Here is a 72,089-nt window from a genome sequence, read left to right as displayed (position 1 = left end):
ATGAATTTCTCCCACTTTCCCATCTGCCTGAATGTCTCATCAAGACATCATGTTTAAGTTAGTAACTTTTGGGAATGCACACAGATTCTTCTTCTGTGTTTGCTTTTCAATGCAATTGCTTCAGTTTTTCATCTTTCTGTTGTAGCTGAGTTAATTTCTCTGAACTGAAAATATCCATTAGTTCTCCATCTGTTATTGTTTTGTCTGAGCAATGATGTTCATTGTATTTTATTTTGAACATGAGATAATCCATCCACAAGGATGTTGAATTATTGTCCTCTATTAGAATGATGACGAAGTTTTTGATTTTCACTGCCCAATTCCAACAGCAGACCTTGTCCCAACAATAGTCTTCACTCCTGACCGAGAAGTCGATGTTTTGGGCAGGAAACTCCATGAAAGGCTTATGCCTGAAACGTTGACTCTCCTACTCCTTGGAAATACTGCCTGACCTGCTGTGCTTTTCCAGCACCACACTTTTTGACTCTGATCTGGAGTCCTCACCTTCTCCTTTTCCCTCGGATGTCTGGTCTGGTCTGAAGTAAGCTGCGATGTACAGATGCACTTGCAAGGAGTTTTGTGGTCCTGGAACATGCAGAGGGAGGAGTGAAAAGGCTGTTGTATGGAGACTTGCAGGGGTTGTTGGGTTTAATTGAGATGTGGGTGAGGGTATCCCAATTGGAATGCTGAGATTTGGAAGTGACATGACAATCTCTTGAATTCTGTGTCCTCTCAAATGGAGAGTTCCTAAATCATCCAACAAGTGTGTCTTGGACATGTCAACAGAATGGAAGCATGTGACGTGTGAATGTACTTCCTGCATGGTGAGATTCCTACAGCCAGGCAGCTAGTGATGGACCAAAGGGTCTGCTTCAGGAATGCTGAAGAATGGTATGACAGCACTGAACATCGACTATACATGGAGAGAGTCCCTATTGGCTGAGAAAAATGAATGGGAAGATTTCCATTCGTTTGACATGAGCTATCAGGGTGACCAGACATCACCTTAGACGCTAAAACTAAAGGCATAAAATGACACTCTGTAAGTGTTAGTGAGAAACTGGTGATAAAAGCTGTCTGTTATGAATTAGTATCTTCGTCAAGCAGCAAAGTTACATTGCATAGAGGCACGCAATCTGAAATACATCAGAGCACCTTCCAGCAACTGGAGCATGCTGGTGGCCTCTGACAAAGAAAGTAGTTTCAAGGAAATATGATGTGCTTCAAAATGCCACGGACACAGAAATGTACATCCGCGCGCGCGCGCGACACACACTCATACTCACATTCACACTCACTCTCACACACACACACACCGACACAGAGACAGACACATAGCCATGGATATGCACAGACATACACACACACGCGCGCACACACAGACACACACACAAATACAGACACACAAATACAGACACACACAAGCACTCACAGAACAAAATGACATCCTGTGTTAAGAATGAACAAAGGTGCACCTCAACCATCACACCTTGACTCTTGGGAGGAGCTGTGTCATTGCAATTTGAGAGGTTACGTCTCCACATTATTTTTCGGGTGGGGTGATGAGTGATATTTTGAGGTAAACGGGAAAGCACTAATGTCCATGGTTTTCTCAGGGCAATATCCTCTTAAACATTGAAGATAGGAGCAGGAGAAGGCCACTCAGCCCTTTGAGCCTGCTCTGCCATTCTTCATCATCCAGCTCAATAGCCTCGTCCTGTTTACTCCCCATTACCTTTGGTCCTATTTGCTCTAAATGCTACATGTAACCGCGTCTTCAATACATTCAATGCTTTGGCATTAACAAATTCATGTGGTAATGAATTCCACAGGCTCATCACTCTTTAGGTGAAGAAATGTCTCCTCATCTCCATCCGACATGATCCACCCCGAATCCTCAGTCTGTGTCCCCTGATTCTGGACACACCCATCATCAGGAGCATCCTCCCTGTATCTACCCTGTCTCGTCCTGTTAGAATGAGATCCCCTCCCATTTGTTTAAACTCCAGTGAAAACAATCCTAAGCGAGACAACCTGTCCTCATATGTTCGTTCCACCATCCTCGGAATCAGTCAGGTAAACCTTCGCTGTACTCCCTCCAGAGCAAGAGCATCCTTCCTCGGAAAAGGAGACCAAAACTGCACACAGTGTTTGAGGTGTGGCCTCACCAAGGCCCTGTACAACTATAACAATGCATCCCTGCTCCTGTACTCGAAACATCTCTCAATGAAGGTCAGTATAACATTTGCCTTCTCTACTGCCTGCTGCACCTGCATGCGTACCTTCAGCGACTGGTGCACAAGGACATGTGGGCCCTGCAGCACACTCCCCTCTCCCAATTTGCAGCCAGTCAGGTAGTAATCCACCACCTTCCTTTTGTTTCCAAAGTGAATAACCTGACATTTCTCTAAAATAAACTGCATCTGCCATTGATTGGCCCGCTCACCCAATCTGTCCAGACCATGCCATAGGGTCTCTGCATCCTCGTCACAGTTCACCCTTCCACCCAACTTGGTATCATCTGCAAACCTTGAGATGTTACATTTTATTCCTTCATCCAAATCATTTCTGTATATTGTTAACAGTTGGAGTCCCTGTGGCACCCCACTAGTTACTGTCTGCCTGTTTGACACGGGCCCTTCAGCCCTCCTCTGTTTCTTCCCTGCCAACCAGTTTTCTATTTATCTCAGTACACTTACCACAATCCCATGTGCTTAATCCTGTACAGTGACCTCTTAAATGGGGCATTGTCAAATGCTTTCTGCAAGTACAAATATACCATATTGACCAGTTCCTCTTTATCAACTCTGATAGTTACATCTTCACAGAATTCCAATAGATTTGTCAAGCATGATTTCCCCTCCATAACTCCATGCTGACTCTGTTTGATTTTGCCACGGCTTTCTCAATGCTCTGTCATAAAGGGTAAAGGATTTGAGAATTTTCCCCACTACTGATCTGAAGCTTACTGGTCTCGAATTCCCTTTCTCTGTATCTCTCTTTCTGAGTGTTGGAGTGGCAGTAGATGCCCTCCAATCTACAGGGACTGCACCAAAATCTAAAGAATCCTGACAACCAAAGCATCCACTATTTCTAGAACCACTTCCTTAAGTGCTCTGGGATGCAGATTTATCAGGCCCTGAGGATTTATCAGGTTCAATCCCCTCAATTTCCCAGCACCATTTTTCTACTAATATTGACCTCCCTCAGTTCTTCCCTCTCACTAAATCTTGCAATCTCCAGGATTTCTGGTACTTGATTTGTATCTTCGAGTCAGAGAGTCCTAAAGCACAGAGACATGTCGTTTGGCCCAAAGTGGTCCATACTGACCAAATTGTCCACCCATGCGAACCCCATTTTCCTGCATTTGGTCCACATCCTTCTAACTCTTTCCTATCCATGTATTTGTCAAAATGCCTTTACATGTTGTTAACGTACCCACCTCAAACACTTCCGCTGGCAGATCATTGCATACACGTGCCAGCCTCTGTGTAAACAAATTGCCCCTCAGGTTCCCTTTTGTACTTTTCCCCGCTAACCTTAAACTAATGCCATCTAATCCTCGATTCCCCAACCCTGGCAAAAAAGACCGAGTGTATGCCTCTCATAATTTTGTACAGTTCTGTAAGGTCCCCTCTCAGTCTCCTAGACTGCCAAGAAAAGAAGTTCTCGCTTTTCAGCCTCTCCTTATAACTCAGACCACTGAGTGCGAGCAACATCCTTATAAATTTCTTCTGCACTCTTTCCAGTTTAATAACATCCTTCCTCGAGCAAGGTGACCAATACTGAACACATGCTCCAACTGCAGCCTCACCAACCTCCTGTACAACTGTCCTTTTTTGTGAAGACAGAACTAAAGTATGTATTCAGTTGCTCAGCTGTTCCTTTATCCTTTGTTATACATTTCCCCATTTCTATCTGTAGGGACCTACATTTGTCTTCACCAATCTCTTTCTCTTCACGTACTGTAGAACCTTGTAGTGTCAGTCTTCATGTTCCCTGCAAGCTTACTTTCCTTTTTACTGTGTTTTCCCCATCTTAATCAGTCCATTGGTCCTTATTTGCTGAATTCGAAACTGCTTTCAAACATCAGACCTATTATTCGTCTTGGCTAATCTCTATGCTTCTTCCTTCAATTGGATAATATCTAATTTCCTTTTGGCCCTGTTACCCATTTTGCTTGTGCCAGACAGGAATAAATAGTTGTTGCAGTTCCCCCATATGTTCGTAAAATATTTGCCAATGCCTATCTACTGTCGCACCTTTAAGCAACTTCCACTAATCTATCAACGCCAACTCATGCCTTATATACCTTCATAGTTTCCTTTATTAAAATTCAGAATCCTAGTCTCCAAATCAGCTGGCTCACTCTCCATCCTAATAAAAAAGCTGTATCATGTCATGGTCGCTCTTCCCCAAGGAGTCACACACAGCTAGATTGGCAATGATTCCCTTCTCATTACACAGTACCCAGTCTCAGATGGCCTGCTCTCTAGTTGGTTCATCCACATGTTGGTTAAGAAAACCATCCCATATGTAGGCCAGGAATTCCCCCAAGTAGACATTGTGGCTAATTTGATTTTTCCAATCTGGATGCAGATTAAAATCACCCATGATCACAGATGTCTCCATATCATTAGCTTGGCTAATTTCCTGTTTAAGGAGAAAGTGAGGACTGCAGATGCTGGAGATCAGAGTTGAAAATGTGTTGCTGGAAAAGCGCAGTAGGTCAGGCAGCATCCAAGGAGCAGGAGAATCGACGTTTCGGGCATTAGCCCTTCTTCAGGAATGAGGAAAGTGTGTCCAGCAGGCTAAGATAAAAGGTAGGGAGGAGGGACTTGTGGAGGGTCGTTGGAAGTGTGATAGGTGGAAGGAGGTCAAGGTGAGGGTGATAGGCCGGAGTGGGGGTGCGGGCGGAGAGGTCAGGAAGAAGATTGCAGGTTAGGAAGGCGGTGCTGATTTTGAGGGTTGGGACTGAGACAAGGTGGGGGGAGGGGAAATGAGGAAACTGGCGAAATATGAGTTCATCCCTTGTGCTTGGAGAGTTCCTAGGCGGAAGATGAGGCGTTCTTCCTCCAGCCGTCGTGTTGCTATGGTCTGGTGATGGAGGAGTCCAAGGACCTGCATGTCCTTGGTGGAGTGGGAGGGGGAGTTGAACTGTTGAGCCATGGGGTGGTTGGGTTGGTTGGTCCGGGTGTCCCAGAGGTGTTCTCTGAAACGTTCCACAAGTAAGCGGCCTGTCTCCCCAATATAGAGGAGGCCACATCGGGTGCAGCGGATGCAATAGACGATGTGTGTGGAGGTGCAGGTGAATTTGTGGCGGATATGGAAGGATCCCTTGGGGCCTTGGAGGGAAGTTGGGGGGGAGGTGCGGGCGCAAGTTTTGTATTTCTTGCGGTTGCAAGGGAAGTTGCCGGGAGTGGTGGTTGGGTTGGTGGGGGGAGTGGACCTGACAAGGGAGTCACGGAGGGAGTGGTCTTTTCGGAACGCTGATAGGGGAGAGGAGGGAAATATATCACTGGTGGTGCGGTCCGTTTGGAGGTGGCGAAAATGACGACGGGTGATACGATGTATATGGAGGTTGGTAGGTGAGGGCCAGTGGGGTTCTGTCCTGGTGGCGATTGGAAGGGCGGGGCTCAAGGGCGGAGGAGTGGAAAGTGGAGGAGATGCGGTGGAGGGCATCATCGAATTTCCTGTTTAATACTATTCCAACATGACCACTGCAGTCTGGGGGTCTCTGTATGACACCCACTAATGTTTTTGTCCTTTGATATTTCATAGCTCCACGCACATAGACTCCACATTGTCGAAGCTAATGTCCTAAAAAGAGATGAGCAAAAATACGTGACCAGGAATTGAGATATTTCTGCTCAAATATTGATCTTGGTTTGATGCTAATTAGCCTTGTCGACTTTCAATGAATTGCTTCGTAAAATCTGGGAGCGCCAGCAGAAGGTGATGAGCTGGAAAAGTTGTGGAATTGTTTTCTCAGTAAATGAACATAGATACATTTTGTTGAGATTTTCACAGTAGATGACAATGCTTCTCCAGCAGTTGAAAGTGTGGGCTGATAGTAGATCCTTCACCCAACACCTTCACTCATAAAAAGTTAAGGCACACAAAAGATTGACTGAGGCTACTTAGTTTAACATCATTTATTGAAAAAAATGGTCGAGTGTTTAAAAAAGGATGTTACAGCAGAAAACTGAGAATGGCTTTATAAAATGGAAATCTTGCCTGATAAAAGTATCGGAATTCTTGGAGAAAATGGAGGAAACCGTGATTGTAACATGTTTTGATTTTCTGAAGATGTTTGATAGCACCCATGCATAAGATTACTGAATAAGATAGGAGCCTTGGCTTTGGAGGTACTGTATTAACACGGAGAGAGGATCTTTGAAATTCCAATCAGAAAAGTTTGATTAAGAGTTTTATTTTACAGAATGTCAATCTGTGGAGTACCACATAAATCTGTTCTGGGGACAAAACAAATTACAAAGTATTTTGATGACTTAGATGAGGAAAGTGAGTATATTGTAGGTAAGTTTGCGAATGACTCAAAAATTGGAGCGGAGACAAGTGGTGAGTATGACACAAAAAGAAGTTTGTGGAGGGATACAGATAGGACAAGAGAGTGAACAAGGAGCTTTGCATAATAATGTAATGTGGATTAAATAAATGAAAACAGACATAAACAGTGAAGTTATGCATTTTAACGGGCAAGATAGAGATTGAATTCAGAAATCTACAAGGAGTCAGCATCTCCGAACCACAAAAAGTTAACTTTTAATTTCAACTGTCAATAAGGATGGCAAATGTCATGTTGGGGTTTGTTTAAAAACTAATGGAACATTGAGATGAGGAACAGTCAGATAGAGCAGCTAATGTGTGGCTGAGGAGCTGCTGCAGGGGTTAGGATTCCCATTTTTCAATCACTGGGATCTCTTCAGGGATAGAAATGACCTGTACAAGAGGGAGCTGAATTGGAAGGGGACCGATTTTCTTGTGGGGAAATTTGCTAGCAGTATGCTGAAGGTTTTAAACTAGTAAGGGGGATGGTGGGAACCAACAAGATAGTGAGAAAAGAGAAATGTTTGAGGTGAGATGTGGTGAGCAATTCTAGTGGTCGAGGCAGACAACAGTTTGGCAAGAGCGAGGTAAAACTGCGAAACAGCATTTACTTCGATGTAAGAGGCCTGACATGTGAGACAGATGAACATGGGGCATAGATGGGAATGTGGGACAAGGATATCATTACCATTACAGAAATGTGGCTCAGGGATGAACAGGACTGGCAGCTTAATGTTCCAGGAGATAGATGCTGTAGAATGTATAGACAGAGGAGCAAGAGAGGAGATGGAGTGGTGTTTTTGGTTAGAAAGAACATTAAAGCTGGATGTAGAGAGGATATTTCTTGGAGACTGCCCAGTGAAGTTATATGGATGAAACTTAAAAATAAGAAAGAGGTGATGACATTGCTGGGATTGAAAAATGGGCCTCCTAATAGTCAGTGGGAAATTTACAAGCGATCATGCTATCTGTAAGAAAAAAGGATAACGGTAGGGAATTTTATCTTTCCAAACAGAGTTTGGGATAGTGTTAAGATCTTGGAATGTGGAGAAATTGGTTAAGTGTGGACAAGAAAACGTTGTTATTCAATATGTGGATGCACCTACGAGACAGTTCGCAACACTTGACCTTCTGTTGGGAACCAAGGCAGGGCAAGTGACTGAGGTGTCCATAGGGGCAGGCTTCAGGGAAAGTGATCATAATTCTATTGGTTTAATAATAATGATGAGAAAGGATAACATTGATTTAAAAATGAAAGTTTCAAATTAGAGTGTAGCCAGTTTCGATGGTATTAGACTTTGAGAAGTTGGTTGGGGGAGGTTATTTACAGGTAAAGGGATGGCTGACAAGTGGGAGGCCTTTAAGAATGAGACAATGAGAGTTCAGTGATGGTATGTTTCTGTTTGTGTGAAGGGCAAAGCATGGGAAAAGCTCAATGATGAGGGAAATTGCAACTCCTGTCCAGAAAAAGAAGGGGGCATTCATCAGATATAGACAGCTGGGATTGAGTGATCCTGAGAAGGGTATAAGGGCAGTAGGAGTATACGTAAACAGGAAATCATGAGGGAAAAAAAGGGACATAAAATTGCTTTGGCAAATAGAATGAAGGAGAATCCGAAAAGATTCTAAAATTATTTTAAGTTTAAAAGAATAACTAAGGAGAGAATACAGGCCTTAAAGATCAACATGGCTTTCCTGCATGTAACCACAGGAGATGGCAGAGACACTAAGGAAATATTTTGCATCAATATTTACAGTAGACAGGAGCATGGAAGCTAAGAAACTTGGGAAATAAATAATGAGTTCTTTAAAATGAGTTCATTTTACAGAAAAGGAGGTGTCGGAGGTCTTAAAGTAGAAAAATGGAAATAAATCCTGGAGACCTTTTTAGGTATTTCCCAGAACTTTGTGCGAAGCTAGGGAAGAGATTGCTGGTCCCCTTGCTGAGATATTTGTATCGTTGATAATCATAGATGAGATGCCAGAAGACTGGAGAGTGACTAATGTGGCAGCATTATTGAAGAAAGTTGCATGGAAAAGCAAGGGAACCATAAACTGGTGAGCCTTTCACACCAGAGATGCTGCCAGACCTTCTGAGCATTTCCAGCAGTTTCTGCTTTTGTTTCTGATACACAGCATCCACAGTTCTTTCCGTTTTTATTTAGTAGTTAGAGAGCATTACGTTTTGAATTGGAGGCCTGTTAAAACATAACAACATCCGAACATAAGAAATACAATCAGTAGTAGGCCATCTGACTCCATGAGTCAGCTCTGCCTTTCAATAATATCGTGGATCATCTTTCAATGGACTGAGACTCCACTTACCCACCGCTCACTATAACCCTTCATTCCTTTACTGTTCACAAATCTATCTTCACCTTTAAAACATTCAACAGGTTAGCCTCAGCTGCTTCACTAGGCAGGGGATTCCAAAGATTCACAACCCTTTGGGTGAAGACGTTGGCTTGACCAGCTATCCTTAGTAGCCACACACGCAGATGACAAGCAACATGCGTTCGACTGGGACAAACTGCTATTGGGACAAGCCAAACAGAGAACAGCCAGGGAATTCCTAGAGGCATGGCACTCATCCACAAATTCAATCAATAAGCACATCGACCTGGACCCAATATACCGGCCACTGCAGCGGACAGCTGGAAATGACAACCGGAAGCGGAAGATACAAACCACTATAAATGCCAGAGGAAACATCGCAGAAGCGCTTCACAGGATCTCCCAAGCACTGAGGATGTCACCTAGACAGGGGACGAAACGTCTGCAACACAAATTCCCAACTCGGCGAACAGAACTACAACAACGTGCACCCGAGCTACAAATCTTCTCACAAACTTTGAGCCTCCCTGCTTCTGTCTTATCTATCGCATATATAATTTTACAATCCCCTCCCTCATTCTTCTGAATTCCAATGAGTATAATCCCAGTATGCTCATAGGCTAACCCCCTCATTTCCAGAATCAATGTGGTCAAACTCCTCAGCAAACCCCACCCCAGTGCCATCTCATATAAGGCGATGGAAAGTGTACAGAGTACTCCAGGCGTGGCCACACCAGCGCCCTATACAGCTCCAGCAGAAAGTCCTAATTTTAACCTCTATCCACTGGCAATGAAGGACATCATTCCATTTGCCTTCCTAATCAGCTACTGGACTTGCAAACCAGACTTTTGTGTTTCATGCACAGGAACACCCAAGTCCCCCTGCACAGCAGCATTCTGTAATTTTTCACCATTTTAAAGTAGTCCACTTTGTTATTATTCCTACCAAAATGGATGACCTCACGTTTATTAACATTGTACTCCATCTGCCAGACCCTTGCCCACTCCCTTTACCTGTCTATATCCTTCTGCACACTTTGCTCCATCACTCATTTAAGTGGCTTCTGTGAACTACAACACACTACACTTGGTCTCTAACTCGAAGCAATCTCCCTGAATTGTAAACAATTGCAGTCCCAACAATTGTAAACAGTTGCATTCTCAACACTGATCCCTGGGACACATCACTAGCCACTGATTGTCAACCAGAAAAACACCCATTTATCCCCACTTTTTGCGTTCTGTTAGTTAACCATTCTTCTGTCCATGCTAATGCATTGCCCGTAACACTGTGCATCTTTATCTTATGCAACAGCCTTTTGTGCAGCACTTTGCTGAATGCCTTTTGGAAATCCAGATACACCACGTTCACCAGTTCCCCATTGTCTACCACGCTCATTATAACCTCAAAGAATTCCAATAAATCAGTTAAAGATGACCTGCCTTTCATGAAACCAAGCTTCATTAAATAAATGTAGGTGTTGCATTTTTGTAAGGCAAACCAGGCCAGGACTATTAAAATTAATGGCTGGGCCTTGGGGAGTGTTGCTGAGCAAAGAAACCAAAGGGTGCAGATGCATCATTCCTTGAAAGTGGAGTTGCAGGGAGACAGGGTGGGGAAAAAGGTGTTTGGCACTCTTTCATTCATTGGTCATAATGTTAAGTGTAGGAGTCGAGATGTCATGTCTCAGCTGTACAGAACATTTGTGAGGCCACATTTAGAATTTTTACAGACAAATCTGGCTGACCGTTTCTATGAAGGATTTTGTGAAACTTGAGAGGGTGTAGAAAAGATTTCCAAGAATGATGCTGGAACTAAAGTGTTTAAGGTATAAGCTGAGGCTGAATAGGCTGGGGCTTCTCTTTTCCCTGCAGTGAGAGAAACGGAGGCTAAGGAGTGGCCTGAACAAGACTTATAAAATCATGCAGGTCATTGATATGGTGAATTGCCAAGGCCTTTTTCCTCGAGCGGGAGAGTCCAAAACTAGAGGACAGCGGTTTAACGTGAAAGGAGATACGTTTGAAAAGAACCTGAGGGGTAACCTTTTCACGTGTATGTGTGGGAAAAGCTGCCAGCGGTAGTGGTGGAGGCGGGTTCAATTACTGCATTTAAAAGGCACCTTGATGGGTGTATGAACAGGTAACATTTAGAGGAAGATTGGCCAAATGTTTGGCAAATGGTACTCAGTCAGATTGGGATATCTAGTCAGTGCAGTTGGACCGAAGGGTCTGTTTCTGTGCTGGATATCTCTATGATTATAATGTTTGTTAAAACTGAAAAGAAGCTGTATTCTTACCACAGCTGGAATACTGTGACCTGTTCTTGGGACTCATATCACAAAGAAAAGGTACACTGGACAGAGAGACAATCCACACGAGGTTCAGTCGACTGATCCTAAAGATGGAGGGACTGTCTTGAGAGTAGAGATTGAGTCGTTTGGGCCTATACTCATTAGAACATAGAAGATTCAGTACTGACATTCTGAAACATCTATTATTTTCAGGAAACTTGATGGTGCAAATGCAGAAATGTTGTTTCCCCTTGTGGGAGAGTTTCGGACCAGGGAGTAGAATCTCTGAATTAGAGGTCACAAATTTCGGGCAGAAGAGAATTTTGTCTCCCAGAATGTAGAGAATTTGTGGAATTCTTTACCACAGAAAACTGTCGAGGTTGGGTCATTCAGTATTTTGAAGGCGGAAATGGACAGATTTTGATTGGTAATTGAATCAATGCTGACAGTTAAAACGCTGGAAAGTGGAGGTGAGGATGAGCAGCTCAGTCATGATGTCATTGTTTGGAAGACCAAACCCCATTGGTTGAACAGGCTGCTTCTGGTTCTCTATCATTGACCTTTGCTCTAAGTTAGTCTTTTCAGAATTATCTCGGCCTGATTTAAATTAACTTCCATTTCATGTTTGAAGCCCGGCTGCTTCAATGCCTCCTCATCATGAAAAAAGACAGGGATCGTCTTTCTCCCTGTTTGATGGCATTGCATTCTGCCTCTAATGCAGTGACTGCATTTATAGTCCTCCAGTTCTGTTGAATATTTGTCAAACACAACCACAGCTATCACAGAAAAGGTTAAAGACAGATCAAAACTACATTTAAACTACCATATCAAACGCATTGTCGGTATGCATTGCATGGAATACACACATTGCATATTAAAGGTCTCTCTGCACTTATCCATTAAACACTACAGGGTTGTTCATAGATGATTTGCTTATGTGTGTATGTATGTCTGTGCCTGTAGATGATAATCTACTTGTATAACAAAGTTTCGATGCATCGTGTTGTTCCCTTTTTATTCTGGTATCAAGCATTTCAAAATCAGAAAGACAGTGGGTAGGAGTTCAAGCCCCTTTACACGGCTACATCTAATGTTTTCTGTGATTGTACAGCTCATGTAATGTGCTGGGTAAATCTCCCTCTATATTGTGCTGTCCAATGCAAACATGTCAAATACATTTTGGTTTAGACACAGTATAGATCCGCATCCAGGATTCCCTAAAGAAAACCCTCCCAGAGCAGGTACAACACAGAGTCGACACAGAATAAATCACCCTCTACAATGTTAAACATTCCATGAGATGTGCAGTAAAAGTTAATTATAGACTAAATATGCATTGCACTGAACCATTAAACATTCCTCAGCCAAGAATAATACTGCTGAGTTACAATGAAAACACTATCACAGTAAAGTCTTTCCGATCAAGCATTTCCAGATCACTCAATACTCAGACAGATTTTTGAGAAAATCTGGTTGTACTGACTCAAATCTCTCGAAAGAGATGGATGAATTTGGCTGAGAGCATATGTTGGTGAGGTGTTGGCTTCATGTTATTAAGGAAAACGTTGGCCGATTGTGGAGAGGCAAAACAAGGCATCAGATATAAAGGAAAATGGGGGGAGGCAGGAGGGGAAGAGAGAAAAAGAGAGACAGAAATATTAGCTGTGCCAATGTATCACTTAATTATAGTTTTTTTGACTAAACATGACAATTGATACCTCTGTCATTCAACAATTATACAAATTATGTATTAAAAAGTCCGAACATCAATTAGTATTGGAATCCATTGAGTTATTTGCATTTTTTCCACAATTCGTGTGCTGTGCTTGTGGAGAAATATAAATTGCGGTTTTGTTGTTCTGTAAGTTATTCTGAGAATTCTATTTCTGTGTTTATTTACATAAATGCTTAATTGGTTTCAATGAAGTGATGGTGACAGTAAAGCCAGATGAAAGAAGTGATTTGTTGGTAAGATTCAAATCGAAACAAGTTTATTTTAAGAATGGTGACCATTTTCAGAAGTGAATACCAATTTATGAAGACGAATTGCAACAGATTTTATTTATTTATGAATGATAAACACAATTTAAAACTTTTATTTACGTTAAATATTCAGTGCTGAAAATTCTGCAATTAAACTTCAATGTTGAACTGGATCTACTCTGAATGTCGCTGCTGAAAATGTGTTGCTTATGCCTGAAATGTCGATTCTCCTGCTCCTTGGATGCTGCCTGACCTGCTGCACTTTTCCAGCAACACATTTTCAGCTCTGATCTCCAGCATCTGCAGTCCTCACTTTCTCCTACTCTGAATGTCCCACTAATTTATATTGTAGTCCGTTTAGACGGTGCAAAATCACTCAAAGTGCATTTGAGAATATTCACATGAAATACTTGAAATGACATCAGGAACTGCGCAACAATTACATTTAATTGATATAGTTGTTGTGAGATGGAAATGTGTTGCTGGAAAAGCGCAGCAGGTCAGGCAGCATCTAGGGAACAGGAGAATCGACGTTCCGGGCATGAGGCCTTCATTAGGATACCTGATGAAGGGGTTATGCCTGGAACGTTGATTTTCCTGCTCCTCGGATGCTGCCTGATCTGCTGTGCTTTTCCAGCACTACACTCTCAACTCTGATCTCCAGCACCTGCAGTTCTCACTTTCTCCTGATGGGTTTCTTAGTCAGGTTCGGCACAGGAAAGGACCATCACCTTATTGTTGAACGGGTTGGGCAGGCCAGGTAGGAAGGTCAGACGACTTCCTCTGAAGGACAATACTGAACCATGTAACATGCTTCAAACCTTTGGTAGGTCTGTGATTATCGTTCATTATTCCAGCATTTTCATTTCATACTCTTTTATTAATTGAAGCTACCATGGTAGGGACTGATTCTGGAACTTGACTCCAAACCTTTTGATTGCTTATTACATACTCATAATGCCTCCTCAACCACTTTATCAAACTGTCATGTTAGCTTCAATGATTTTTTATTGACTCCTGGAACATGGTGGTTGCTTTTAGTTGTCCGTAGTTGTCCTTCAGCAGATGGCAGTAAGCTGCCTTTCTGAAATAACATGTTCCAAAATGGCCTGAGGAAGGGAATTCCAGATTTTGACCCAATTACAGTAAAGGATCGGTGACATATTTCCATGTCAGGATGCCGAGTGTTTTAGAGAGGAGCTTACAGTGGTGCTGCTCCCTTGTATCTGCTGCTCCTGTCCTTCGAGATGCAAGTGGTAGTGGGAAGGTACTGTCTCAGGAAGTGGCTAAGTTTCTGCAGTGTAGGATTTTAGATAGTGCATATGGCAGGTACTAAGAATCAGATTTGGAGGCAATGGACGCTTGTGGATGTGCTACTGATCAAGTGGGATGCTTTGTCCTGGAAAATGCCAAGCTTCTTGAGTGCAGTTGAAGCTGTTCCTATCCAGTCAAGGGGCGAGCTGTGCTATTAGCCTCCTGACCTCTGTCTCTTAGACAGTCAATTGGCTTTGCGAGTCAGGAGGGTGAGTTACTCGCTGCAGTATTCCTCGCCTCCGGCCTGCTCGTACAACCATTGTATTTATATGGAGTGTCCAGCTCAATTTCTAATGAACAATAAAACCCAGGGTGTCGATGGTGAGGGATTCAGTGATGGCAACACTATTGAATGTCAAGGGGTTTTGGTTAGGTTGTCTCTTATTGTCAATGGTCATTGTCTCGCAGCTTTGTGGTGTGAATGCTATGTGCCACTTGTCAGCTCAAGTCTGGAAATTGTCCAAATTTTGTTGTGTTTGAATGTGGACTGAGGAGTCACCAAAAAGTGCGAGATTAATGCAGATATCACTTCTGACCTTCTGATGGAGGAAAGGTCATTGCTGAAGAAGCTGAACATGATTGTGCCAAGGACACTTTCTTCAGGAACTCCAACAGGGATTTGCTTTGGCTGAGACGACTGCCCTCGAACAAGCAAAGTCATCTTGTAATGTGTGAGGTATGACTGCAGGCAGCAGGGAGGTTGTCACCTGATACCCATTGAACCCAGTTTTGCTCGGCTCCATAATATCACCCTCTGTCGAATGTGACCTTAATGTCAAGGGCTGTCACTCTCCCCTCATTTCTGGAATTCAGTTCTTTGTCCATGTTTACATCAAGTCTGTAATTCAGACATGAGCTGAGTAGGCCTTGCGTAACCCACATTTACGCAGGTTATTGCTGAGCTAGTGCTGCTTGATAGCACCTCCCTACATCTAACTCATGATTGAGCATGGACTGATGGGGCAGTAATTCGCCAGGGTGGTTTCACCTATTTTCTGTGCACAGGACGTGCCTGGCCTATTTTCCACATTGTCCATGCCAGTGTTTTAGCTGTACCGGGATTGCTTGGCTCGCACAAGTCATCAGTATTATTGCCAGAATTTTGTCAGGCTCCATAGCATTTGCAGTAACCCCTGCCCCCCCCCCCCCCTCCCCCCCCCCCCCCCCCCCTCCCACCGGCCAACAGTGTCTTGATTTCACATGGAGAGAGGCGAATTCCCTGCTGACAGGTAGCTGTGATATTGGTGATCTATGAAAGATGCCGAGATGGATCACACAATTGGCACTTCTGGCTGAAGATTGCTGTGAATGCTTCAGCCTTAACTTTTGTGCTGATGGGTTGTGCTCTCCAAAGCATAGCAAGGAAATATCTGTGGAGCTTATTCCTTCAATGAGTTGTTTAATTATCAACTTTAATTCATGTCTTGATGTGGCAGCACTGTGGGCTCAGACCCCTGTTTCCTTAAAGAATGGCCTAGCCACAATATCTCCAGACTATAACTCCAACCCCCACGCCATGATGTGGATATTCACAACAGAAGATTGCTTATCCTTTGTATTGTGTAGATTCCAACAATTCATCGTACATTCGCTTAAATTGTTAGTCTCGAAAATACTTTACTTCACAGACTTTAGGATATAATGTTCTGTTTTCAATTCTTCTCTCCGACAGACAAGGTCATCGATGTCACACTGGCTTTCCTCCTCACTAATTGCGAAACCAAACGTTTTTCACCTCATCTTTGAACTTACTGATGAAAATTGCTACATTCTTGACTAGACCATTCATGTACGCTGCAAACATCAAAGGATCCAGCAACCAGTCATGTAGTAAGCCACTGGACACAAGATGTCTTCACAATGACTTCCTTCGACCATTACCTTCTGCCAACAAATAAACCTTCGAATCATTTGCCAAACTGCACCAGCTCCCATGAACCCTTACCATATTAAAGATGCAATATCTGGTCAAAAACCTGATTGAAGTCAAGAAGCATTACATCCACTTTTTACACCCGATGTTACATCTCATTGCCTCTCCGGAAAACAGAATCAACCACTTCCGATATGATATCACTTCCACCAAAGCCATGCTGAATTTTATTGCTTAAACCTTACAATTCCAACTTTTAATGAATGCTGTCTCTTAGATTTACTTATTAACTTCCCTCAAGCTTTCTACTTTTAAACATAGGTTTATGAGTGAAACTACACATTGTCACTTAGCTCCTTTCACCCAATGACAACTCTTCTTATCTCTCTGACAGATAATTTACTCTAGCTGAAATAATCTTGTGTCTCTTCTGTTTCATTCTGGGAAATGGGAATGGAATTGAATACAGTGTTGAAACCAACAGCAATCTGTCCGTTTGTTCTTGACACTGTCAGTGTGTGTTCCCCCTCAGAGGCAGGAAGACTTTGTGCTGATAGTACGGAAAGTAGCGCCTGATGTATCATTCTCAGCTGGCACACAACTTCCTGTTTCTATGTGCCAGCAGCAAGCCACACATCTCACTTCTGATCAGAAAATAGACCCAGGGGATGCAATCTAGCGGAAACATCTGCCAATGTGGCCTATATCAGGACACAGAGTATGAAGTGATTACATTGAAGTGACATTTGCAAATTGACCTTTCGATCTCTGTTTCGCGGTCTGATTCCAGGACATCATTGGACGAGTCTCTCGACCATCTAACAAGCTCATTCGATTCACTAACGTCTGGGACATATCGACATGCACCTTGTCATGTCTTTGATCTTGTACTACTTGTTACTCTCTCTTCAGATTTAATTTTCCCAGTTTTTGATTCTGTCTTCTGTATACATCACCTTCCCAGCCGAATACATTCTGTTTGATCTGTTTCCTAAATTTTGATCAACTAAACAAATAATACCGTTTTGTACAGACAGGTATGTTGGTGTGTCAGATTAACAGAATCAATATATGGAGAGATCACTTTGGCTGTATCTAACTCTGACCGACATTGAATTCAAATAAACCACAGCACTGTATGGTTTCAATCTTTGCAAATCCTCTCTCTTTGAAAGAGCTTGTTCTAACGGTTAATTCTTTTCTTGATTATTTCAGAAACTATGACTAAAAATCTCTATTTTTAACAAAGTTTCAAATATTATTAAAAGTTGCAGCCCTGGCATTTCCTACAGTGAACTTTGTGGTGTTTAAATGTTCTGGTCAAAATGTGATTCAAGCAGAAGACTTAAACATTGGTTTCTCCGAGTTCCCAGCCATTGCACTTGCAGTTCCATAATAACTGCAAGCTGTTGCTAAGCCCCAGAGAGAACAGAATGTCCAGGCCCCGTACACATCCAAGCGCCATGATGTAGGCCTCGAAGCCTTCCGTTTCTTCCTGTCACGCCAACCCAAGCAGTACATGCTCAACCTCAACTACATTTCCTTTCAATCCTCCCACTTCCTCCAAACCAAAGTGGTAGCCATGGACACCTGTATGGACCCCAGCTATGCCTGCCTCTTCGTCAGATATGTGGAACAGTCAATCTTCCACAGCTACACCGGTATCATTGTCCGTCTTTACCCCTGCTACATTGATGACTGTATCAACGCCACCTCATGCTAGCACAAGGAGATTGAACAGTTCATCAACTTTACTAAAGCCTTCCACCCTGACATAAACTTCACAGGGACCATCTCAGACACCTCCCTCCCTTTCCTTGCCCTCTCCACCTCTATCTCCAGTGACCGACTAAACATTTACTGCAAGCCCACTGACTCCCACAGCTACCTGGGCTACACTCCTCCCACCCAACCTCCTGTAAAAATGCCATCCCTTATTGTCAATACCTCTGCCTCCACCGCACCTGCTCCCAGGAGGACCAGTTCCACCATAAAACATCCCGGATAACCTCCTTTTTCAAAGACTGCAATTTCCCCTCCCATGTGGTCGACGATGCCCTTGAACTCCCTCCCTCCAATCGCAACAGGGAGCCCTCCTGGCCCTCATCTTCCACCGCACCAACCTTGCATGCATCATATCATCCTCCACTGCTTCCACCACCTGTGAACAGACCTCATCACTCGGGGTATATTTCCCTCCCTACCCCTACCTGCATTCTGGAGATACCATTCCCTCCGCGACTCCCTCGTCAGGTCCATGCCCCTCCATCAGCCCACTCCCCACCCCTGTCACCTTCCCTTGCCATCACAGGAAGTGCAAAACCTGCGCCCAGACCTCCCCCCTCACCTCCGACAAGGCCCCAAATGATCCTACTACATCCCGGAGAAATTTAGCTATACTTCCACTGTGTCTGTTCCACCTGCTGTGGTCTCCTCTACGTCAGGGAGACAGGACACTAACTTGCGGATCATTTCAGAGAACATCTCTGGGACACCCGTGCCAACCAACCCCACGGCCCCGTGGCTGACCACTTTAACTCCCTCTCCCACTCCACCAAGAACAGGCCGGTCACATTCTGTTCATTTCCAATGAATAAATACAAAATAACCGAGCCTGAATTTGGGATGATATTAATAGGATTTATTTTGATCTAAGCAAGAACAGATTATTTTGACAAAACAGGTGGAGAGATTCACTTCCTGAAAAAGCAGCTCAAGTGTTATAAGCTGGCACCAAACCGAGTTTGGTCAATACTGAGGCAAAAATACAGCATACAGTCTTGAGTGAAATAAATAAAGAAACTGTGTTAGCTCTGGAACAAGATAGAATGTATTAAATATGAACAAAGACACAAGTATTTTAGGATATAATAGAAAAGTAATTTATAGTATATTGAAATGCAAACAGAGATGTGAATTTGTGTCTCTACATTCTTCCTAGCTAAATTAATCATTTCAGAAATGCCTTTGTTAAATTTCATGAATCATTTGTTGGTCCATTCCACGAACCTTGCGAGGTCCTTGTTAAATTCTGAACCATCGCCTTCCAGGTTCACAGTGGTTGCGAGTTTCATGTTACAGCAAATTGTGAATTTGTGCACTGTATGCCAATGTCTTAGTTAAAAATTTAAAGCAATCACAGCTCCAAACATTTACAAAATATCACTATAGATCTTCCTGGAATCCAAAAAAAATTTGTCCCTTTGATCAATGATTTCTAAAATTTACTAACATATCTGTTGTGAAGGACGTTTTCAAATAACTTGAAGTGCAAATGGTTCACATCAGTCGGAATACAGTAACATTTCATGTGTTACCCCACACAAAAAGAAATCAAGCAATATTCACGAGTTGCTCTCAGCAAGTCCATGATGGACTGTTTTATCAAACAAAATCATTTCCAATGTTGTGAGGGCTCGTGTATCTTCTGTGCAATGGTCTGAATTTTGTGTCTGACTGCAGATGAAACTGGCAGATGAACCTGAATGTATATTGCTGACTTTAGTTGAATAACGTGATGTTGTCCCAGGCATCGTCTGGCACCATTAATTAGACTATTAATTTCCACATCACTAGCCAGACTAACAGGTGGGGTGTATTGATCTCATTGAAACGAATGCTTGGAATATTTCCGGTATGAATCATGTGAAGTGGAGCCTCTGAACGAGACATAGAACATAGAACAATACTGCACAGAACAGGCCCTTCAGCCCACGATGTTGTGCCGAACATTTGTCCTAGCTTAAGCACCTATCCATGTACCTATTCAATTGCCACTTAAAGGTCACCAATGATTCTGACTCTGCCACTCCCACAGGCAGCACATTCCATGCCCCCACCACTCTCTGGGTAAAGAACATACCCCTGACATCCCCCCTATACCTTCCACCCTTCACCTTAAATTTATGTCCCCGAGTAACACTCTGTTGTACTCGGGGGAAAACTCTCTGACTGTCTACTCTATCTATTCCCCTGATCATCTTATAAACCTTTATCAAGTCACCCCTCTTCCTTCGCCTTTCCAATGAGAAATGGTCTAGCACTCTCAACCTATCCTCGTGCGACCTATTCTCGATTCCAGGCAACATCCTGGAGACAAAGTAGGAAATATGAATTTCGAGTAGTAGGATGTTTTCACGACAGAGAGAGATCACTTCGCCCATCGCACCTGTATCACGTGAAGACAGAGCCTTCCAGCCAATACCCACTTTATAGCATGTTGTCCATAACCGTGCAGGTGATAGCACTGTAAACATTCGGGAACATTGTGTAGGGTCTAACCCATTATCAACATCGATATGATCTCCAATGCTGTAAATCCTGGCTTATGGGGAAAAAGTAGGGGCAGAACTGCATCAATATTCAAACAGTTGGTGCAGCCCTGAGGAGCTATTAGGCCCATTTCTAAACGTTGTTTCTCAGGATATTTTGACTATTCTTGACTTAATATCATTGTAAACTGACATGAAAAAAATGCAGACATGTTCCCCAGAAATGCTGACAGCAACATACCTTTATTCAGCCAGGATCAGCAACATGAATTAAGAAAGTTTTGAAAAAACTTTCTTTTAACTGATTATTGACAACACGAATTTCACAAAGTGCAAAGTACAGAGGGGAAGGGTGGAGGGGTGGGGGTGGGCGATGTTCGCTATTCCCTGATGTCTGGTTGCGTTTGTGAGCAACAGATGAATCTGCGAACCAGATTCAGGATGGTACTACAGGTATTTCAGCAGATACTGTGTACACGGAATTCTCCCAAAAATCAGCAATGACATGAACATTTATTTGTGATAGTGTTTGAAGCCAACTAAAATTGAACAATATGGTGGGAGAAGTTCCTTTCATTTCTTTGAACTAGTAACAAGGGATACTGTCTGTGGATCTGGGGTGGCAGGAGGATCTTTCACAGCAGAATTTGAGGGAACAGAATCATGTTGGAAATCCAGATAGACCGGAACTTGTTTCACCGGAGGGTGAGAGTTCGGGGTGGGGGGGGCGGCGGTGACCTCATATAAGTTTATAAAGCCATGAGTTGAAAGGTGAATGGCTCTAATTGACATGATTCATACTGGAAATGTACGAAGCTTTCGTTTCAAAAATATCACATATCAATAAACTACACCTGACCCTACGGTTAGTGATGTGGAAATTAATGGTCTAATTAATGGTGCCAGACGATGCTGGAACAACATCTCTTTATTCAACTAAAGTCAGCAATATACATTCACAATGCGAAAGGCACAAACTGTACTTTTACCCAGATCAGCCAATTTCATCTGCAGTCAGACACAACTTAAAATTCAGACCATTGCACAGAAGATAGACGAGCTCTCACAACATTGGAAATGATTTTGGTTGATAAAAGAATCCATCGTAGAATTCCTCAGAGCAATTCGTGTCAACAAACTTGTTTTTTTGTGTGTGGGGGTAGCGCACGAAATGTTACTTTAATCCGATTGATGTGAAAAAAATTTGCACCTAAGAAGTTATTTGAAAACGTCTATCACAGTAGATACGCGAGTAAATTTTATAAATCATTGATCAAAGGGGACAATCTTTTTTGGATTCGAGGAAGATCCATAGTGATATTTTGTAAATGTTTGGAGCTGGGATTGTTTTCAATTTTTGACCCAGACATTGTTGTATTTTCCCTATGGTGGGGGATTTCAACAATAGGGAACATGTTTTTCCAATGAGAGGAGAGAAATTTTAAAAAGGATATCAGAGACAACCTTTTACACAGAGAATGGTTTGTGTGTGAGATGATTGGGTGGTGGATACTTACAACCTTTATAAGACATTTGGATAAGTAAATGAATATCAAATGTTTGGATGGATATGGGCCAAGTACAGACAGGTGGGATAAGTTTAGTTTGGGATGAGGACTGGCATGGACAGGTTGGACTGAAGTGTCTGTAACCATGCTGCATTACTCCATGACTCTGTGACTATTGATCAATTTTTCTCAATCCTAAACAGTGCTGTAGTGATCCTTGAATGAACTGTTGATGTTAAGGTTGTGTCTGAGACTCTGCGAATATTTCCTTCAATGAGAGGAGTGACTCGTTCTCCAAGTTACACAACTGAAAATAAACTTTTCTCCAGCATTGTTGCTGAGTTGTTTTGTTTCTGCGGAGGTGGTGGTTATGGTTAGCAGTTGGCTTTCCACCAACTGGTCAACCGTGAGACAAAATATCTTTGATCCACTGCAGAAACTCCACCTGCTTCCAGTAAATGAAACTGGGAACTCAAGGACCTTTTCTGTAGTCAGCTTAATTGCTGCCAACTATTGGATCTGGCTGATTGAAGGGAAAATGAATCAACTAAAGTAAAATCCTACCAAACAAATTATATTTTCCCATTTAGTCACAATGGATGCATTTCACTTGGCATTTCTCCCTTTAAAAGGAAAGTCGCTGAATACAGCATTCACTGTATGACTATCAGAAAACAGGACATTGAATGCAGTGACGTTCTGGTTGGTTCAGTCTGTTTATTGAGTATCCTTAAAGCTCCTGAATATGAAGTTAATGGATCCAAAATCCCACATTGCCGTAACATTTGTTATCATCTCAAAGTAAATTAACAAAATTGAATTGGTTCAAACTCACATCACTTGTTACACCATTCTCTGATTCAGGCATCTCATTAAAACTGAGTGGGCCCTTTGTACATGGTTAACACTGGTGTAGTGTAACAGCGAATTTTTGCTGATTTTTATGAATTAACCGCCCTGTCAGAGCTATCAGCGAGCAGAGAAATGTACTGTTTATAACCTACATTCGTGGTAATTATTACTGTAATACTCTCTAATTTAACCAAACATTCCTGATGTACCCAGACTGTTACATGCAATGGTTTAGACATTGAGGGTTTAAAAAAAAACTTATGGACTGTCTTGTTCTAGTTCATTAGCTGCTCTTTCAAAAGTTTACCTCGGTGTTATGTATCACTGCGGACTCACATTTTGTTTCTCAGGCACACAGCTTTCCTTTACTGGGCATTTTAGTGTCGGAGCAATTTGAAAAAAAGATGCAGGGAGAGACATTCTGCAATGTAAGGAGGCGCTTCTCATCTCCGGGTCCAAACTGTTTAGTGACATACACTCACATTCTGAACATAATCACTTTAGACATGCTCTATATTAGGTTGCCGAAACTGAATTTAGAAACGCAGATTAGAAATGGTATGTTATTTGGTAACGTGAGAGAGACTTTGAGTGACAGCAAAAATAAAGTCATTCATTTTGTTGGCTAATAATATTATTGAAGTTCTTTTTAGCTTTATCTGCTTGTGGTGGAATGTAGGATTAAAGGGAGTTAACTTCTAATTGAATATTCTTAATATAATCACTTTGGACACGCTCTGTATTCAGTTGCCTAAATTGAATTTTGAAATGTTTAGTATGAATTACATGTTATTTTGAGTGCGACAGAGACTTGCAGTATCCAGGGAAGAAAAGCTCAACTGTTTTATTAGCTAGTTATATGTTTGAACTTTAATTTTAGTTTTATCTGCTTGTGAATGAATGCAGAAATAAAGGGAGCTAACTTCCAGTTGAATTTGTTTTTTTAAACAAAATACATGCAAATATCATGTGAAACAGACCCGAAGCTACTCAAATTTACTTCCAAAGAAGCTATTCAGCAAAACAAATATCCCAAGATGTGTATGTGTCCATGTTTAAGCAGAACCTCATGTAAAGACATGACCCCATGTGTTCGGGCTGTGCAAGCTGATACCAGGATCCAGTCTGAGCCTCCAGCAGGAAACCAACATGCGGAAGCTGTAAGCCTGCCCCTTCCGATGGCCGTATAAATCCTGGGCACTGGACCGTAATTCAACACTCCTGGGTCGGATCTGTTTAGAAAGATCTTAGCAGAACCGCTTCCCACAAGTTATCAGAATGATTGTGTCGACACTTTTTCTCAGTTTGTTACTGACTTTCTTATCATGTGAGTGTTTTTTGTTCAAGTCTCTCTTTGTGACTGTCTCAATGTTAGTCTACGGCAGGAATGTAAAACACTCAGCCATCATTTCATCAGCATTAATGCCTCATGGTTTATTTGTTTTCTTTTTAAAGGTGTCCAGTCGGAGGTTGTTTTGACCCAGTCAGAGGCAGAGACTGGCCGTCCCGCAGGCAGCCTGAAACTGACCTGTAAAACCAGCGGGTTCGATCTTAGCAGCTACAGCATGTACTGGGTCCGACAGGTTCCCGGACAGGGTCTGGAGTAGCTGGTTCGCTACGACAGTTCATCCAGCAGTAACTATGCACCAGCGATTAAGGGTCGATTTACTGCGTCCAAAGACAATTCAAACAACATTTTCGCGTTGGACATGGGGAACCTGAAGATCGAAGACACCGCCATCTATTACTGTGCAAGATACCACAGCGAGAGGAACCAGGGCTGGACCCGTTCAAAAACAGCTCGAGGGAACATTTTGTCAATTCCACCATAAACTGACGGTCAGTACGAGTTTTAAATGCAATTATACCAACTGCGATCTGAAGCAGACCTCAGGCTGCCTCTTACAAAACTATCAAAGAGGAAATGTACCATTTAAACTAGCAAACTGGTGACACAATGGGACAATGTTTTGGGTATGTCATATGTACTGCTAACACTTCCATCAATTAAATGCTCTGACAAAATGTTAGTTTTAGTATATCTGACAGCTCAGGAAATCACTGCTAATTGTTATGTCGACTATGGCATTAATTCTAAACATGATCAGAACTAAATGGCTCTTTCAAATGAAAATTGAGACCTCGAGTAAAGAACAGAGAATGAGTGTACTAGTCTACATCATTGTGATACTACAGTGGGTCACAGTGTTGTGCACAGCGACATCCTCATACAAAAACCACTGACAAGTGTTTATCTCAAATTGGTGATTTCTACCATGGCAGGAGCGAGAAATAATGTGAGATGCAAGTTAAACGCAATCCAGTAGTGCTAGTTTGTACAAATGTATAATTTTTTCTACCTTCTTCGTGTTGATTGTCAAGATAAATGCAGACCAAACCTGGAAAAGTATTCCAAGCTTTCAAAATACAATGAATCGTAAAAGCTGGAATCATGCACCAAATCATTTTTAGAGGAGTCTGAATCACTGCTTTCTAGGAAGTGAAGAAATTCCCTGCATTTTACAGTTTACAGTCTGTCATAGTATTTGACACAACGTGTCTCACAGTGATATAACTGGGGTGACACTGCAATTATGACCAATACAAAAACCGATTCAGCCTCCATTGTTTGAAACTAGTCAGTGATGACTTCTACAAACCATCTTAACTTGCAGTGCCGTATTAGTTCTGTGCGGTTTAATGCCAGTATCACTATTTAAATTGTAAAAGTGTTGGGTAATTATTGATATACCAGTTGGGGATTTTGAGAATCAGCTCATGTCTTACTCTGTGAAGTATAAAACAGTATTAAAATTTATCAAGAATGATCAGAATTCACTAGCGCAATTATGTGATGAAGATTTATCGTGACTTTATTTTGCCTGTGGTTCTGAAAATTTAAAATGATGGTAGATTTTTGATTTGTTTTATTCAGAGCTAGTTATTGTGTGACCCAGTCCAGAGAATGTAACACTGTGACTACCTTGGCTACTGGGGCCAAGGGACCATGGTGACTGTGACTTCAGGTAAGACCCTTGAACTTTCTTTCTGACTTTTTAAAAACTTTCTATTCATGTGACTAATTTCTGAATTAAATGAAACTCAGATTCTGTGCTGAGTTTGGTTTGGTTTGGATTGATTTTTGTTCAGACTGATTATAGACTTCAGTTAAGGCTCAGCAAATAGTTACAATGGGGATGATGGAGTCAGTTGTTTCGTGTATCTCTTTATTTTGATCAGATGGGCATTCTGTGTGGCTGGGTTACTTGCCTAATGTCTCTTAATAAGTCAGCTATAAAGAATGTTTAATGTTAGTGACACCCTGACTGTGAGTTTGGTTATCAATAACAAACGCTAAGAATTCAAAGATGTTCGAGATATTACCAAACATGATTAAAATATGCTAAAATATCATTATTCATTTCTTTAATATATGTTCTTACCATGATTCTATTTTCACATTTATTTTGATAATTTTGTTGATGACAAGCAGGTTAGAAACTGTCATAAAATTTTCTTGCGGTGCTATATTGCATTCTGTTGATTAGATTCTGAGTTTGTTTTACTTGATTCTGTTGAATTGAGTTGATTGGATTTTGGCTTTGTTTTAGTTGATTCAGTTTGAACTATGTTGATTAGATTCTGACTTTGTTTTTACTTGGTTTTGTTGAATTGTGTTGATTGGTTTTTGAAATTGTTTTATTTGATTCTGTTGAATTGAATTGTTTGGATTCTGATTATGTTTCATTCAAATCTGTTGTTCTGAGTTGATTGGATTCTGATTTTATTTTCCTTGATTCTGTTGAATTGAGTTGATTGGATCTTATTCAGTTTGTGAAATTGATCTGCATTTTCATGCTTTCTGTAATCGGTGTTTTCTTTCTGGTGAGGAGATTGTCTCTCTGGATACCTTTTCATTACAAATATTTGTGAAGTTCTTTTGTTTTTCATGAATCATTTCTGCATTTGTTAAACTTTTTTGGCACATTTTTCTCTGCTTGATTGAAAACATTACATCCATTTGTAACGGTCTGAAAAACAACTTAAGGCAGAAACCCGGAAGTGTGAGAAATGAAAAAAAAAAACGAGTTTTTAATGCATTGACTTTAAAAAAAACTCAGTTCTAATTGTAAACTAACTGAATTTTGTTTTGAGTAGCCTCATTCAAAATAAAATTTGGGACTAAAATCTGAAACTACAGAATTGATCAGATTATGTAATTGACACTAACTTAAAATTATAAAGTGGTAATATTTGTCCATTCAGTAATTTTGTTTTGACCATGAAGTGATTAATCAATATACGCCTTCAGCCGCTCTATTGTGCGCTGCACAGGATTGTCACGATCAAGAAGGGTGTACAGGTTGGAAATAAATTGAACTGTTGCCAGAAACGTTCCAGCTTTAAGTGTTAAGTCCCCTCACAAACAAGGCTGCTGTTATGACTTGTTATTTCTATTCAATTTAATCATTAGTTTGCTGGATTCTGAGCAGCTTTGTTAGACTTCAATTTGTTTTGTTTTTTTGTGAGGTTACATCATGTTCTTGGTTCTGTTGAAAATGTTTGCAGAGCTAGTTATGCTGCAAACACACCGTGTTGTGATCTGGTGATCATTGATCTGTTGACGGGGGACTGTGCTTGGGTAACATTAAATGTGTTATATTTGGGAAACCGTTTTTGGTTTCTACATTGTTTTTGCAATGTTAACATGGTTGGTGACAGTGAACCGCTCCTGGTTCCTCATTCAATGCAATCAGCATGCGAGGTGAAATTTCATAAAGCCTAATATTAAGTGAAAGGCAAATCGCAAAGGTTTTAGAAATGAAGGGAAAACAGATACCTTCGGGCGCCATTTTTACTTAAAATAAATAATTAAGGATTAATCTAATCCATGCTTTACAATCCACATTCAGAATTCCACTATCTAGTTCAATCACAAGGTCTGTCTTTAAACAGTTTACAAGTCATAGAGAAATATAAATAGAATTTCAGAAGTCTAATGTTCTAATAGTTCTTGCTCTTGAACAAAAATGCCATGACTGCGTTATAATTGATCAAGAAACACCTTTGAATTCAGCTGTACACTACATACATATTTTTCTGGCTGGAAAAGATCATTGGCAAAAACCATTTGGAAATTCTGCTCAATTCTATGAAGAACAGATCAGTTTCACTGCTTTGATCAGTTTCACACGTAACTTGAGTTAATTAATTGTTATGTCCCTGATTAAACTGGATTTACAGGATAAAAATAAAACATTAATTGAATTATTTAATCTGCACAGTGCTTGAGGTGTTCCCAATCTGTGCATTTTAAATAAATAGTTACATTTTACAACAAAATATCAACTGAGGAGTCATTCTTTCGGAAACAACTGCTATCGTGAATTATGTGACCAAGGCCAAATTTTGAATTAATTAAAATAATTCACTCATGAACTCGCAGGGCAGCATGGTGTCTCAGTGGTTGGCACTGCTGCCTCACAGTGCCAGGGTCCCAAATTCGATTCCACCATCGGGTGACTGCCTGTGTGGAGTTAGCACATTCTCCCTGTGTCTGCGTGGGTTTCCTTCGGGCGATCTGGTTTCCTACCACAGTCCAAAAGATGGGCAAGTCAGGTGATTTGTGCAACTTAGCACAGCCATAGTGTTCAGGGATGTGTAGGTTAGGGTGCATTAGTCAGGGATAAATATAAATTAGGGGGAATGGGTCTGGCTGTGCTGCTTACTGTTCAGAGGGTCAGTGTGGAATTGTTGGGCCAAATGGCCTGTTTCTATACTGTAGGAACCCTACTCTTAAAACCATGGGCGTGCTTGCTGCAAACGCAGAGAATTCATTTTACATCGATGTGTTCAGACGGATGCAGAGTTCACAAATTTGCAGAAGACGAACTAGAGGATAACAGAGCACATTGTTTATTCAGACACTGGAAATAGATTAATATTTATTTTAATTAATATACTTGACCGATTTATTGCAATGTAGCGATCGGAAGGAATCTGCTCACATTAGTTAAGTGTGACAATCATTTAGATTAGATTTCCTGCAGTATGTATCGGACCATTTGGCCCAACAAGTCCACACCGATCCTCTAAAGAGTAACCCACCCAGACCCATTCCCCTACCCTATATTTACCCCTGACTAATGCACCTAACACTATGGACGATATAGCATGACCAGTTCACCTGACATGCACATCTTTGGATTGTGGGAGGAGACACAGGGGAGATTGTGTAAACTCCACATAGGCAGTCACCCGAGGCTGGAACCGAGCCTGGGTACCTGGATCTGTGAGGCAGCAGTGCCCACATTTACTTAGACATCCGCTAAAGCGGGCAACTCCAGACAGAAGCATGTTTTCAATTCATACCTTTTTAAACATTTTCTTTCATTAAAAGCAGTTAACAAAGAAAATGACCTTGCCCTAATTCCTTCAACAGAAATGCTTTCCACACTGAACTTTATGCAGTGCATGCAAAATCTCCACAGTTCAAGGAACGTTTTAAGAATATGTAAAAATAATTTAGAGAATAATCCATTTCCTCTGGATCTGGGCTTTAATTGGCGATATTTCCCACCTCAATAATTTTGTTAAATACAATGACTTATTAAGTTTATTAACTCAGTGGTTATTTATGTTCATTTTGAACACATTCTCATTCACATTAATCCACTGGTTAGTTCCTCTGATGAATGTTCAATTACAGTGAATATATTTGACGTGAGGAGTTGAGCAATGTATCCTCTAGGATTAAGTCTGTTGTGCAGTTTGTTTCAGTGCTATCTCCGACTAACTTGTCAACGTTCCTGACCATTTGTAAATTGTCCAGTTCGGATACCTGAATCTCAGGCAGTTCAATTTTATCTTGAGCTTCAAAACCACTTTTATCTGCCAGAAATACAATATTCGATTAGGTGCCTCAGAATTGAGAGCCCTGACTAAGTTGTTCCAATCAGAATGTACGTTTCAGGAACAAAAGGCAGACAGCAAGAGTTTTGAAATTGGTTGTTGGCAACAAGAGATATTTGATTGAGCGAGGCAAAGGGAAATATGCTGTATATTTTCTTTGTGCCTCAGTTATGCAGGACATGTTTCGTGGCACAATGTAGAATCAGAATTTTTTTGCATCTTATTATTTGAAAACCTATTATCAGCTTTAATGTCACTGGCAACGGTCATATTACACTTCAAAACATTTTAATCTTTTCCAAACTAAGTAGACCGTCTGGTGCAGCAACGTTCACAGGGGAAAGAGGAAGGGAGTTCTAGGTTGGAATCCAGTGACAGTGAATTGATGGCAATGCAATTCCTAGATTTATTCCTCTGTAGTTCCCATAGAGTTTGAACAATTTGGAGCTGCTGTCAAAGCATTCTTGGATAAATGTTGAAATGTTACTTTCATTGTACAAACATTCTGGAACAGTCCCTGGTTGTTGGAAGGTGATAATAACTAACATGGTTTATGTACTGTCAAAACAGGTGGGCTGTGTTCTCCGTGATCGTGTCGAGCTCATTGTGTTCAGGTCTGTTGTGATGTTGTAGTAGGGTCCCTGATTCTGTGCCAGGTGGCCTGTGTTCACTTACAACCTGTTAGACAGGTATGTAACACAATCTCTTATCAGGTTACTTCAGTGCAAGAAAGCAGATTTACATGTTTGGGTGTTTGTTGGAATTCCACTCACAGAGGCCAGTGAAATCTATTCAATCGCTGTCCTGACTTGTGTCTCTTAGATATTAAACAGAATTTTGGTGTTTAGCAGCTTTTTCCAGATCAATATTTGTTCACAAGCTTTTGGGCATCGCTAGATGGGGTTAATGGAGTAAGTGCTCAAAGAAATCCCAGCTTTTGACTTGCTGTTCTAACAATATCATTTATAACTAATCCAGAATGAATCATTTTCGAAGCATATTTGATGAGATTATGCTGAGGCTGTTTTACTTTATATTAAACGAGTGCTGTAGCTGAATTTGATTGTTCAGTACGCTGGGAGTTCCGCTGAATCCAACACTTGCAGCAGATGGCAATAGCTTTTCAACTGGTCTTCAATTGCTATCTCAGACCATCCAGTACCTCTGCTAAGAATTCATTTTCCAACAGGAGTCAAGCCAACGTAATCACTGTTTATCTTAACAGGTTGAGCTCTTGTGCCAAAAACATGAAAACAATTTGGTGAAGAGGGGGTCTCTGTGTGCGAAAGGTTAACCTTGCAATCTCTCCACAGGAGCTGCTAGACCTACTGAGTTTCTTCAGAAATTGCTGTATTTTATTTTAGTTTTCTAGCATTTAAAGTTTGTTGTTTCATTGAAAAAAGTTCTGTTCGATTAAACACGTTCTTCAGAGAAAAGATGCATTTGAACAAATTGCGAATGTTCAGAGATATTAAATATCAGAGAATCATTGAATTTGAGCGCCCTGATCTCGAGCTGTAGTTTCACAAGAAACTATTATGAAGTTACAACACACTCCAGAGCGCAGTGGCTGCTGTAATTGGGTGGAAGTTATTTTGATCACTCAAATAGAGAATGTCAATGATCCCGTCCCAAATAATCAACAGAAGTTTTTTCTAAAGCATGTGTGAAACAATTCATTTGTTGAAATATTTTAATAAAAAGTGTTCACCGCCAGTGCTAGCTTAATGAATGACACAATGATAGGAAGGTCAGTGCAAGAGGAGGGCACTCAGCCCCTCGAGCTGTTCCACCACTTACTGAGATCATGGAGCATCTGTGAGCTAAATCCACAGGTCTCCCTTTGGCTAAAACTCTTCAACACCTTTTATTAACAAGCAAAAACTATCCCAGATTTACTGATTCCACTGCCCGTAACAAAGGGAGACACCATTTCTGAAAAACATTCCTGTGAGTACTGTGACACAATGAGGCTGGAATTAATTGCTCATGAAAGTAAACTTTAAATCTCTGACAATTTCTAATTGAAACATCCCAATCATCATATTTCTTTAATTTAACACTATACTTCCCTGGAATAAAGAAATATAATGTGTGTTTGCCTTGCTAAAAATGAGGGAAGCTTCATTCCTATTATATGATTAACGTCATCTTGTGCAGACACACAAGTGCCTCAAATAATTTTCAATTCTTCCAGTGGTTGTTTGAATCTCTGGACAGGTGTGGAAGTGTCAGACTTTTTATATCGCCTTGAGAAACCAGTTGTCATCAGTCTATTTGAATTGCTGAAGTTTGTGTGGTATTAGCACATTCACAGCGCTGTTAGGAAGTGAGTCCCATGGCTGTGATTGAGGAAGAGGAAACGAGCAGGGAAATAGTTGAGAGTCAAGTTAAAGTCTGATTTGGAGGAGAGCTTTCAGGTGAAGCATTTACACGCATGTGCGCCCTTATCCTCAAGGATCACAGTTTTGGAACATGCTGCTGAAGGGACATGTCAGCATGCAAAATGGAAGCTGAAGAAGGCCCCTCGGCCCCTCTCGAAGACTATTCCATTCATGGGATCATCATTAATCTTGCTGCTCACCAGTCTTCCCAACACACCGATAACATTGAACCTGATTGTTTACTGTTCAGCAAAAGATTGGTGAACCTTTGGAATTCTCTACTACAGAAATTGATTAAGGACAAAACATTAAATGATTTCAATAAGGAGATAGATTCCTTCAATCCTTAAAAAATGCTATGGATATGTGGGAGAAAGGCAAACAGAGTACAATATTGGTTGAAAGTCATGAAAACATTGAATGGGGCATGGTTTGTAAGTTTGCACGTAACGCCGACATCGGTGGTATAATTGGCAGTGAAAGTTATTTAAACATACAATGAGATCGTGATCAGCTGGGCCAATGGGCTGAGGAGTGGCAGATGGAGTGTAATTTAAATGAATACGACGTGTTGCTTTTTGAGAAGACAAATCAGGTCACAACTTACAGAGTTAATGGTAGGGCACTGGATAGTGATGTTAAACACAGGGCCCTGAGGGTCCAGACTCATAGAGTCTTACAGAGTTAATGGTAGGGCACTGGGTAGTGATGTTGAACACTGAGGACCCTGAGGGTTCAGACTCATAGATTCTTGAAAGCGTTGTCTCAAGTAGCTAGTGTGTTGAAGGTGTTTAGCACATGTACCTTCATTGGTCAGAGCACCGAGTGCAGGAGTTGGAGCTTCATGTTGTAACTGTCCAAAACATTGGAATGAACTGCCAGAGGAAGTGGTAAATGCAAAGATAGGTCCAACATTTAGAAGACATTTGAACAGCTCCAGGAACTGGATAGGTCTGGATGGATATGGGCCAAAGGCAGGCAAGTGGAATTAGTTTAATTTGGGAACTCTGGTCAGCATGGATGAGCTGGATCAAAGGAACTGTTTCTGTGCTGTATGACTTTATGACTCACTGACTTTATGGTGGAGTAGGCTCAAAGTTGGAAGGTGGTGAGCAAGTGAGGGGCTAGATCGGGCATGTGGGAGAGTTTGGGCTGGTAGGCTGTGAGGTGTTGGCTGGCTGCTGGGTAAGCTGGCATGCACTCTGTCTGGCAAGGTGGCATCAAGGTAAATGGTAATGGTCACAGGAAAATGTGGTCGAATTGTGCTTGGTAGGTGAGGGGTAGTTTGAGCTGAAATGCAGGAGGTCTGTCTTTGCTAGGCTGGTTGGTGTAGAGGTGGGCAGAGTGCCAGGATGTTTTGGGGGTGGAAGGTCACTGTAATGAAGTGACAGGGGGACGTATTGTCAAAATGTAAAGCTCGGAGTCTGGCAAAATGGTAGGTGATAAAGGACAGATGCGAAAGGAGCTGGGATGCAATGTGCACAGGTTGACTTGGTTAAGATGAGAGGTTACTGATCATGGGCTGAGGTCATGTCTTGGGTAGTGGGCTTTTGTCAGAGGTTGCGAAAATGATGGTGCCAGGTCCAGTCAGGGCCAGATTCACCATGGGCCAGGTGCAGAGTGGCAGGAGTGTAAATGAGTGAAAGGGATTGAGATCATATGTCCATCTGGAATATAGAATATAGAACATTACAGTGCAGTACAGGCCCTTCAGCCCTCGATGTTGCGCTGACCTGTGTAACCAATCTGAAGCCTATCTATCCTACACGATTCCATTTTCATCCATATGTTTATCCAATAACCTTTTAAATGCCCTTAAAGTTGGCGAGTGTACTATTGTTGCAGGCAGTGTGTTCCATGGCCCTACTATTCTCTGAGTAAAGAAACAACCTCTGACATCTGTCATCTATGTCCTCTCCTGCTAGCCATCACTATTCAAGGAAAAAGACTTTCACTGTCCACCCTCTGTTTATCTTTTATGTCTCAATTAAGTAACCTACCAACCTTCTTCCCTCAAATAAAAACAGCTTCAAGACCCTCATCCTTTCCTCATTAAACCTTCCCGCCATACCAAACAACATCCTGGTAAACCTCCTCTGAACTCTTCCAAAGCTTCCACATTCTTTCTATAATGTGGTGACCAGAACAGTACACAATACTCCCAAGTGCAGCCACACCAGAGTTTTGTACAGCCGCAGCCTAATCTCGTGGTTCTGAAACTCATTTCCTCTATCGATGAAAGCCAACACAAAGTATGCCTTCTTAATAACTCTATCAAACTGGCTGGCAACTTTTAGGGATCTATGTACATGGACACCGAGATCTCTCTGCTCAGCGACACTACCAATATGGATTGCCTTGGATGTGTTTCGTGTGATAGGGGTTGTGTGTTCCGGGCATGAATGGGTGTATAGCAGGGGAGGGTTTGTCAATGTGAGTGGAAATTTTGGTCTAGACAGAGTAAGTGCAGTGGTTAGTTTGAAAGATGAGGTTTGCTGGTGAACTGCGTGTCAGTTTGATAGTTATTAAAGTTAAAGATTACTTGTTCATTTCTCAAATCATATTTACGTAAATACTCAGCTGTAACACTCCAAAGTCTCTGAACCTTATGGTCCTCCATTTTTCAGAGGCCTCCAGAATTCAGATAATTGTAAATGAGATGTTTCAACTTCCAGCCAATTGGCATGAGTTCAGCCGTGACAGCCATCCTCCCAGTCCCAGTGCTCAGCTCCTGCCTGTGCTGCTGCTGCAGTGACCTTCCTCCCAGAGAGAACATTCTGCCTTGCATTGATAAGTGAGGAAGGCTCACTGGGCCTGATTTCCAAGTATGGGGACGGCAAACACGGGGGGACACAACTTTAAAGTGAGGGGAGATAGGTATAAGACAGATGTCAGAGGTAGTTTCTTTACTCATTAAGTAATAAGGGTATGGAATGCTTTGCCTGCAACGGTAGTAGATTCGCCAAGTTTAAGTACATTTAAGTTGTCATTGGACAAACATATGGACATACATGGGATAGTGTAGGTGGGATGGGCTTCAGATTAGTATGACAGGGCAGCGCAACATCGAGGGCCGAAGGGCCTGTACTCCGCTGTAATGTTCTATGTTCTATGATTCACTCTGATTTCTCTCCGGGGGTACTGCCAGCTGTTGGGTATTTCCAGCAGCACGGTACCTAGTGGGGTGGCACGCTGGTCCCGTGGTTAGTGCTGCTGCCTCACAGTGCTAGGGATTCGGGTTCCATTCCAGCCTTGGGTGACTGTCTGTGTGGAGTTGGCACTTTCTCCCCATGTCTGTGTGCGTTTCCTCCCACAGTCCAAAGATGTGCAAGTTTGGGGAATTGCAAATGTTGTGTTCAGTGGTTGGGAGTTTAGATGCATTAGTCAGGGTTAACTGTAGCATAATAGGGTAGGGGAATGGTCTGGATGCGTTACTTTTCAGAGGGTGGGTGTGGGCTTGTTGGGCCAAATGGCCTGTTTGCACACACTGTAGAATTTCGATGAATCTGCATTTCCTTGGTTTGTTTTTTGTGAAACATCTCTGCTCTTCACAGCAATCCAGTGAAAGTGTCAGTTCTTGAGATCTTCAAACAGTTGCTGGGGTAGGATCAGGATGTTCTTCTTCCTAAATTATGTGGTAATAGAAACAGGGCATGTTTCGAAAGAGGGAACCAATGACCATGGTCAGCAATTGGTAGGAAACAAAAATAAACCCCAGTTATGCTGTCAACTTCAGCGGGAGCATACTTGCAAACGTTTACAGCTGAGGATACATTTGATAAGGTCAAATTAACAGAAACTAACATGCTCAATTGGTCATTCTATTGTAGAGACACCGTCTCCCCCCACGCTTTATGGCCTGGTCTCCTCCTGTCAGGAGCACAACACCGGTTCTGTGATCTTTGGTTGTTTAGCGATGGACTATTCCCCTGACGTCACCAAGGTAACCTGGAAGAAAGGTGGGGAGCTAATCACAACTGGATTGAAGACTTACCCATCAGTGAGAAACAAGAAGGGAACCTACACCCTGAGCAGCCAGTTAACCCTGCCCGGGTCAGAGGTAGATTGCCCCAGCAAAATCTCCTGTGAGGTTCAACACAGCGGGTCACACAAGAGCAAAGTAATGCCATGTCCAGGTACGTGTTGTGGGAACTGAGATAAACAGATCATCTGTGATTAACATGAATAAGGCATTATTTATAACCGTTTTCACAGACTCACCTTATACAGCACAGGAAAAAGGCCCTTTGATCCACCCAATTCACGCCTATCAATAACAGCCACCTAACTATTCCAGTCTCATGTGCCAGCACATGATCCATTGCCTTGTGTGGCTTGCCCTTCATACTTATTATGAGGGGCTCAGTCTCTACGTGACTTATAGGTGCTGAGCTCCAGGCTAACACCACCCTCTGTTTGATTTTGTTTTCCCCTGAGATCCACTTGGAAGCTCTTGGCCTTACCTTCACCCTGTGCCCCTGAGGCATTGATCTCTCCATCAAGGGGAAAGGTTTCATCCAGTTTACCCTGTCTATGCCTAAAATAATTCGAGACATCATGATAATCTTCTCCCTAATTCTCCTCTGCTCCAAGGAAAACCACTGTGTATCTAAACTAGTTTCATAACTAAAACCCTCCAACCCAGGCAAGATCCTGGCAAATCTCATCAATACTGCCTTCAGTGTAATCGCATTCCTTCGATAACATGCACACAACGCTTCAGTATGGCCTAACCAGTGTTTTATTAAGTTCCAGTATCATCTCACCATTCTTCATTGTCAATGTCTAGGCTAAGAAAAGCAAATATCCTCCCACTTTCTTAGCCTCTTTATCCAGATGATACAGTACAATAGGGGATCGGTGGGTACATGCACCAAAGATCCTCAGGCCTTTCCAGGGTTCCACCATTCAAAAAGTCATACCTCACAGATTCTTCTGCCGATTCTTCACCTTACATTTATTCAGAATAATTTCCATTTGCAACTTTTCTCTTCACACACAACCAACCCTTTTATATCCTCCTGCAATCTAAAGCCATTATGCTCATGACTTACCAACATGACAGTTTTCATTTCATCTGTGAATTCACTGGTTAATCCTCCTAAATTTGAGTCTCAATCATTGGTATGTAAGATAAATTGCACGGAAATCAACACCAATCCCAACAGAACACCAGGAGACATAGATTTCCAGTCACGCAGGCACCCGATGACTATTATCCCCTGCTCCCATCACTCAGCCAGTTCTAGATCCAATCTGTCAAATTAACTCGGATCCCATTGGCTCTGATTATTGCTATCATCATGGACATCGAGTTATCTCTATGAAAACTACTATCAAATTGTTACACATGACTTCCTCTCAATAAAACCGTGCTGAAAATTGTTGATTTATCTTCCAAATGAAGACTAATTTCACTTCTCAATAGTTTCCCGACCACTGAGACTAGCTTGACAGATCTGTGTTTTCATTATTTATCCCTTCCTTCGTCCTGCATAACAGTGCAACGTTGGCTGATCTACACTCACTTGGCACAACTGCTGTGGCCAGACAGGAATTCTAAATTATTGTCAGCGACCCAACTATTTCATCCTTTGCATCGCTCAACCGCTTCGCATACTTTTCATCTGCCCTGGAAAAATAACCACTTTTCATTCAGCAAGACAACACAGAACATCACGTCATGTGTCCTAATTTCTGAAAGTACATCACAACACCCCTCCATGATTTCTGTCCCCACATTGTCCCTCTTCCTAATGAACACTGACACAACACATTCGTTATGACCGCAACCTAATCCACTGGCTCGACTCCAATAATAACACTTACTGGGCATTACTGTTTCCCGAATAATTCTTTTATTATGAATGAGCCTGTAACTTTAAAAATATTTTCCTTTATTTTGACTGCTATTATTTTCTCATGGTCCCTTTTGCTCTTCTAATTCCTTTGTCTTTCAAACTCCCCCTTGCACGTTCTGTACTCCATATTAGTTTCTATTGTTTTGAGATTTCAGTATAGACCGGAAGCCTCCCTGTTTCTCTTTATCTACCCCTCCATGCCCTTTGGTGTCCAGAGCCCGCTGAATTCTTGGTCCCACGCAGTGGCTTCCTGGGAAATGTCCTCCCTGTGATTTTCCTATCTCTTTCTTAAATGTGTCACACTGCTCTGACTCAGATTTACCAATAAGTGACAGCTTCCAGTCCACTCTGGTCAAGTCATTACCTGATCTTACTAAAATTGCCCTTCCCCTTTTCAGAACTTTGGGCCAATTTCTATTCCTTTGCAGTACAATCTGAAATCCAACTGATTTACCATCACTGTCTGCAAAGTGCTCCACCATTGGTGTTTTACCCACTGGGTCCACTTCATTCCCTAACGTTAAGTTCAGGTTCACCCCTCTCTTGCAAGGTCTGGATTAAAATTCTCTGTTTTAAACACATACTTTGTTCAAATATTCTCCTCGGGGCATTTTCAGAATTGTGCTCCCTCTAAATTTTTGACAAAATGAATATCCAAGCCTATGCTGACGAAATTAAAAACCTCTTTTCTCATTCCCCTATTTAATTTACATGTCTCTGAAATTTGCCCATGTGTTTGCATTTGGTCTTTTGGACCAATAGTAAGTACTATCGTGCTCTCCCAGTAGTTATGTTTGCTGTGTTTTGGTTTTGAAGTACTGTCCATTTGCCTTTGTTCAAGGAGGTATCCATGATTTCATTTCTCTTTACAGCCTAAAATATTCTTGTCAGAATTGCGACAGAAACAACATTCTGTACCGCACACCCCCGCCCCCATCAATTTCCATCTTTCCCTGTCTCGCCTGAAGGCACTAAATCCTGGAATATTGAATAGCCACTCCTGCCCGGCTCTCAATATGTCTCCATGATAGTAACGGCACCATTTCTTCATTTATGCCAGTAATTCGTCTGCCTTGTTCATCAGGCTCTGTCATTAAAACGAATACCATCCAACGTTGCTATCTCCCTTCTGATGTTACCGGCCTATAGTTTCTGTGCCTCCTTGACTCCCTTGCTGTGTCCTCTAAGTTTAGCCTTTCACATTGTCCTGCTGATCTTTCTGTGTGGATCCCAGCTTCTCCAGCACTCTGCACAATTATGATTCTTGTATCCATTAACCACAAGAAACCTTGATATATGAGAACTGATTGTATTTGTTATGAAATTCGTCGGATAATGTATGCGATGTGTTTCCTAAAGGTCCAGATATTCTCCAACCAACCCTTCTCCTAACTGTGAGCTCCAGTGAAGAAATCGCAAGCAGCAAGTTTGCAACCGTCGTCTGTTCAATCATCGAGTTCCATCCGAAGTCAATCTCCGTGAGTTGGTTGAAAAATGGCCGACCCTTGGATTCTGGCTTCTTCACGTCTCCCGTGTGTGAGGCAAACGGGAACTTCTCAGTGAGGAGTCGGCTGATGGTCCCTTATGGTGAATGGTTCAACAGCGCCGTCTGTACCTGCCAGGTCACCAATGGAGAGAACATTCAAAGTAAAAACATCACCGCACTCCAGGGTAAGAGACACACACTGAGAGAGCTACAAATCATTCTGAACTCTGATGTGAATCGAACACACTAATTTATCAGGCGTAGTAAACAGCACGGTACAGCTTCTCATTTCCCAACATGCCACGTATCTCTTTTCAGTTTGAGTGTTACATTAGCATTGCTCATAATTCAACCTTTTGGCAAGTCAGAAAATCATGTTTCCTCTCTGTTGAAGATAGATATATAGACAGTGAGCTTTGTTAAATAGTTTGTTGCTTGACCATGCTGGGAGAGGCATTCAGATTGCTGAATCCTTGCTTGGTAGCCGCTTCAAGGATAAGTTCGTGGTGGAGGGGGGATATTGGAGAGATATCTGATTGAAACATAGAAAATACTGAGAGACTGAGGTCGAGTGAATGTGGAATAGATGCTTTGACTGGTAGGCGAGACTAGGACCCAAGGGCACAGTCTCAGGGTCAAAGGGGCACCGTTTAGAACTGAGATGGGGAGGAATTTCTTCAGCCAGAGGGTGATGAGTCTGTGGAACATGTTACTGCAGAGGGCTGTGGTGGCCAGGCCATTGTGTGTATTCAAGTCAGAGATAGATCGGCTCTTGTTTAGTACGGGGAGAAGGCAGGAGAATGGCTTTAGCCCGAAATGTCGATTTTCCTGCTCGTCGGATGCTGCTTGCCCTGCTGTGCTATTCCAGCATCATTCTGATCTAAACTCTGGATTGGCCGAACAGCCTTATTCTGATCCTCTATCAAATTGACGTGGTTAAAATATGCAGTGACCCTTACTTGAGAATAAATCAAAATGCGTTCAATGCTTCATTCCCTGCTCAGGAATGACCTGTTGGTTGGACATTGTACGACATCGATTTTTATCTGGTACTGAGCTCTTTAACTTCATTTATGGGATCAGACCACAGACCAAGTGGGTATCACATTTGATGAACTGGGATAAATGTGATCTCACTGAGCTGCTTTAAGATGCTCTCTGTAATTAGTGGATGAGGCAGGAGAATAAATTCTGGTGGGAATGCTACAATAGGGATATAGGGATGAATGAACTAGGAACTCGAGACAGGCTGATTTAGCCTGGTTTGGGGTGATGATGTTTACACAGTGAGTAGTGGATGTCTATAAAATTAGTGCACATTTCCATCGAGTTTGTAGATTAATTTAAGACACTTTTGGTTTTTTTTCTCCCCTGCTCTATGAAGAAATTAAAAAATGCAGCTTGGTAAATAAAGTGAAAGTACAGACCAGTTATGAACTAACTGAATGGAGGGAAAGACTTAAGGAGACGGGTGTCCTTCTCGATATCCAATGCTGTACTCAGTGTCTTGTTTTCAGATCTACTCCAAACACAGCCCACGAGGAGCAATGACATAAATTAGAGAATGACATCACACCAATAACGCAAAGTATTTTTGATCACGTTAAATATAATGAACAGAATTTCCATGGCTGTTCACCGCTCCTGTAACACTTTAGAACTCTGCAAAGAGAATAATTATTATTTATTATAATCTGTCCAAAATTTGGGATGTTATTTGGCAGTCAGTGTGACCAGCAGCACTTGCACCTAAGGGTTATGAACATGGAAATGAACTCATTCTATTCAGATTACTCTTGTCACAAGTATCAATAGATGGTCTTCAGTGAGAGACAACTCCGAAAGAAAGGTCATTCCATGGGTTACATGATGGTATCTTCGATGATTTTACTTTTTTCGCAGGTTTCACTTGTTACAAAGCCAGTGTTCTTTAGGAATAATTACACAGGGTATGTTATAGGTAATCACAAATGCTTTCACAGATCAAAATACATCAACAATGGTAAGCATCGTTTCAGAATAGTTGGAGTTGCCATTTTGAAGGTGGTGTCTTCACCCTGTGAAGGAGTAATCTGAAGATTGGCTGTTTGTATCAGAAAGGGGCATTTTTCATTGACTTTGATTTTTGTTTCATAGAAGATACCGAGTGCCACCCTAACACCGTTAAAATCCTCCCACCGCCAGTAGAACAAGTCTTACTGGAGGCGACGGTGACGTTAACCTGCGTTGTGTCCAATCTTCCTTCTGGAGTCAACGTGACCTGGAAACAAGAAAAGAAGCCTCTGAAATCAGAGATTGCTGAGCAGCCTGGACAGAATCCCGACAGCGTGATCAGCAAATTAGACATTTCTACTGAAGCCTAGCTGAGTGGTGTTACTTTTGAATGTGTGGTGTACCATCAGAATCTACCGACTCCGCTGAGAGACTCCATCCACAAGGAGAAAGGTGAGCAGTGAGATTAAAGCACAAAGGATCCCATGTGTAATCCGGATCCAGTTCCATCAATGACAGGCTTTGATTGGAAATGAACCAACACCATTGGGGGCATTAATGATGCATCTGAAGGCAGGATAGCTAAGTAGCTGATTCAGAAAAAGATGGACCAAAGGATATTGTATTCTGATTAAGTCAGATAAGGTGGGAAGATGCCTGGGTTGTGACGCCACCATCAGCAATGACAAATGGACAGAATGTCCTCGTTGTGGGCTGGAAACATGGAGGCAACTTTCACATTAAACTTTCTTTTTTTTTTACTGAACAGAATGTGTACCATACTGCTCCTTTAAAAAACGAAAGTGAATAAATCCCAAATTAAACATGACGCATTTTAATATTTAGTGAAATTGTGATATTGGTTCAGGATTTTTTTTGGTTGATTTATATTTGTCTCAAATATTTTGCAGTGATTAATCCGCTGGAGCCATCAGTGTCGGTCCTCCTGCCACCAACAGAAGAAATCTCCGCTCAGAGGTTTCTCTCCCTCACCTGTTTAGTGAGAGGTTTCTCCCCCCGAGAGATCTTAGTCAAGTGGACAAACAATGACAAGCCGGTGAATCCCAGTAACTACAAGAACACCGAGGTGATGGCGGATAGCGACAACACCTCCTTCTCCATGTCCAGCCTGTTATCCATTACAGCGGAGGAGTGGGCCAGCGGTGCTTCTTACTCCTGTGTGGTGGGACATGAAGCGATTCCATTGAAGATCATCAACAGAACAGTCGATAAATCCAGTGGTAAACCAAGTTTTGTAAACATTTCACTTGCACTGATGGACACTGTTAATTCATGTCAATAAAAATCTCAAAGTTGCATTTGATAATTCAACAGAAGTAATGAAGTGTTTCTTTTCCTCCAGTTGTGAGTTAAATACTGAATTAGTTGTTTCTCACTCTGACTTACATTCCATCTGTGTAGTTAAAGTGGATTATTAACAGGTTTAGGATGAGTGTCTTGTGCAGTTAATGTTCTCAGCTCAGATACACCCTGGGTCAGAGACAGAGTAAAGCTCACTCATTGCAGGATTCCACCAAGTACCTTATTCATCCTAAATCCCTCTGTGACCAAATCTGACAATGTCCATTTTATGTCAAGGCCATGGCATGAGTTTTGAACTTGTGTTTTTGATTCCCCCCATTTGACATTCTTACAAAATTCATTTCAGTTTTAAACTGCCAAATTGCACCAATTGGAAATGTAAATTTAAGACACTTTAAAATTAAATTTGATTGGAACATACCAATCGTAAAGAGTGCAGAAGAGTTTGAATGTAACCTTTGTTTCTGGGGAACTGCCAGGGATCATGCGCCAGCGCATGAGTTGACAGAATGTATCTTCACTTTCACACCAAAGAGAATCAACAGATAAGTTGTAGTGGAGCAGAGGAGAGGGGAACGATGAATGGTCTGTCCTCTTGCTCCCTGTGCAGAGTTTTCATGGTGGATGTCCTCTGTAATGTAACCCAGTTGCTAACAGGGACAGTCAGCTACTTGCTTACTGTCCAAAGAATTAACATTTCCATGCAAAACAATATCTTTGAAGCATGTTAGGCACGCTTGGCTCTGTTAACAAATGATTAACATTGATTCCCATAATCCAAAAGTGGTGTTGGCATCGTCCCAGTTTGAATTCCATAGTTTTGTCTCAGTTTTCTGGAGCACATGGGATCAATTCTGGTATTCGAATACCTGATATCATTTTGTTTCACATACAGAACACAAGTAGACATTTTCTAATAAACATATTCAGAAATGTTATCTGTGGGGCAGTGGGGATTTGAACTCACGCCTTTTCTCTCAGAGACAGAAGTTCTATCACTGCAACAGAAGAGTTGCTCAAAAAACGCTTATCTCTGCACAAGGATGGGAAATGTTTCCTGCAACACCAAGGTCAAAATCTAATTATGGGCAATGCATTAAAATTAGAACAATATATTAGAATAATAAAAATTGCAGTCTGGTATAAGAACAGATACAGAGAGATGATCGCAAATACACACGTAATGACACATATACGGGCTCTCACCTAAAGACACATATTTATGTGCACACTCAAATGTGCATTTAGATAAGATGTCACACACGCATACTCGCACAGAGCCACACATGCAAGTGGTACTTGAACACTCACCTAAGCTCATACAAAAACTCACACACACCAAAAGAAAATCCTTTGCACAAATGAACAGGAGTACTCACACATAACCATGAGAAACATAGACTCACGGTAACACACAAATGGGCATGAATACATATACATTCATACAGCACAATGCGGACAGACATACACACATGAACACACAGATACAAAATCTGAAAATTGTCCTCCCACATGTCAACTCACACAGGCACGTAAGTGCACAGAGATAAACATTAACATCATTATTTTCCCATTTTCAGAATCACAAACATACAATGACAGAAGCAGCTTAATTAGTTATTTTTAAACCACATTGATCAGCATGTATACAATGTCACACGCACACACAAATTCAGAGCCTCACATGCAGACACACAAGTGTATAGATGAACAAATAGAGGGGCGTTTATTAAATAAGGATAATGGGCACAAGGATCAGCAAGCATCCACAAACAATAGCACAAACAAGCTGATCAGGAGATGGTTTGGGAAAGATTGCCACACAAGCAATCATCATCATATAAATATAAACATCCATCAAAACATAACATTGCATGCTAACATTTATTAAGCATAAACATGAAAATAACCTAGTTTAGGTAGGATCTGAAACAGACACATAAGCACACGTTTTAGATAGCACTAATGAAAAGTGAACACTCACAAAGACATTACAAGATAAGCATAGGCAGCAACGAAGTGGCATATTAGCATGATGATGCTTACATAATGTGAAAAGACCAAACTTTAGGTGCACAAACACATGAGCACACCAGCAGTAAAGGAACAGGAATATGTTTATTCATGCACAGTCTCCAACATGGGCAAGAGTGAAGTAAGAGACTCTCATAACGACATACACAAACATTAAAGGGAAACCAAACACACCAAGCAGGAGATCAAATAAATTAAGGGACACACGTACAAAAACTTATTCCTAAATATACAGATCCTACAAACTAAAATATGAAGCAATGTCCTGACTGTGATGTCACTTATTAAATTAGATTAGATTACATTACAGTGTGGAAACAGGCCCTTCGGCCCAACAAGTCCACACCGACCCGCCGAAGCGCAACCCACCCATACCCCTACATTTACCCTTTACCTAACACTATGGGCAATTTAGTATGGCCAATTCACCTGACCTGCACATCTTGACTCTGTGGGAGGAAACCGGAGCACCCGCAGGAAACCTGCACAGACAGGGGGAGAACATGCAAACTCCACACAGTGAGGCAGGAATTGAACCCGGGTTTCTGGCGCTGTAAGGTAGCAGTGCTAACCACTGCGCCACCGTGCCGCCCCAAATCATACAAGAAGAAAATTATATTCATGATTTGCCAAGCAATTGGTCACCAATACAAAAAGATGCGAATCACATTTGAACTTTTATTCAGTGATGGCCACAATTTTCAACTAAAGTGCTGTCACAGCCTATATTTAAAATATAATGATATAATTAAAATCATCATTCGTAATAAGCATTCCTCAAATAATAATATCCTTAAATAATAGATGAAAAGAAAAATAATTTAAAACGTTCTGACATGGACAATGAAGAAAGAACATGTGCAGTTAGTATTTGTAATTTCTTGCTGAGAGTCAATAATGCACTAATAGATACAGATAAGAGTCACACTTGAGAAATCCCTGACTGCTTTATGAAGATGTAATGGTCTCCAATTACATGACTTGGATGCAGATAGATCGATCTGGATCAATAAACAATCTAAATGCGTTCTCTCGGCTTTATATTCATAGATTCAATAGATCGCACTTGGATTGAAGACTATGAGGATGATAACAGCAACATCTGGACAACTGCTTCCACGTTCATCACCTTGTTCTTCCTGAGTATTTTCTACAGCGCTGCCGTCACTCTGGTGAAGGTGAGAATAATCACATCTTTCTCACGCCAAGCAGCCCAATAGGTTTTGTGAAATCTCTAAGTGTGCCATTGAAAAAAACATTATATCTGAAAGTCCCTGATCATAAATATCTGCGTCATTGCTTTCTCTCTCTTTTCCAGGTTAAGTGAATGAGTTGTGGACCCCTTTGATTTTCCTGATCTGCTTATCAAGGTCTCCGAATTCCCAATCTCCAATCTGTCCTGTTGCTGACTCGAACAGTGAGATTACTTCAGTTTATCAGCCTGTAACTGAGACAATTATTGATGGATTTTCCTTTTTACTTTGATATCTTTGAGATGGTTGTGGTTGGAAGAATTTGTAGCTTCCCAGTTGTTTGAAGCCCGTTTGTTTTGTTTTTATTTGTTCCTTACTCAGAATGGTTGCCTACCCTTTCTGATGAGCCTTTGTATTCCCTTTCTTGTGACTGTTACTGATGTACAGAAAATTCCCAGCTCACAGCGCATGTGTTCTCGTCTCAATGTGGCATCCAGCCATTATATTCACTTCTGTTAGCTTTTACATCAACCTTTTGGATAAAAATGCTTTCTGAAATGGTTAATAAATCTCTAATGAATATGCACGAACCTTGAGTTTGCTTAATTCTTTCTTCAAGGCCAGTCAGTAATAATACACTTTCCCACATCCTACTCCTTTCCCAGCCAAATACTTTCGCTTGTTCTGTTTGGTTGTATTTTATCCAGTCATTTAGTTTAATGCTGCGCTACCATGCAGCCCACTAATGTAAATACATCTTTCACACGATATGCCTGATGGAACACTCCAGAGGCAGAATGATTGGAGAACATTTCCGCTCATGCACCAAGGGTCACGGCCTCGGGTCACCTAATGATAATGTTATAGGCTCCACCAGAAGCCGAAAAAAGGCAGACAACGGAGTTTGAAAGTTTACTCTACACTGTCTAAACTAAAAGTACTCCCAATGTCAGGGCAGCCTGGGTTAGTAATGCAGAAATCACCACCTAAAGCGCCCAACGAAACATTCATCAGCCAAAAATGTCAACGTTCAGTCAGGTATTCAGACACAACACGTGCACAATCCAAGGGCGGATTCTCAGAACTGGAGTTTTTCTCACACATAAATCTCATGGAGCACAATTCCTGGGATCTACTTGACACACCATACCTGTCAAATCCCAGGGAATGAGACTGAGATCTCATATTACTGAACAGCAACCCTCAAAAATAATAAATCAGTGGGTGCTGTGATCAGGCAAGGCACAGCTCATGAGTACCTGAAATATTCAGCCATTGAGGTCCATATGACGCAAGACGGAATTGGGAACCAATCACAGCAACTGGTCACAGAGTCTGGAAACTATCAGCAGAGGAGAACAGTCCCAATTTCTCAGAGTTGGTGAGGTGTATCATCCCGGGAATAGTGTTGTGAATCAGTCACGCACCCAACCTCATAACTTTGCATTTTTTTCAAAAACGTGGCACCTGAAACTAGATGCAACATTCCAGGTGAGACAAGAGACTTTTTATTTCAGTTTAACATAATTGCTTTGTGTTTGTTCTCTACAGCGTAGGGTGATGAAGTAGGGTTTATTTGCTCTTCTGTCCATGTATCATGGTACATTCCCTGATTTGTGCACATACACACAGGGGATCCTCTGCTCCTGCACTCCTTTGGGTTTACTCCCTTACTATTGTATGTTCCCCTGAGTTCATCACAAAACAAAGAAGCAGGTCACCCCTCCCTGAGACTGAGATCTATCTGATACATCGATATTAATGAATAACAATCCTCAACAATTATAAATCACAGGTTGATTTCGATCAGGGAAGGCAGAGATGAGAAGTTCTGGAAACCCTGCTGCTTTCCATGTCCTTACCCACAAGCCGTCTGTCAAGCTTTGAAGCTCTTAGCTGTTCTTCCAATATCCTAACATTTTATTTTAAATTGCTATTAATATTTTTCTGTAATTTTGCATTATAGACCAAAGCACAGGTTGAACCAACAAGGACTCCAAACACTGAACTCTGAGAACGTACACGATAAGGCAACCTACATTCTGAAACGGCAAACACCCGTTAACAAATGGTTAACAAGTTCAAAACAGCGGCTGAGATTAACTTGAACTCATCAAATAAAAGGAAAGTAATCTGGAGGTAGAGCGGTTTAGGCAAGACCTGGGCAGACAGAATGGAGTTCGTTTTTTTAAAATTCTTGTTTCTATCCAGAATTTTCCTTCCACACAATGTAACCTTTTATTTCCCATCACCCAAGTCACCCATTGTATTGTTATTTTCAGCTACTAACCATCACCAATAAATTGAATAATTTATGTTCAAAGCCTCTCCCATCATCAAAGGTACGGCAGAAGTAGGAAGAGCTCGAAGGAGATTGGAGTCATTTTTTCTTGTGGTGAAACATCACTACTGTTCTAACGCAAGAGATTTCTGAGGGATGGTCGAGTGAAGCTATGTGGATGGAACTCAGAAAAAAGAAAAGCATGATTACTTTGATGCGATTGTAATAGTCCCCCCAGTAGTCAGAGTGAAATTGAGTAGCAAATATGTCGAAAGATCTTATTTATACGTGAGAATAATAGGATTGTAATAATAGCAAATTTTAACCTTCCAAACATAAAGTGGGACAGCCATGGTCTTAAGAGCTTGGATGGTGAGGAATTTGGTAAGTGCTAAAGTCAATTTTCTTCATTAATATGCAGATGTAACTATCACAGAAGGAGCAAACCTGACCTTACTCTTGTGATATAAGGCAGGGCAAGGGACTCAATGGTTACGAGGGGAGCTTTTTGGGGCCGGGGTCATAATTCGATTAGTTGTAAAATATTTATGGAAAGGATTGGCATTATATATAAGTTAAAGTTCTTAATTGGACGAGGGCAAATTTTGATAGTATGAGACAAAAACTTTCAAGGGTTGATTGGAGTAGACTGTTTGCAGCTCAAGGGACGGCCGGCAGGAGTGAGGCTTTCAGAAGTGAGATAACGAGAGTTCAGAGGCGTGATGTTCCTGTTGGTGTGAAGATAAGGCTGGTAAGAGGAGGGAACACTGGAGGAATAAAGATATTGAGGCTCTGGTTCAGATTAAGAATGATACGTATATTAGATATAGAGAAATGAGATCAAGTGAATCCCGAAGAGTACAAGAGGTGCAGGGATATTGTAAAGAGGGAAATGAGGAGGAAAAATGAGATAACCTTGGGAGATAATGTTAAAGATAATCCAAAGAGATTCGACTAGTACATTAAGACTAGTACATTAAGAGCAAAGGGGTAGATCATAGAGTCATAGAGATGTACAATTTGGAAACAGATCTTTCAGTCTCACTTGCCCATGCTGACCAGATATCCTAAACTAATCTAATCCCATTTGCCAGTACTTGGCCCATATCCCTCTAAACCCTCCTATTCGTCTACACACTCAGATGCCTTTTAAATGTTGAAATTGCACCAGCCTCCACTGCTTCCTGTGGCAGTTCATTCCATACACACCATCCCCTGCATGAAAAAGTTATTCCTTAGGTACTTTCAACTTTTTCCCCTCTCACTCTAAACCTATACTCACGAGGTTTAGATGAGACTCCACCCACCCCAGGGAAAAATACCTTGTCTATTCACTGTATCCATGCCTCTGATGATTTTATAAACCTTTATAAAGTCACCCCTCAGCCTCCAACGCTCCAGGAAAATCAGCCCCAGCTCTTTCAGCCTCTCCCTATATACTCTACATGGCTGTGAATATGTATAAGCCTAGAGGGATGGTTTCATAAATCATGTTACATTTTATATAAACCCTGTTTTTTTTATTATCATTTAGTTTAAAATGGAGGATGGGTGCCTTTTCAATTTCATACCAGTAGCACAGAAAGACCTGGGGAAATAAACTGCAACAAAAAAGAAATGGACAAAAGTGATTGCACTACGGATAATCTCACCATATCATTCGTGTAACAAATAATTCCCTGTTTTGACCTTGAAATTAATAGAGTCTATTAATTAGTCCTGTGTGTGTAATAATTTTCATCTATCTGTCATTCTACATTTAGTTGTTATAGTTACCGTGTGGATTACTGCACCTCTCTAAAAACTCAAAACAAAATAAAGTAAAACTGCAAATTAATATTGTATCTAATTACGAGAAAAAGAATTAGCAATTCAATGACACCAAATTAGAAAGGAATGTTGAAATGTAGCCAATTCTGAGGACTACAAGAAGTTGCAAGAGATCATTAATTAATTTACGGCATGTTCAAATAATTAGCAAATGAAGATCCACACAGATAAACATAAAGTGTTACATCTTGGTCGGAATAATGTGCAGGTCATTTATTCAAAGATGCACATCTAAGTGAGGGAGACAAACAAAGGGATTTCAGACAATTACATCAGTCACTAACAATTTCACCACAAGTTCCAAAGGCCATAAAAATGCAAACAAGGCTCTAAACTTTATCTCTAAAGGGATACATTTGAAAGTAGGGTCACTATAGAAATTTTTTGACTATAATTAATAGTATTGCCTGCGGTTCGAGTTGACATATTATAGAATATATGAGAGAGAGTGAAGAGAAGATTTATAAGAATGCTACACAAGTTTCTGGCTGTGTATATCAAGGAAGAATTGTTGCGCTGTTCACTTCTCTCTTGAAAAGAAGGATGACAGTTCTAAAATTATGAAAGGTTTTGAAAAGAGAAGGTACAGAGAAAACATTTCACTACTGGGTAGAACGTAACTAGAGACTGTCAATATAAGACAGTACCTCAAGAAATCCAAAAGGGAATTCAGAAGAAACCTCTTCACTGAAAGAATGATGAGAACGGGGAATATGTGACCAGACGGAATAGAAGAAATCAATTGTTTAGATGTATTTCAAGGCGAACACTTTGAAGGGATGGGAATAGAGAATTACAATGGGCCATTTAGATGAGGAAAGATGTGAAACATCTTGAGTGGAACATAAGCGCTGGCATGAACTGATTGTGCCAAATGGTCTGTATTTCCTCTGTAATCCTATGTACAAAATCACCATTGTATGAAACAAAAAGTGTATTAAGAACATCGAGAAGAATTATAAAGTTTCTCACAAAAAAGTCTCAAGTATTCAGCACTGAATGTAAATGATTTTATCACATGGCCACACTTCACGATTTGCTTGATAGCACTGAAACAGCAGCAATCACAGTACTCTTACTAGGAGTAGGAGTAACCCAGTGTCCATGCACCAATTGGGGGATCTTAATGACTTATTAATGGTCTCAGTAGGACCTGCCAACCTGGTCCTGGGAATCTTGTGAACACTCTAGCCCTCACGGCTTCTTTCACTGACTTACTCTGATTTCCAGTTCCCGTAATGATCGCCACCATGGACAGGAGACTGTTCCAGTATGCAGATGGGATACCCTGTTGTGAGCCATAAGGTACTTCATTAGGAGGGACATCCTGCAGGCGTGTCTCTAGGATGCAGGAGGAGGTCTCCCACACAATGTAGACCCCACCTACTGCTAACACACTGCCAGCATTGGCGGGAACAGACTCTACATTGACCACCTGAGTGGCCATCCTATCCCTAATTTGGGATCAATAAAATACTATGGAGGTGGAAATATGAGAGCCACTGAAACCCCTTCCTTCCCTTATTATTATCCACCTAATGACCTGCAGCCTGTCCCTAGAGGGCTGTTAGAACCCAGTCCCATTCCAATATTCAAGAACATGAAGAGCTGGCAAACTGGTCAAAACTGATAAAGCTTAACACAAACAGTCTTGTCCTGAGTGTTAAATTCTAAAGTGTAACTTGAGATGAGTTCAATAAAAATGGCAGAAGTACCGAAACAACCACTTCCATCCATCAGAAACAAATTTCTATGAATGGGAATGGGTGGTCCGCTATTTGGAATGGAGCAGTGCATTTGAAAAGTTAATGTGGAGCAGCAATGTTATATGATGGATGTGTGCACAGTTTGAAGCTGTTTGCTGATTCAATTTTGCTAAAGCTTTGGCAGTTACATTCCAATTAGAATCAATTAAATCTGCCAAAGTGGACATTAAATACTCACATTTATGAGATGCTTTAACATAGAACATAGAAAAGTACAGCACAGAACAGGCCCATTGGCCCACGATGGTGTGCCAAGGTTTAATCCTAATGTAAAATATAATAACAACCTACACACCCCTCAACTCACTGCTAAACATGAGCATGTCCAGCAGTCGCTTATAAGTCCCTAATGACTCTGCTTCCATCACCACCACCACTGGCAATGCATTCCATGCATTCACAACTCTCTACATAAAGAACCTACCTCTGACGTCTCCTCTATACTTTTCTACTAATATCGTAAAAATATGACCCCTTGTACCAGTCAATCCTGCCCTGGGGAAAAGTGTCTAGCTATTGACTTTATCTATTCCTCTCATTATCTTGTATACCTCAATCAGGTCTCCTCTTTTCCTCCTTCTCTCCATAGAGAAACGTCTGAGCTTATTCCAACTTTCTTCATAAGGCAAGCCCTCCAGTCCAGACAGCATTCTGGTAAACCTTCTTTGAATGCTCTCCAAAGCTTCTACATCTTTCTTACAGTAGGGCGACCAGAACTGGACACAATATTCCAAGTGTGGTCTCACCAGGGACTTGTAGAGCTGTCACAAAACCTCGCGGCTCTCAAACTCGATCCCCCTGTTAATGAAAGCCAAAACACCAAACGCTTTCTTAACAACCCTATCCATTTGTGTGGCAATTTTGAGGGATCTATGTACTGCACACCCAGATCCCTCTGTTCCTCCACACTGCCAAGAATCCTGTCTTTAACCCTATATTTATTCGAGTTTGACCTTCCAAACTAGAAAAGGATGCACCAAATGCCAAACAGGAGAAGTTTATTGGCATGTATCAGAAGAGTTAGGACCAAGACCAAAAACATGAAACCGGCTTTTAAGCAGGCTTTCAAAGAGAGAATGAGTACCAGAGGGCATCTGAGGAAGTTTATCAGTAAAGTACAGCTAATTAAGGGGGCTTGGCCATACTCATGGACAAAAAGATATAAAGCAATCAGAGAACCAAAGAACAGAGTGTGTATATAAGGGGTACAAGAGACAGCGTGGATCAAGGCTTTGAAGAATTTTGAGATAGACATAAGTTTAAACTCAATACATTAGATGATAATGAGCCACTTCAGATCTCAGTCCTTTCTCTATAAGCACAAGTTGAAGTTTACCAGTCTTGTCCAGGCCAGCAGTAAATGGGATTTTTATTTGCACTGTGCACATCTCCTGATTTCACAAGATATCTTAGTTTTGTAAATGCAATAGAATGCATTTTGCACCGTTTCAGCAATTCATTAAATAGAAATTGACCAAAGTAAACAACTTTCCAAAGCTGTCTTTCAACAGCCAGACTGATATAATATTCAAAGAGGATCTTCATGAACAAAGTGGGCTTGTCAGGGGGTTAAATCATTTCAAATTCGAAAACTAGATTCCATTTTAATCATATTAGCTGGATGTTGGATACTCCATTAACAAAAGGTTCCCAAATTCAAACGATTGTTTGCAAATACAGAAATATTTTGACATAAAGGGAAACAGCATTTTATACTGAACAAGAAAAGAGTTCTGATGTTTTGGAAAGTGCACAATGATTGACCGAGATGTTCCCAATGGAAAAATGGACTGGTCAGATGGTAATGGACAGTTGACAACTGAACTTTGTTATGTTTTCAATTGGCAGGTTACCTAAGTGGTCAAGGTATTGTCATGCCAAATGAGGCAGAGAATGGCCATCACCAATTTAGTCGAATCACAACAAGCATTGGCAGTTAACTGCCAACCATCACCTGGTCCACTCTCCATGCCTTTACCAATCAGCACTCATTACCCAGACAGATTAAATGCTTTCTCCCTTTCCATTGGAATTCTTGAGAGTGTCCTGATAAGTACAATATTAAAGACTTAAATAAAAAAAAAACTTTATTTTCATCAATACTCAAATTTCCATGTTGTACCAGCTGGCAGAGGTGAAACTTAACTATAATGTATCAGGCCTACAATGAACTGGTAAAGTTCTGCACTGGTCTCAGAGGAAAACCAGCAACAATGTCCTTGTGGAGACATTAATCTGCCTTTGATCCTATACAACAACAATTTCAAAGCCATTGAGGAACAGAAATAAATAGAAACAAACCACATGCACATACACACAGCACACTATTATTTAAAGTAATAGAGAGAAATTCTGCACTAACAGAAAACCTCATTGTCATTCTGAATACTGAATGTGGCACCAAAAGCACCTTTGTGATAATGACAGTTTGAAAATCTAGCCCACATTGGTTTGCAGCAGTTGAAGAATTAGTCATTCTATTATGAACCCCGGTTAGTTACGACCTCAGTATGTGACCATAGATTCAGATTGTTTTTAAAGGCAGATATCAATATGAAGTTACACAGTGGCAGGAGCACGGCTATCCTATGGACAGCACTAAAAAGATCTCACACCCATTGGCTCTTTAATAAAGAAATGGGGCAAACCTCAGAGATAGGGAAATGTAAATAAAGGAATCACTATCAAGATTTCATCCAATTTGATAGTAACTGATACCTGATCACCAAATTCAGCTGCCACTTGAAAGGATGAAAGAAGCCCATAAGGAGAACTCAAAATTTCACTTGATTCTGTGTCACATTATCGCAAGAGAGCTTTGTAGTTGTCTTCTCGCAGACATCATTTTTTTCCACAAACCACAGAGATCAGAACCGAATAGTGCAGAACTCATCTCCAGAAGCTGTGTCAATTGGTGTTTGGGTTTGCAGTGCCTCTCTATTCTGAGCTTCGGCCCCAACCTCTCGCTGATCACTAGCTTTCTTGATAAGTTGCAGTTCCAGTCAGTTTCTATTTCATCGTTGTCCCAGATTATAGAGGTTTCAGTATCAGTGAGTCCGCCAGAATAGCGCATTGGTTAAGTCAGCAGTGGCTCCACTGAAAAGGCTTTTAAATCCTGAGGTTCATAGAACAGCACATAGTTATCCATGTTAAAAGATGTAATAACAATTAACAATAATATATTTGATCTGCTATATTTTCCATTACTGATTGCAACGAATCTACCTCATGGGATACAGAAACTCACCAATGTCAGTAAGAGTCCCTTAAAATTTGGGCAAAGCACAGGCTATTGACTTAAGAGAATAAACTCCATACAATAATGCAACAAAGAAAAGCACAGGTTTGATAGAGAGCAAAACCCTCTCTACCCTTGCAGAGTAGAAAAGTTGCACATTTATATAACATCTTAATAAGATCCTGACTGACCCGATATTAACAAGCTTATAAAACATTCCGCTGGCAATATCCCACTTTAGCTTCTCTCATTCTATCATTTAGTATATTCCACTCCATATCTATTCTAATCTGAAGAATAATTTTCCTGCAGTTAGTCACTGTTCCACACTGTACTCCTTTCCTCATTCTCGAATTTAAAGAGCCTGCAATGCTTTTCCTCAGCCTATTCTTTAGACAAGATAAAATAGATTGAAACAGACTCCACTGTTTGCTTGTACTTGACACAATGAGAACTATTGAAATATTTCAATACACTCCTTTGGTGAAAAATACAATTTTTTTTATTCCTTTAAAACTGGTTCAGTCCGTTTTATATTTGCATTGAATGGTATTTCAGTTTGATCCAGATGTTAGTATAAAGCGAAATATTACAGCACTGAGCTTTGTCTCATTCTCCTTTGGTGGAAGTTGGAAAGGAGTGCTTTCTTACAACAGAGGGTCAAGAGAGTGAAAAATGAACGGCCAAGTTGAGTAATAATACATGCAGGTTCTGACAAAGCCAATTTTCAATCAGAGGTGTTCGATACAACAACCGAAGCACTTTTGATCATGTAGTCACATGTCAGAAATGTGATATCTAATTTGTATACCATGAGAAAAGCAGGAAGGAGATGATGACCAGATGGTCTGCTCATCGGGATTGAGTGGTAAATATTGGCCGGGACACCAGATATAATCTCACTTTAATTCAAAGTAATAAGGGTCCCTTTAGAGGGCAGTGTGGCTTTGGTTTAATGCATCATATACATCTGACGTGCAGGATTATCTCAGGATTGCACTGCCGTGACAGTATCAATTAGTGTATTCTAACGCCGAAGGTAGATCTTGAACCCTCAACCTTCCGACTCAACGATCAGCATTAAACTTAGTGACACCTGAGCAACACACAATGCTCTGACAAGTGGCTTATTATTTACATCCCCAGGGATTAATGAAGCAATTAACGGCAATTGCATCAATTCTGTATGAGATACAAAACAGACACCTGATGATAGAATGATAGTCTCCCTACCCTTGGTCAGTAGGCTTAAATTCCTAACTTAGATTTAGTAGACTTGGATTCTTGTCCCACCTACTCCAGAGGTGTGTCATACATCGCTGAACATTTTAATTTAAAAAAAAGAATACTTCTTCAACCAATGGGCTGTTGTCATTTGGAAAGTGCAACATGTGTAATTAGGAATCAGCACTTTGGGTCACCTTTGCTGATTCCCTGTGTGTTCTACTGGAGTCAGTAATTTCTATCAGTGTCCACCGTTAAAACGACAAAAAGTTCTCTAATATCTCTCCTCAGTAGGTCATTCTTCCCTTTTGAATATGGGCAGTGAGCACTCAGTCTAATCTCTTTTTTAGCAACAAAAAGCTACCTTGCTTCCAGCTTGCTATCAGCAAGAGGTTAACTTGCACTGTCAAAGTGTGGCAATACAGAGAACAACCCTCCCCATACATGACCCAGGCGAAGATCACAAGATGCAGCACAGGCCAGTGTTTATGCCCAGAATTAGATAACCAGGAAGGATGATCTCCATGGCTGGGGAGTCCCGAACCAGGACTCACGGACTAAGGAGACTGTCTCGGGCATTTTGGACTAAAATGAGGAAACTTTTCTTCACCCTGACAGTGGTGACACTTTAGAATTTAGTGTCATAGAAATTGATTAAGTCCAAAACATAATAGTTTTTTTTTCGGACTAAAGGGATCAAAGAATGATAGAACAGAATACTGAGTTGGATAATCAGCCATCATCATTTTGAACAGCAGCGCATGCTTAAGGGGCTGAATGGCTTACTGCTCCACCTATTTCTGTGACCATTCTGTGGCTTGAAGAGATGGATTTTGTTCAAAAGCTCATCAAGATGATTGTGAATTAGACATTCCTCAAATTAAATTGAACAATGAGGAAATTCTGGAAAACTGGGATAAACTGTTGAGTTACCTTCCAGATGAAAATCGAAATGACCTGAAAGAGTTGGTATAATCCCATGGGGAGATATGTGGGAATAACCTGGGAATTACTAATCTCACTACACATAATATTGATTGAGGAAATGTTGTTCCAATCAAGCAACATTCTATAGACCTAACCTTTGAAGATTGGCACAGGTTCAGAAAGAGACTGAACACATGCTGAAGCATAACATGGTCGTACATTGGATCAAACTTACTTTTTGACTGTCACTTTCTTTTCTCGTGAACTCAAATTGTCAACTTCCTCAGAATTTGGACAGAGTTTGGACTCCATGTTTGTTTCACAGCTTCAACTGAACGCAAGGACAAATTAAGACATTTCAAGCAAACACTTACAACTACAATTAAAGAGGCAGTTTCCTCCTGCTCCTATTTTGTATGTTTCTAAACCGGCTTAAATATCCAATAAAACTGAACATTCAGAATTATATGCCTTCATCAGATGTTTTAGGTAAACATGTTACACATTAGATTTTCTAGTCAGCGTATAAAGTTAGTCCATATGATTTCCCAGTATTGTTGCTTGAGGCTGAGATTACAGTTCATTAGAAGCTTTCCCACCACTAAGATGAATCTGTTTGCTGGATTGAATATAAATATTTTAAATGTTGTGATTCGCCAGTCTCTGATTCCATTTCTGTATTTGAACAGGATTAGGGTGTTGTGGATATTACCACTGCAGCTTCAATGTTACTTTTCTCTGTACCCTCAGGTGTCTCCAATTCAGCTGTTATCAGTTACCAACACTCAATGACAATCTGCCTTTCTAATTGAAGCATAAATTGCTGGAGAATCTCAAGAGGTTACAGGACTCAAAAACATTAACTCTGCTTTCCCGCCACAGATGTTGCCAGACATCTGCTGAGATTCTCCAGCAGTTTCATTTTTGTTTCAGATTTCCAGCATCTGCAATTTTGTTTTGTTTTAGCCTTTCTAAAATTCTGTCAAACTTCATCTCATCCAAGTCCCAATTACATTTTGTTTCACCATGAACTGGACATCAAATTCCTCTTCATAATACCTCAGCCAGGCCCCTGCCCCGCTGAAGTTTAAACAGGGGATTTATGATCATTGGCCCCACTCATTCTTTTGCTACCCTTTCACTGTTTGTGACTAATGATGACTTTTGGATTCCCTTTTAAAGTTAGCTGCCAGTCTCCCTTACTCTTTATTTCCCCTCTGAACAGTTTATATTTAGCACGGTTCTCACTGGGGTGAACAATAATCCATATCCTTTGCAACATCATGCAGGGAATTAGAGTATTGTTTTTGCCACCATTTCCTGCTTGTGGAAATGTTAAGCTGTACTGTACAGCTGAAGCTGAACATTGCCCAGATTTGTGCTCAAATGCCCTCTTGGCCCATTGAACTCAGCCCTCCTCCAACTCAGAATTATTTTGGATTGTTCCTTGTTCATTTTATACACAAGCTAAACTATTTTTATACAATGACCGATGCTTTCTTAAATGATCCCAGGCTAATATTTAATGCATTTTATACATATTGTGTGTATGCACACAAATTATGAAGTTGGCAGAGCAGATTGAAGATATCATTAGGATTCTGAACATTATAAATAGGACCGTCACATGCAAAATAAGGAAATTATGACAAATGGTTATAAACAGTCCTGCGTTTCCCTCATGTCTAGTATTTATGCAGCACGCTTCAGGAAGGGATTTGAGAAGGTGCACAAAAGGTACACAAGAATGGTACCAGAGATGAGCAACTGGACAACTATGTGGATAGTTTGAAGAAGCTCGGGCTGCTCTTTATGGAGGACAGAAGATGAAGAAGACATTTTACACGTGTTCAAAATCATGAGGGATTTGGATAGAGTAGAGTAAAAGGGTAGGAGAATGCATATGGATTGGTTACTCTGTGGAGGGTTGGTGTGGACTTATTGGGCCAAGTGGCCTGTTTCCATACTGTACCGATTCTATTTTAAAAAGGCTTGAGAAGAAAAGGACACTGACTTAAGATGATCAGCAAAATAAAACAATGGTTACGAGGAATTTTTTTTTTAAATAGCATAGTTCGGAAACTGTGATGTTCTGCCTAATAGTGTAGTGGTGGAGGCAGCTTCAACTGAGGTCTTCAAAATGAATCTACAATTTTCACCAGGAGAGGTTTTGCAGTATCACATAGTAAAAGGACTTGGGAGTGAACATAGGCAGGTTTCTCTTTGAGAGCTGATCAAATCATTGCCTCCGAGTTGTTACCATTGATCATTGTATAACATTGCACAAACTACCAGCTCACCAGTATTTCCTAATGGTTTGTCATATTCTGATATAATGACTAACTTAGTCATGCCTGCAACTAAACTTACTTTGCAATTACTTCACTTGATCCAGGAGAACCTGCATTCCCATTTCCCTCACTGTTTGCACTGACAATGTTTCCAGAACTGCAATTCATCAAAGAACACAAATTTAGTCATTTAACATCAGTAAACTTATCCAGAATTAAGTCCAAAGCAATTTAACAAAAAAAAAAAAAAATCGCAGACTTGAGATTCAATATTCCAAGCCTGGTCGATTAGTTTTCTTAAGTTAGTCAATAACTACAATTTTAATAAATCGCATTATTAGCCATAGTGATAAAAAAGAACAGAGATATCCATGCAAAGTGAGAATCAGGTGTAACAGACCTTTCGATGATCGTTGTTCTCATCAGAAATAGAGATTATAGACAGGAAAGGTCCTTTCAGTGTAAGTGTAATGAGATTCTGTAGTCCATTCCGTGGAGTGTAAGTGCTAGGTAGCCCAACATCGTAGCTCAGTGATGGTGAAGGAAGTGGCAATTAGGTCCGTTAGTTCTTTTGCCAGTCAATCAAACTGCTCTCTCTTTGATCATATTGAGCTTCTTGACTATTTTTGCAATTAAACCAATCACCAGGTGAGCAGTGAAGATTCCAATGCTCCCGATTTTACCCTTGTAATGGTGAAGTTAATGAGGGAGTAATGACCAAGCAGTTTATCTTGAATCCCAGTCTTGTAATCTTGCTAATGTTATTCGTTATTGATGCCTTCACCACCCATCCCCCTGGAGTGTATTGACAATGCTCTCCTATGATCTGGCAAATGTTGCTGGGACTTTGTTTTCAAGATGCATCATTAACCATCTTGGTCGTGATGGTATGGGGTTCTTTTGACTTCCACAGGATGTCTACAGTACACCACAATGAGGGAATGCTGGGGTTGGGGTGTGGAAGAGACAGTACAGGGTGAAAAGAAGAGAACACCATTTCTTTAGTATGTCACCATTGTTTATAGCCATTCCTGAATACTGAAAGACAAGCAAAATTCAACCGACCATCGAAAAACTTTGGATGTTTTATGCTGATTCAAGAATGGTCTCTCAAAATAAGCCAAGCATTTCTGAACCAGTCAAGTAGTTGTTATCTGTGATTGTTGTAATCTCTGTTGGTGTTGACCACACTGCCATGGGATCTCTTCGTGAGGCAACCCTGACATAATCTTACAACAGCTGCCAGCACTCCCCTTTCACATTATTGGATCCCTAGCATAGCAGATTTAAATCTGACATTAGATCAAACTTACTTGCCAATTTGTTCCCTTTAGTTTCTGACAAACTTAGGTTTCTGCCTAATTCACAGTTTGAGGTGTCAACATTTTCGCAGCTGCAACTGGTCATAAAGTACCAGTTAAATCATTTTAAATATGTGCATGATCACCAAGTTAATATTTGGCACTTCTTACCAACATCGAGAGTTTTGGCTGTGAGGGCAGGAGCTGGTGGGTGGGGAGTAAAGAGGTCAAATAAAGACTTGTCTGCACTGGGACAGAGGGAAAACATCCAAAATGCAAGGATTCAAGTTTAACTGCCTTATCTGTGAAAAAAACTTAAGGTCTACATACACTATTGCTAATGTAACCCTTGCAAGCACAATTTGCAACTCAATGTTTGATTCAGAATCCGAATATAGTAATTTCTCATTATTCAAATTCACTGAAGGTTCATGTAATATTAGTCAGTATTGGCTGTTTTGTTGAAAAAAGAATTTTATTCCTTTTCTTTTCCTGCTCCTTCATCCGTTCGGAGTTTACTGAAAGATCTGACCAGAATAACCCCGGGAGTAATTACAGGCCTCTGACCCAGAGGAGTGTAATGACCTCAGTATTTAGGATTCTATTCATTGATGACATCAGTGAAACGGTGTGGATGTGATGCTGCCTGTATTGAATTCACCATGAAAGCACTTTATAAGCTTGATTCAAACAAATAACTATTACTCGGGAAAGCGCCTGACTCTGTGGATACACATGGCCTCTGTCCAACTTAAATTATAAAAAGTGCGAAGCATTCAATGGCGACATTGTATGGGAGATAGACCAAGGTGAGGAGACCAGGAGCCGGTCCCAATCCATAGCCATGTTGCTTCAAATATGTAGCCATATTTCATCAAATGTCACCAAACTTTGGAGAAACAAAGAGAAGCGATGAGGTGGGGTGAAGGAGAGGAACCCAATTCCTCAGTATTTTCACAATAGCTCCAATGTCCAAAAACAGAACCTCATTATCGATCAGCAAGCAATTTCCCGTCTCAGCATTTAGGGTGGTGGTACTACTGTTTAAGACAACTCTGTCATTAATATTAAATTCCATGGGAGGCAGTCTAGCAGCCTCTTTAATGTAGCTGTTGTTATCTGAACTGGCATTCGTCGCGTTGCACAAAACATTTCAAAGGAATCAATGGTTCTTCAACATTCCCTTTTCACATTGTTGCATTCCAAATGAAGCATAATTAAACCACATCAAAATCAGATCATATTCAAACTTGCTTCCTCATGTCTGGCAAACTTTGATTCCCATCCTCCTGACAATCTGGTCTGTCAAAATGTCCCCAGCCACAACTCATTGTGAAACACAAATTAAACAAAAGGCTTACACCTATAAATGATTTGCAAACATTTGAAAATAAACCCTGAAGATCAAAAGGCTCTATTGAGCTGATAGAGCACTTTTTTTTAAAAAAAGAGGAATCACTCTAATCACCAGGAGTAATGCAAATATTGGGATGGGCTGTGATCTGGAATGGTGGTGTTTGCTATAACACCGAGAGATGTTTTCAAGAGGAAGTTCCTCCAGAAATCTTACAGAAACTCCTGCTCTGTAGAATTTCCGTTTCACATTACATTCTCTTAAAAAAGGCCACTTTCAAAAGCTATGACTGCAATATATGTTGATTTTTTTTCAACTTTCACAGAGGTGTGCAGGACACCATGGTCTGTTCTTTTTGAATCGATAAGGATGAGGGGAGGTGGCCGATGTCATAGTATTGGGAAGCAGAGAGTTTGGTAGTCAATGTGTTTTCAATATGTTTAGCCTCATTGCACAGTCCAGTGCTTTGAAGTGAACAACTGAAGGCCTGAACATTGAAGGGCTGGAAATTATTATTGAAAGACTTTGTGTTAATGCATGCTCAATTATTCACTGGCTTTTAACTGGGAGGTGGTAGGACTTGGAAAATGGCTTGGAGGGAGTCTGGCACCTTCTCATTGCTAAGCCATGCTGTCATAGACCAGTTCTCTTTGACATCTTGACTCTCCATGATCTCTCAGGCCTGCCTCCATCATTTCCCTGATTGTGCCCACCTTTGCTGCCCCAGGGAGCCTAACCCTAACCCTAACCCTAACCCTAACCCTAACCCTAACCCTAACCCTAACCCTAACCCTAACCCTAACCCTAACCCTAACCCTAACCCTAACCCTAACCCTAACCCTAACCCTATGAACAGTAGGGCTCAGAAATGTGTTGATCTGTCCTCCCTCTTCCTGGAGTAGCATCTCTTGAAACTAAGCTGCACCGTCAACTGATGAGTAACCCTGGCAAGAATCTCTTCATTTTAGATTAGAATGGAGGTGGAAAAGTACAGCAGGTCAGGCAGCATCTGAGGAGCAGGAAAATTGCTGTTTCGGGCAAAAGCCCTTCATCAATGAAGAATCTCTTCATTGGTCACTGCTGGCAATATACCATCCTTAGCATACGCCAAAACCTCCAGGTTTCAGTCCCAGCATCAGGTCTGCAGCATTCACTGCAAGCTTCACCTAAAATGTTTGTTTACAAGACTAACGATAGAGCAAAGATTACATGCCAGTCAATAATTTCTTTAATGTAAAATAACAAACTGTGGAAGTTGACAATCTGAAAGAAATACAGAAGTTGCTGGAGAAACTCAACATATTTTGCAGCATCTGTGGAGAGAAAGCAGAGTTCACCTTGAGACAAGTGACCCTTCTTCAGAGAGATCTGAAGTTGTGAACATGAGTCATTCAACGAAAAAACATTAACTCTGCTTTCACTCCACAAATGCAGCCAGATCTGCTAGCTGTTAGTAGACAGTCACACATTGTGTTCAGCATACTTTTCAATGACCTTCTTAGTTTCTGGAGAAGAAAAAACACCAGCTCCCTTGCACTTTCAGCAGTTGATGTTTTCAGAGCTGCAAATGGTCGTCAAGTGCCATTAAGTCAATTGAAGCAAACATTTACATTCAGAATAAAAACATTTTTAGAAACTTGAATAGGAGTGTCAGGATTTCAAGCCACTGACAGTGAGGCTGGAACATGGAAATGAAGGATGTGACAAACCCATTTCTTCAATACTTTACACGTGTTGCACAGTCTAGAAAAGTCTCAAATAAGGAGACTAGGGCAATTAGAGAAGGGCAACTAACTGTCCAATTTCTCCATTTAAGAGCTTTGGATTCTGGTTCTACATACAGGATTGACTTTTCCTCATCAATGGGTATTGGCTCAGCAATTGCAAACATTAATAGTGGCACAGAAAGGTTTGCCACTCTGCTATTGCTCCAATTGATCCATCAGCTCTTTCGATTTGGCCGTTTCCTTCTTGGGATCGTAACCCCGTAACAGCTTCTATATCAGTCCACATCAGCAGCATGCCAACATTAGTGGTACCATCATTCACAGCAGCGCTGGGTCCAGCTCTCAGTCCAAGCAGCAGGGCTCCACCACAATTCACAACATTATTACTGCAAATGGCTTGTTTTTTAGAAAGACCACCACAATCTAACTTCTAGAAAAAATACACACTTGGGAGGCAGAGCCCAGCAGTTTCTGTCATGTGCTAACTATGGCCTGGAATAGCGTATTTGACATTGTTCTCGGATGTTGCAGAAGGAAGTATCTACATAACTTCACAGGAATTGCTGGTTCTCCAGCAATAACCTTTATTCCAAATACAATATTAATCAGGAATTAAATTGCACTTTGGATCAAACTGACTCTTTAATTTCTTCAGTTGTTCCTGACGGACTATAGGTTTCATTTCCATCGCAGTTTGGATTGTCGCACTTACCATGCCTGCAATTGGTCATAAAAGATAAATGAAGTTATTTAAATAAGCATTTGCCTCCATCCCACAATTGTGTGCCAGCTGTTTGAAAGACTGAAGATTCTGGATTCAGGACTGCAGCCTGCATTCAGCCGTTTGAGTGAAACTGGTCACACTCCAGATGGGTGACTTCAATAGATGGTGAATTTGTTCTTCAAAACCTTTGTTGCTGGTGATAACGATTAGCGACAGAAAGGGGATATCAAGTTCTTGAATGTATTCATATTCAGAGTTTAGAAACTTCAATAACAAAATGCAAGCAAACTTACAATGAAGTGTCTTTGATGTCCTCTCCTAATACAATATTTTTGAAACAAAATTCTGAAGCCCTAATTCTAATGCAGATAACAGAGAGACAGTAATGCAAATGCTCTTGCCTGGAGTGGTGTTCCCTGCGCTACTGTGTGATGTTTCCTGAAAAGTACCTAGAAAGTATTTTCCTTTCTATTTTGTGTACTCAGAATGAAACAAAACATTAATCACATATTGTTTTCAAACTTACTTTTTTCATGATAGATTTTGGAGTGTACAGTTTTCCATGGACCTTGTACTATGGGCTGTCAGGTGGTCTGCTAAAAGTCAGAAAAGTGCTATTCAGTCATTTTAAGCGAACATCTACATCCACATTAAACATTAAGTATTTCAAGCATGGGCAGCTAGTTTTGTAAAACTAGTTCTAGGCACAATTACAGTAGATGGTGATTTATTACCCCAAAACCCTCATTGGCTGTTTGCAAGACAAGGTAACGAGGCTGGAGTGTGGGAGCAAAGAAAGGGAGATACGATGCAACTAATTTGTGGGCGGTACGGTGGCACAGTGGTTAGCACTGCTGCCTCACAGCGCCGGAGACCCGGGTTCAGTTCCCGCCTCAGGCGACTGACTGTGTGGAGTTTGCACGTTCTCCCCGTGTTTGCGTGGGTTTCCTTCGGGTGCTCCGGTTTCCTCCCACAGTCCAAAGATGTGCAGGTCAGGTGAATTGGTCATGCTAAATTGTCCGTAGTGTTAGGTAAGGCGTAAATGTAGGGGTATGGGTGGGTTGCGCTTCGGCGGGGCGGTGTGGACTTGTTAGGCCGAAGGGCCTGTTTCCACACTGTAAGTAATCTAATCTAATCTAATTCATTTCTTCAATACTTTATACTTGTTGAAACGTCTCAAAATATCTCACTAAAGAGCTCCAGGCCCAAATGGAGACGAGGCAACCAATTTTCCAATGTCTCCAATGAGGACCTTTGGTACTGTCTCGACATACAGGGCTGAATTTTCCACGTCAATTTGCTCTTGCCAAAATTCTGATAAGTCAGTCCAAGTGGAGGGGAGTTCAGGAGCAAAGCCCAATCCCTTCTGCACCATTTTATTATCTTGTCAGTGGTGGGCAAATGAAGGCACCATTTGAGAACCACTCATGTCTGTGTATGTTGTGAACAATAGAGCTCCTCAACTCCCACAGTGAGCTTTTGCCTGCAAATCTCTTTAGTACAGGCTCAGCAATACCCATCACTAATGGCAGCAAAGGAAATGTCGTTGCCCTGCTTTCACTCTGTTATTGCTGTTAGCTCCTGGGATCATGCCATTTCAATAATGGTTTGTGACCAGGCAGCAACTTCTGTATTAGCTACTTTCAGTACCATGCCACCCTTGGCACTGCCAACCATCGCGTTATAATGCAGCTCTCAGTTCAACCAGCAGGCTTCACCAGAATTCATAAAATTATGACTGCAAAAGTCTTGTGTAAGAAAGAACACCATCTTCCAACTTCTGGATGTAATACATTTTTTGCGGGTTAAGCTGAGTGTGGTAACTAGGGCCTACTACACAGTTCCTGGATGCAGAAGGAAATATCTACATAACTTCACAGGAACTGCTTGTTCTCCAGTAATTGCCTTGGAGAATATAATATCAAATGAAGTACGAAGTACATAAAAGATCAAACATATTTTTTGTAGTTATTGCAAACAATCCTGGAGAACTATATTTTCCATATCCTATGCAGTTTGGATTGTCAAACATGCCATGCCTGTAACTGGTCAGGCAAGATAAATTAAATCCTTCTGTTCGCATTTGCCTCCATCTACGATTGAGTGCCAGCTGCTTGAATGGCTGAAGACTCTTGATTCTTTAGCCTTGGATTCTCTCAAGAAGACTCTTGAGTTCAGCTGCTTTTGTTAAACTTCTTACAATCCAGACGGATACTGCAATCAATACTGATTTTATTCTTCAACCCCTTTCACAGGTTTGATGGACGCTATAGCTGGTGAGAAGGGTGAGTGTGTGATGGGATACGTATTTCTTGAATATATTCATTTTAAGAGAGTAAAATGATCAGGAATAAGTAACCCAAATTTGCAAGCAATTTTGAATTCAAGCTTCCTTGATGTCCTCTCATAAAACTGTTTGTTTGGAACAATGTGGATAATGGAGAGGCAGTATGTGATTGCTATGGTCGGGAATGGTAATCTCTGCACTGCTGTGTGGTGTTTTCATGAGGGGTCTGTACGTTATCTTACCATAACTGCCTGCCCACCAGCAACTTACTTTCACTATCTTGTACTCTGAATGAAGCAAAATCATGGTCACATATCGTATCAAACATACTTTTTCGAGACGGCCTTAGATTTGGAAGGCATGGTTTCCCATCTCCATCGCAGTTTAGGCTGTCACGTTTACCAGGCTGCAATTGAACACGCAAGTTTAGTCACTGAAATCAGCATTTGTCTGCATATACAATTGTGTGCCAGCTGCTAGAATGGCTGAAGGATCTGGATTCAGTATTACAGCACTTATTCAGCTGTTTTTTGAAAAAAACTGCTCACACAGCAGAAGGATGACTGCATGAGTTGGTGATTTTTTTTTGTCAAACTTACATAACTGGTTTGCAAGAAGTCAGAGCACAGGTAGGGGGAGAGGCAGAGAATGTCGGGGAGATGGAATTTTTCCTTGCAGTATAGACCAGAGAGGTCAGTGGGAGGTAAAACGTTCAGGACTGGGCTGATGAAGGGGAAACGTTTCACTGAAGAGATTTGGATGTTTTAAAGCAATGGCGTTTCCAGCAACTATGTTTTTCTTTCTGATTTACAGCATTCACAGTTGTTTCGGGTTTTATTTGGATGCTTTCTGTTGTTCTTGTTAAATAAGAGCTTCAATCAGTAGGAACAAAACAAGCATTAGGGATGCAAATTTAGTGCGATTGCTGTGGTCTGGTCTGCAAAGGTGTTTGTTGCACTGCTGTCACATGCTTTCAAGAGGAAGCCCCTGAACAATCTAAACAACAGCTCTCCAGCAATTTCCTTTCACGTCTTTGAATTCTGAATCAAGGATCATTTATACACAAACTGGAGCAAACTTATTTTCTGCAACTGTTCCTGGAGATTTCCCGGTTCTTCACAGTATACGCAGCAGAAATTAGTCATGAAAGAAGAAATTTTAAGCTAGGTCTTGTATGCACAATTGGCTGATGGCTGGTATAAAATTGCTGGATGCTCAGGGATTCAGTATTATATTCTTTGATCAACTGTATTTATTAAGTAGATCAACTTCCAGAGGTAGTGGGACAATGGAAACAGTAGGTTTTTTCTTTAAAACTATCATAGGGGCTTTGAAAGACATCACAGGCAGAATGAGGGGAGCAGAGGATATAGGAATCCTAATTGTTCAAAATATTTATTCTTTCTTCAGAGTTCAGCTATCCAAATGTTCGACTACAAATTGAGATCTGAATATTGAATCGGCAAGCAATTTTCCACTGACCACTTTTGAAGGTTTTGTATTAATGCAACTATTTTTTAAGCAAACAAAATCTCTAATCCCTCAGAAAAATGCAAACATTACAGACATATTAAAGCAACTTTGTTAATGTGACTGCCGTAGGTCGGTGTTTGTTGCATTGCTGTGGCATTACTCAGACAGAAGCCCCTCCATAGAACTTACAGGAAGTGGCACTCATTTTCTTTCACATTGCTGTGGTCTAGATGAATCTTAATTAAGTCACACATTGGACTAAAACTTTCTTTGTGATTACTGCATTCATTACTGGAATCTCTTCTGCCTTGGAAGTGTCACAGTTTCCATATCGGCAATAAGTGTTACAGCACAAATTAAGTGATTTTAAACGAACACCTGAAAAATTCAACCATTGAAAAAGCTCTGAAGATGGGGGATTTCAGCATTATAAACTTGTTTGTTGTATCTTTACATTGAAACTCCAATTTATCAGTTTAATCAACCTGCCACATCCCATACAAACAGGGATGAGTTACATATTCAACATGAATATGTCTCATTAATTGTAACTTTAAATCCACATTCCTGCCTACCCTGAAAACCTTTCGCCATCTCTCTCTCAACAATAAACTGTATATGTTTGCCTTTAAAATATTCCATAAATCTGCTTTAATAATGTGCCAGAGTTGCCACATTTTGAGAGAAAACAAATCATCTGGATGTACTTTAAATGGGCAACCACTGACATTTAGACAGCAATCCTTCATTCCCGTCCCTTCTGTCAGAGGAAACATCTTGTTTCAATTAATTTGCCTCTTCCTCTCCTAACCACAAACCTACAAAAAGCCTAGACTATCCGGATTCCCTTTGTATGGCAAGTCATTCTGTAAGTATTATTCTGGTAAGCATTCTCCGAATTGCCTCCAACGTATTTACTTCCTTCCACAGGGTGACCGATAGGAATTAGAGCATTCAAGATACAAGCTCAACAGTGCTCTCTACTTTTGTGTTTAAATTCCCCCATGATAAAAGGAAAACATTTGTTCACTGTCCTAATTACGTACTGCTAGCACTTTGTGATTCAGGTAACGTTACACTCTGATCCCACTGCATCTCAGAGCTATGGAATCACCCTCTATCAAAACAAAATGTTTTTCTTCCAGTCAAAATGGACAACTTCACTTCACTTCACCTAAAGCTCTATTTGTCAGGCCTTTGACTACTCACTTAACCTATATTTCTCTATAGCGCCCCAATGTCCTCTGAAGTTATTTTTTAGCCTTTCTTTGTCATGTCAGCTTTATATTAATTCCTTCGTGAGTCATGGACTGTGAGTCAATACTTGGAAGATTTGAGCAGCTACAGATTTGTTTTAAATAGCTGCTCAAGTTATATGATCCTAACCATTCTGAACTCCGGTTAATTCTCAGTTCCAAACAAACACCAACGTAATGAACATTCATGTAAAAAAGGCTGAACCCCTGAATATAGTTATAGTATACCAAAATAACAATAGGATTCTTGTCAGCACCCCCTCTCTCTCTGTCACTCTCTCTCTGTCTGTCTGTCTCTCTCTGTCACACACACCCACACAGACAAATACACACGCACACACAGAGGTATGGTCTCTCTCTCTCTCTTTCTCTCTCTCTCACGCACACACCATGGATAAGTGAAAATCATGAAATGTAAGATGTCTGTAAGGCAAATGGATACTATAAACTTCCACTGTATTATGTCAACCTTTTAGCAAAACAACAATGGCTGACTCAGACCCGTGGCCTGTGCGTCTTACTTGATGTGGGAGCTTAGGAACGTGGCTGACGCTCCAGACTCTTACACTTGCAAGAAATGTGTCCAGCTGCAGCTCTTGTTTAACCGCATGACGACTCTGGAGCTGCGGATGGAATCACTGTGGAGCATCCGTAATGCTGAGGATGCTGTGGATAGCGCATTTAGTGAGCTGGTCACAACACAGTTTAGAATTGCTGAGGGAGACAGTGAATGGGTGACCAAAAGACAGAAAAAGAGTAAGAAGACAGTGCAGATGTCCCCTGCCGTCATCTCCCTCCAAAACAAGTATACCGTTTTTCATGCTGTTGGGGGAGATTACTTACCAGGGTAGGGCAGCAGTTGCATGGTTCATGGCATCGTGGCTGGCACTGCTGTTCAGAAGGGCAGTAAAATGACTCGTAGGACCATTGTCACAGGGAATTCTCTTGTGAAGGGAGTAGATAGGCGGTTCTGTGTCCGGAATGGGACTTCTGGATGGTATGTTGCCTCACAGGTGCTCAGGTCAGGTTCTAAAAGGGGAGGGTGAACAGCCAGTTGTCTTGGTGCTTATGGACACCACCATATAAGTAGAAAATGAGATGATGTCCTCAAAGAAGAATTCAGGGAGCTAGGAGGGAAGTTAAAGAGGAGGACCTCAAAGGTAGTGATCTCGGGATTACTACCAGTGCCACGTGCTAGCCAGCGTAGAAATAAAAAAGACAGGTTGAACACATGGCTTGAGAGATGGTGTAGAATGGAGGGGCTCAATTTGTTGGACATTGGGACCGGTTCTGGGGCAGGTGGGACTATTAGAAAATAGACGGTCTACATCTGAACCAGACTGGAACCAATGTCCTTACTGGGTTTTTTGCTACTGCATTTGGGAATATTTAAACGAATGTGGCAGAAGGCTGGGAACCAGAAGAGAAAACAAGTAGGCAGTGATGTGGAGACCGGAGACTGTAAGAATTATGAAGATTGCATTCATAAAGGGAAGAGTAGACAGAGAGTAGATGAACACAAAAAAACTGGAAGCCTAAAATGCATCTACTTTAATGCAAAGAGTACAGTGTGAAAGGCAGATGAACTTAGGTCTTGTTTTGGTGCATGGAAGTATCATGTCATTGCAACCACAGAGGCTTGGTTGAAGGAAGGGCATGAAGATAGGCAATTAAACATCCCTGGATATAGATGCTTCAGACAGGTCAGCGAGAGAAGTAAAAGGGGGAGGTGGAGTTGCATTGCTGGTCAAGAACGACGCCACGGCTGTGCTAAAGGAGCACACTGCGGGGGTCTTGGGTCGTGAGGCATTATGGGTGGAGCTGAGAAATTAGAAGGGTGCAGTTACACTGTCGGGGCTGTATTACAAGTCTCCCAACAGTGAGTATGTGGTAGAAGAACAAATAGGTAAACAGATTATAGAAAGATGTAGAGGCAATAGGGTAGTGATGATGGGAGATTTTAATTTTCCCAACATTGACTAGGATATACTTAGCGTCAGAGGTCTGAATGGGGTAGAATTTGTAATAAGTGTCCAGGAGAGTTTTCTACTGCAGTATGTCAATAGTCCGACGAGGGAAGGGGCCATATTGGACCTGGTACTGGGGAACAAACCAGGACAGTGGTAGAAGTTGCGGTGGGAGATTTCTTTGGGAACAGTGACCACAATTCTGTAAGTTTTAGAATACTCGTGGATAAAGAAGAGACTGGTCCTAAGGGAAGAGTACTAA

At 41.2% G+C, this 72,089-nt stretch overlaps 1 gene segment (V, D, J or C); it reads left to right on the top strand.

Annotated features, from left to right (window-relative positions):
- The first annotated feature begins 24,818 nt into the window (after nt 1–24,818).
- On the top strand, nt 24,819–46,762 carry LOC148142381 (Ig heavy chain C region-like). The segment is given in 8 exon segments: nt 24,819–24,835; nt 25,932–26,022; nt 36,123–36,428; nt 39,513–39,824; nt 41,776–42,084; nt 42,543–42,872; nt 46,039–46,166; nt 46,307–46,762. Coding segments are annotated over 4 exon segments (864 nt in total).
- Nucleotides 46,763–72,089: the final 25,327 nt, after the last annotated feature.

This window comes from Chiloscyllium plagiosum, unplaced genomic scaffold, assembly GCF_037043375.1.
Source record: "Chiloscyllium plagiosum isolate Xiang-an unplaced genomic scaffold, Cpla_swu_hap1 HiC_scaffold_29, whole genome shotgun sequence".
Taxonomy (NCBI): Eukaryota; Metazoa; Chordata; class Chondrichthyes; order Orectolobiformes; family Hemiscylliidae; genus Chiloscyllium; species Chiloscyllium plagiosum.
The sequence above is the reverse complement of the archived record's forward strand: the minus strand, read 5'-3'. Positions and strand labels throughout refer to the sequence as shown.